At 42.2% G+C, this 60,948-nt stretch overlaps 4 protein-coding genes and 1 long non-coding RNA gene across 7 annotated transcripts; 3 read left to right on the top strand and 2 right to left on the bottom strand.

The window, feature by feature from the left end:
• Positions 1-5,725: 5,725 nt before the first annotated feature.
• On the top strand, positions 5,726-10,538 carry LOC4340717 (uncharacterized). 2 transcript variants are annotated; one of them, XM_026025944.2, is made up of 2 exons: positions 5,726-6,153; positions 10,140-10,538. In XM_026025944.2, the coding sequence occupies exons 1-2, from the start codon at positions 5,886-5,888 to the stop codon at positions 10,145-10,147; spliced, it is 276 nt and encodes a 91-aa protein (XP_025881729.1). In that variant the 5' UTR covers positions 5,726-5,885; the 3' UTR covers positions 10,148-10,538. The 2 variants fall into 2 exon arrangements, 1 of the variants encoding a protein (XP_025881729.1); XR_003242718.2 differs by having other exon boundaries at positions 5,730-10,031.
• Positions 10,539-21,234: 10,696 nt separating this feature from the next.
• LOC4340716 (autophagy-related protein 2) lies at positions 21,235-33,556 on the bottom strand. 2 transcript variants are annotated; one of them, XR_001546773.3, is made up of 14 exons: positions 33,183-33,556; positions 31,289-32,325; positions 30,699-30,847; positions 29,595-29,848; positions 26,486-29,500; positions 26,284-26,396; positions 25,121-25,310; positions 24,773-24,886; positions 24,587-24,694; positions 24,212-24,344; positions 23,877-24,079; positions 23,463-23,659; positions 21,672-21,858; positions 21,235-21,581 (listed from the first exon to the last, which is right to left on the bottom strand). XR_001546773.3 is itself a non-coding variant. In XM_015787708.3 (13 exons), exons 1-13 carry the CDS (start codon positions 33,366-33,368, stop codon positions 21,798-21,800), a joined length of 5,760 nt encoding a protein of 1,919 aa, XP_015643194.1. In that variant the 5' UTR covers positions 33,369-33,556; the 3' UTR covers positions 21,235-21,797. The 2 variants fall into 2 exon arrangements, 1 of the variants encoding a protein (XP_015643194.1); XM_015787708.3 differs by having other exon boundaries at positions 21,235-21,858.
• A 6,054-nt stretch (positions 33,557-39,610) lies between these two features.
• LOC4340715 (SUPPRESSOR OF GAMMA RESPONSE 1) lies at positions 39,611-44,397 on the bottom strand. Its single transcript, XM_015785395.3, has 6 exons — positions 44,230-44,397; positions 42,364-42,505; positions 41,795-41,981; positions 40,860-41,341; positions 40,310-40,690; positions 39,611-40,229 (listed from the first exon to the last, which is right to left on the bottom strand). The coding sequence occupies exons 1-6, from the start codon at positions 44,235-44,237 to the stop codon at positions 40,173-40,175; spliced, it is 1,257 nt and encodes a 418-aa protein (XP_015640881.1). The 5' UTR covers positions 44,238-44,397; the 3' UTR covers positions 39,611-40,172.
• Positions 44,398-46,354: 1,957 nt separating this feature from the next.
• On the top strand, positions 46,355-48,894 carry LOC4340714 (cytochrome P450 71A1). The gene is given in 4 exon segments (XM_066311236.1): positions 46,355-47,652; positions 47,729-47,878; positions 47,914-48,321; positions 48,324-48,894. Coding segments are annotated over 4 exon segments (1,659 nt in total). The 5' UTR covers positions 46,355-46,710; the 3' UTR covers positions 48,483-48,894.
• A 5,816-nt stretch (positions 48,895-54,710) lies between these two features.
• On the top strand, positions 54,711-55,729 carry LOC4340713 (uncharacterized). Its single transcript, XR_003243156.2, has 3 exons — positions 54,711-55,079; positions 55,161-55,259; positions 55,581-55,729. It is a non-coding gene; the product is annotated as an uncharacterized lncRNA (long non-coding RNA).
• Positions 55,730-60,948: the final 5,219 nt, after the last annotated feature.

Raw genomic sequence — 60,948 nt, 5'->3', positions numbered from 1 at the left:
CAAGGCTTTCACCTCGGAGTCCCATCCAAACATAGCGTCTGCAACGAAAGCCATCGAATGCCACCTGCACACTGGACTCGCATGAAAAAAAATATACTTATGAATTATCTGATTTATATGATAGCTATTTGAGGGTATAAACGAATGAATTGATTTCTAAAAAGTTAAAATGTTGTTTAAAAAAGACACCATTTAGAAACATGGAAAGCATGCAAACAAAAACCCAAACTACGGAATCGGGGAAAAAAGAGGGTTAAACTCCCTTATAACACCCTTGTCTTAGTAAAAGTTCTATATTCGTTAATATTGTGCTCACATTTATAACATAATGATTTCTTTCACCTGTACGAATAAATAGTATAAAATCCAAATATGAAATGACACAGTACATTATAATTATTCTGTAATCAACTCTCGGTTTCAGCTTAGACAGAGCTAAGTGTGAAAAAATACAACCCACGGTGCTTAATTCTTCTCTCACGGCATCACACCTTTAATTTTCCTTTCATGATATTAACAAAATTAATCATCTCCATATATGACTTGATATGTGGCAAAGCGGTAGCGCTGCGGTGGTCGTGATCACCTTAGATGCCTCAGACACGACGCTTTGTCACGCGTGCAAAAGGCAAAGGTACAGACGTGCATTGTGTAGCGGGCCAAGAAAGAGAACTTTGAACGCTTTATTTATTAGCAAACAATAGATCCGATAATTTAAGTAATGGGTCCATCGGTTCTAGTGTAAGTGTAAATTAGTTAATATAGGTTTTAAATTGTTAATTCAATGGGTACACAATATAATGGTGTAGACTTTATTTTGAAACAGTGCATTATTTGAGAATAATAGTCCAATATAATAAAAAATAAATACGATGATTTAAATAATGGGTCCATTGGTTTAAGTGCATGTATAAATTAGTTAATATAGATCTTAAATTGTTTATTTGATAGGTACACAATATAATGGTGTAAACTTTATTTTAAAATAGTGCATTATTTGAAAATAATAGTAAAAAGTAATGAGTACACCGGTTTAATTGGAAATTATCTTACATTATTAATTTTATGAGTAACATATAATGGTGTAAATTTTATGTTAAAAATTATAGAGCTAATTTAGTTACCTGTGAGTTGTATGATGGTAGTTTCTTTGTTTGTAAAATTATGATTATTTAAAAAAATATATCCATTATATAAATGGCAAAATGAAGAAAAAAAGAAAAAGAAAAAAGGAAAGAAGATGTACTTACGTATATATACCTAGGGAGAAGGAGGAGAAGTGGGACCTCATAGCATTTGGTTTGTTTTAAGATCAACTAGCTAGGTGGCCCGCGCAATTACGCGGCTAGCACTTATACAAAATTATCTATTATTTAATATGAATTTACTAAAAAATTGTTAAATAGCTATTTTGTTGTATCAAGACTTTGAAAGGTCAAACCTTATCATCTACGTGTTTCTAATTTTATAGTTTTTAAAAGTCACGCTAGTTGCTACCCCTTATTTCTTAGGCACCCTTCGATGTACCACTTCCTCGATGTACCTTGTAGTTTTTAAAATTTATTGTCTCATCGGATTTCGTTTTTATAATTTTTAGAAGTCTCGTCCACTACCTCCTCTTTTTATTATCATTGGAATTTTCAAAATCGAACAAAATTATTGTTCGGGTTCATTTTTTTTACTTTCTAGAAGTTCCGCCAAACAGCCAGCGGCTTTGCCCCATACTTCTCTATGACCTGCCCGTTGCCTCCCCTCTTCATTGTCATTGGGATTTTAAAAATCAAATGCAATACCTTATAGTTTTAAAATTTATTGTCTCATCGGATTTCGTTTTTATAATTTTTAGAAGTCTCGTCCACTGCCTCCTCTCTTTTTATTGTCATTGGGATTTTCAAAATCGAACAAAATTATCGTTTGTGTTCATATTTTTACTTTCTAGAAGTCCCGCCAAACAGCCAGTGGCTTTGCCCCGTCCTTCTCTATGACCTGCCCATTGCCTCCCCTCTTCATTGTCATTGGGATTTTAAAAATCAAATGTAATTATGATTGGGGTTCATTTGGCTTTGCCCCATACTTCTCTATGACCTGCCCGCTGTCTGCCCTCTTCATTGTCATTGGGATTTTAAAAAACAAATGTAATACCTTGTAGTTTTTAAAATTTATTGTCTCATTGGATTTTATTTTTTTTTACTTTTTAGAAGTCTCGCCAACTGCTGTAATAGTGCTATTTAACGGCCCGCCCGTCCCTCATCTTAATCGTCGTTGGATTCTATTTGAGATTTTGTTTATAGTTTATAGATGACCCATCAACCGTCACCGCTCTACTTTTTTACGGACATGTTGTTTTCCCCTTTTTATTATCATTTATCATTGTTGTATTCTAGATGGATTTATTTTTGAAAATTCAATATTTTTCATTCCGATGTTTTGTTATTTATAAATTGTATCCTTACTTTAACTCTTATAATTATTTTATATTTTACGAATTTATTTTATTTTTATTTTGAATTTCAATTTATCTCGTGATGGGTTTTAGATGATCTTTTCTTTCAATAGTATTTATGTTTTATTTCGAAATTTGGTTATTTTTAAATTGTATTCCTAATTGAACTCTTATTTCATTTTTTCTAGGTTCTCAATATATGCTACTACTATGTGCTTAATTTGGTCTGGTCATAAGGTGCATGGTGCTGACGGTGGCCCAGTGGCTTGCATGTTATTGTATTTTATATAACTTTGTTTAGTTCAAAAAATTCAATTGTATTACATATATTAATATTTATGTTATCAATCTTCACCGTTATAATTTGGTTCTACCACAATCTAATGGCTTAGATTTTTTTTCTTCGATTAACATGATAACTTATAGTAGAAAAAATATAGGACGACTAAGCCGTTGTCTTAATAATAAAGATTTCAACTACTATGATGGTTTTCTAAGTTATCTTAATAATATAGATAGATAAAAAGGAATATCTAGCAAAGACGATTTACATATTTATTATTGGGATTATATTTTTATTCCAAATATTATTTTTATGTTTATTTTGGAATCTATATTTTTTAAAAAAAACTTTTTAATTGTATTTCTTAAGGAGTGCACCTAGCTTGCTGTCGTGCACATGCTATATATCGTGCCTTCTGGTTGCTGACGTGCATCACCGAGTCCGGCTCGTCGTGCAGCCGCACGGTTGACCCACTGATGCGGATTTCCGTCCCTCACTTCTAGTGTCTATCTTCAGATCAACAAAACACATCTAAAAATTGAGATCTACAGTGCTTTGTTGCTTGCTGCTTTTTATTTCTTGCCTAATTCATTTAGGTCCTAAATCTGGTTAGTTTAGGAAATCGTACAACTCTTTTGAGTCCGTTTGCATGTTGGTCCCAGTTATAGATTGATTCTAATTCAGCACATGTAGGGTGCTCCGTATCTCTTACTTAACATGTTAGATTTATGTTAAATCTCATACGTTAAAATACATACCTAACAATCTAACAGTGTAAATAATTCATATTTTCCCGATTAATGTGAGAATTTCTAGCCTCTACGGTGAACGTGGTGCCTTCTTTTAAGGTTGTTTTAATAATATAATAGATAGATAGATTTCATCTAACGATGTATAATATTGGACCCACCAATATAATATTGGACCCACCAATTTAAGTGAAAATCAAGGGGTATATGTTTTGCTTTTTTTCTTAGAATTTATAGGATTTTCTTTAATTTATTATAGCGCCACGTGACGACTTGAAAGTGTTTGTAGGAAGTTTAATGTACTTTTAGTATATATTTAGTATATAATAGATATATATATAGATAGCATTGTTAGTTGATGGACTTATGTAGCTACGTAGGCTTTGAATACAACCCAATCAACAAAACTAAAAGGGAGTAGCTATATTTATGGCGCCATATTTTTCACCAAAAGTTAGTCGGCATGTATTTACATTGTAAGTCAATAAATTACATATGTAATTTTAGGGTATTTACAATGTAAGTCCCAAAATTATATATGTAAGTACTAAAATTACATATGTAAGTCACAAAATTACATACTAATTACATATGTAAGTGGTGTGTAAATAGGGTGTAACTACTGTCTAAATATACTACTAATATATACTAATTACTATTTATACTTTAATTACATATGTGTTTCGCTGGTCGGTACAAATACTCGTACTTGATTGAGTGCATGCAGTGAAGAAAAAAATAGTAGCAAAATTCTCCAGTAGACCGCTAATTAGCGACCTATAACCTATGAAGCACAACTAGTTACGCGTAATTAAGTATGCTAGCACGAATCCTATGACTGATCCAACGGCTCAACAAGCGACTGTAATCAACCAGAAAATGTGTCACCAAAAATTTAGCAAAACCGAACTAAAATTAAAGGCATATATATATATATATATATATATATATATATATATATATATATATATATATATATCACGTGAGGTAATCCTAGCCCACAAAATTAAGATTAAAGGCATAATATCACTTGAAGACCTACGGTTAACGTGGGAGCTCTACGATATCACTACGGATGACGATGTGGATGAAAAAAAAAAGCTACGAAAATCAAAATCCGTCGTAAGTTTTTTTTTAAGAAAAAACATTCAAATGTAATTATAATACAATTATAATATAATTATACTATAACTACTGTTACTATAGTGTAACAACATGCAACTATGAGATAACTACACTTTAACTGTAATTTATATATTCATTGCTTGTAAGAGCAAGTATAATAGTAGGCTATAAGACTAAATGCTGAGGTGGAGGAGAGAAGAGAGGAGAGAGAGGAGAAGCGAGCTATAAACTTATAGCCGGCTTGGATATAAGAACAAAGAAACTCTGTGAAAGAGACAGGTGGGTCATATATTAATTGTAAAGAGCTAACTATTATATGGATGAGCTGAGAGAAAGTTACCAAAAACCTTATAGCCAATAAATCGGTTGTATTATTACCCTTACTCTAACCAAGAGAAAACTTTGATAGCTCGGTTGTGCATGGCATATGCGCGTGGTGTGAGCGGGAAGTTCTGGGTTCCTCTTCCCCACACGGCTAGCTAATTCTTTCTCAGCTCAGCACAAATCTTCAAGTGCATTGAATGGTTAAAAAAGTCGAAAGTTTTCAACCACAAAAACTGCCGCCAGTTTTTTTAGCAAAACGGTAGTAGTAGATAACGTGCACATCTTAAGGCCGAGGATAAGATATAACGGGTAGAGTTTATTTTTTTCTTTAGCAAAACCGTAATAGATATGCACCTGTTAAGGCCGAGGATAAGATATAACAGGTGGAGTTTTTTCAGCAAAACCGTAATAGATATGCACCTATTAAGGTAGAGGATAAGATATAATAGGTGGAGTTTTTTTCACCAAAACCGTAAAAGATATGAACTTGTTAAGGCCAAGGATAAGATACTCCCTCCGTCCCAAAATATAAATGTTTTAGGACTTCAACACAGTCTTTGAGATGCTACTTTGACCAACAATATCTATAAAAATAAAAAAAAATCAAATAAAAAGAGTTACATATTATGATAGCTTGATTATAAATCTAGTAAGATCAATTTTACACGATTGATCTTTTTTATTTTCTTGCTATTAGTAGTCAAAGTTAGAAATGATTGACTTGGCACTATTTCAAAAATGTTCATATTTTGGGACGGAGGGAGTATAACAGCTGGAGGAGTGCAGGTGAGTTGGTTTTGGTGCCATTCCGTTTCTCGTAAACTTGACTTATGTATATGCTGCTACATTTTTCGCTTTTGGACCACATAATCTCCTTGTAATCTTAATCGATCGCTCCTGTTTCTCATCAGAAGTAGCGAGAGGGCAAGATCCGGAGAAGTAATCAAGGACTACGGAAGTGATGGACGCCGTGGAAACGATCATCTCAACCGGGATCAACATCTATGAAGCGACCCAGCTGAGCGATGAACTGTCCCGCCTGCAGGCCACCTTGCCCAAGGCTCGCTTCCTCATCAATCGCGGCGAGTGGGGCAGGTTCAAGAACAAGGACATGGCGATCCTTCTGTCGCAGCTCAAGGACACCACCTACGACGCCGAGGATCTTCTCCGCGAGTTCGATGACCAGGCGCTGCGGCAAAAGATGGAGGACGCTGACCGGAGCTGGGCAGGTCAACTCTTATCTTCCTCTCTAAATCATGCAAAAACTTTGATCCGTGGTAGCAAAACAAGGATAAAGTAGGCCCAGGAGAAGCTCGACAAGGCTGTGGCTGATTTAGAGGGAGCGATCAATTCAGTGGGTCTTAGTATCGAGGCAGTTCAACACATGCCGGAGACAAGTTCAGTCATAGATGTGTCTCAAGTGTTTGGCCGTGATAAAGAACGAGATCTAGTGATTGAGAAGCTGGGTGTGCGTTCGATGATTGGACGTAATAGTCAACGAGATCAGGTGATTGAGTTACTGGGTGTGCCACTCACCAGGGGTGCTGCTGCACGGGCTAAAGAGAAGAGAGCAGCAGCCACTGTCACTGGCACGAAATCAGCATCCTGCAGAACGAAGAAACTGAAGGGAGAGAGCAGCAGGGCCCCTAGACTTGATGAGGCCAAATGCATCGGCAATGTTTCTGTCTTGCCGATTTTTAGCATTGGTGGGGTGGGGAAGTCTACCCTGGCTCAGTTCATCTACAATGATCCAAGGGTGCAAGCTCACTTTGGCAAGAGGAGGGTATGGGTCTGTGTTTCAGACCTCTTTGACAAGAGAAGAATAACAAAAGAGATCATTGAGTCTTTCACCAAGGAAGAGTATAAGCCACTGTTCAGTTTAGATGCTCTTCAGGTGGAAATGATGGAGCAGCTAGGGAGACGAAAGTTCCTTTTGGTGTTGGATGACATTTGGCAAGAAGCTATTGACGAGTGGGAGTCATTTTATGCACCATTCAAGAACGGACCTAAAGGCAGTATGATCTTAGTAACTACAAGATTTACAACTGTTGCTGATCGTGTTGCCACCAACAATTGTAAGCCTATCCAACTCGAAGGCTTGGATAGAGATATATTTTGGGAGTTCTTCAGCAAGTGTTCATTTGGAGAAGAGCGTCCAGAATCATATCCTCAATTGCAAGATATTGGTCACAACATTGCCTCTAGGTTATGTGGATCTCCTTTGGCTGCCAAAACTATTGGACGTTTGTTGAATATGGAGCTGACCGTGCAACATTGGGAGACAGTTCGGAACAGTGAATTGTGGGAGCTGCCACATCGAGAGAATGAGATATTACCGGCCCTCCAACTGAGCTACTTATATCTCCCACAAGAACTTAAGAGATGCTTTGCATTTTGCTGCATGTTTCCAAAAGATTACAGCTTTGAACGAGATGAGATCGTTGACATTTGGGTGGCCGAGGGCTTTGTTGTGTCAAGTGGAAGCACACGTCTTGAAGATATGGGGATTAGGTATTTGGATGATTTGAGGAGCAGGTTTCTTTTTCAAACCGACCCCAAGTATCCTAATCGAACTAGATAGGTCATGCATGACTTGATCCATGATATGGCGCAATCCGTTTCTGTGGATGAATGCCTCTTGATGCAAGATTTGAGGTCTCGGAATGAGAGGAGAATGCTATATGCAGTTCGCCATATGTCAGTCGAGGTCGCTGATGAATCCCTGAAGAGCGGAATGAGAGGCATTCAGGATTTGAACAAATTACATTCACTTAGGTTTGGAATCAATTTCAATGTTGAGATTACCTGGTTCAATCAGCTCTCCAACATCCTATATTTGAGCCTAAAGGGTTGCACGGTGGTCAAGCTACCTGAGAGCATAGGCGAGTTGAACAGTCTCCGTTATCTTGATATTTCTTATAGCGGTGTACAAGAATTGCCGGAGAAATTCTGGTGCCTTTACAGCCTATAGGTTGTTGATGCAAATGGTTCAAGTCTAAAAGCAATTAGTCCGGATGTCATAAAGCTAATCAACTTGCATCGTCTAGCATTGCCAACAGGTTGCTCTCCAAAGTTATCAGAGATAAGTAGGCTTGGAAATCTGTCTCGTCTACGGAACTTGCAATATTTTATAGTTGAAACAGGGGATGGGCGGAAAATTGGTGAGTTGAGGGGCATGAATCAGCTCAGTGTAGCTCTACTTATTAGTTCTATTTGTAATGTTAAGAACGAGGAAGAGGCCGCTGAGGCTAGCCTTGTTGAAAAACGGTACCTCCAGAATCTAGTTCTACAATGGCGAAAGAAAGTCACAAGTTTAGTGAAGAGTAGTGAGAATGGAGTGCTCGAAGCCTTGCATCCTCCACCAAGAATTGAACACCTTACAGTCCAAGGTTTTGGGGGTGATAGCTTTTCTCCTAGTTGGTTTAGACTAGAGAGCCTGCTGACTTTAAGGAGCCTGGTGCTTTTCCATTGTGGCGTCTTGAAAAATCTGTCAATCCCATCGTTTCCTTCCCTCGAACTTCTAATGCTATCAGGAAATATTTGGCTGAAAACAGTAACAATTCTTGGTGGTTCGACTGGTGGTGAAACGATGCAGCATGCAAGCAGCAGTAGCAGTAGCAGCAATGGCACAACATGTCTTAGTGGACTCACCTATATAGGTCTTTACAGTTGTGAGGACCTGCAGAATCTTGATCGGTGCTTGTCCCCGGAATACTTGCCATCCATCAAGTCCATAGAGATCGACAGCTCCAGCGATCTAGGACTGTCAATGCCTGTCGATAGTTTCGTGGGATTCAAATACCTACAAGATCTGAAAATCCACTGCAAATTGTTATGCCCGCAGGGAATGGTTTTGCCACCCTCACTCCGACGACTCTCTATTGTGTCTGGCCGTAAGGTTGACTTCCCGGCCTGCCTACAGAGCCTCACCTCTCTCAACATCCTGCATTTGTCTAGCTGCGATGGCATGGAGTCCATTCCGCTGGGCACAAATCTTTAGGTCAAATGCCTGCTTCTCGAGCGGTGCTCGGAGCTGTCATCCATTGGAGGATCACACGTTCTTTCATCCATGCAGTTCGTGAGCATATCGATCTGCCCAAAGCTGCACGAAGTAGAGCAGCCCTTTAAAAAGTGCCTGCTGACTAATAAGGACAAGAAGGAACTGCTTCAATTTACCTATCACTTATATGGATAAAGCATAGCTGATTTCTAAAGACTTCCGGGGTATTTTTCTTCACGCTGCGGCACCCAGAGCCTTCTGTTGATAATTGAGCGTTGGCTGGTTTGGGTGAGCCGTCGACGTGTGCCTTGAGATTGAAATGGCCGAGAAGAACAAAGAAAAGTTCACACCATGTAGAGAGTTGGAGGGTGAGCGGTGGATGTGGTTTTTGATGTTAGAAACGAGTGCGAAAGCGGGAGCAGGTCTGGGGTTAGCCATGGCGGGATCTGCCGAGGTGCATGAGCAGACTTTCTTCTGATACTATGAAGAGATTTTCTTCTGTTCAGCAGGTAGCCCGGTAACAAATCTCTGCCCTTCGTTCTATCCGATCAGACGATTGGCAAGGTGTGGTACCTCCAGATACATATTTGCCCATGAGGTGGTACCGGCAGTGTTGAGAGAGGTGGAAGGTGCTTGAATCCCCTCTGTCCGATGAGTGGTAACAGCGGTGGCTTGTCCATGGGCAACTGTGGCGGCGAGGTGGTGGCGGCCGTGGCGGTGAGGTGGTGTTGGCGGCGGCTGGTGCGTGAGCGGCCGTGGCAGCGAGGTGGTGGCGGCCGCGGTGTTGAGGTGGTCATGGAGTCGTTAGAGCTGGCGATGTTGTGGCAGCGGCGGGGGCTTTGGCGGCTGCAGTGACGAGGTGGTCGTGGAGCGAGGTGGTGGTGGCCGCGGTATCGTGGTAGTCATGGAGTCGTTGGAGCCGGTGATGTGGTGGCGGCGGTGGGGACTTTGGCAGCTGTCGGCGGCCACAGCGGCATAGTGGTGGTGCTCCAGTTGTCCTCTGAAGCTCTAGGACTTTTCGTTTGCTGTTGCTGCGATGCCGGTGATCAAGGATATTGCCGATGCGTAGTGGTATTACATAAGTTGTACGCTGAAGTGTGTTGATAGGTAAGTTTCATTCCAAGCATATGTCATTTTTTTAGTGGTAATTCAGTATAAATAAATTTTCTTTTAATTTAGTCATGCATGTCAATATAACAGTCCTGTTTTTTTAAGGAGGATGACACTCTGATTGGAGTAGATCTGGCATCCAAGAGTACAAAAGACATTCAAGCAGCTTTGGCACTTGCTGGAACATGTCAATCTGGGTACACTGGTGGAGAAACCATCTTTGGTCCGTCGGCCGAAATCCACAATAGTTCCGGTTCCACTAAAAACCGAGACTAAAGATGATCTTTAGTATGAAGCTAGAGCTGGAAATGGCGGACCGTTTTTAGACATGGAAATTTCACTCAAGAAGTTGTCCAAGCAGGAAAAGGAGACCAATGACATTAGAAATTGGTTCATAGGAATAATAGTTCTAGCTGTGCTCCTTCTCATGAAATTATTTGATAATATGTACTATGACTACCGTTGTTGATTTTCTGGATGTTAAAATGGAAAAAAATTTAGTCATATTGCTAGATGTTATTAGCTATGCTAAATCACAACATATTCCCCAACTTACAATATCAATATCAATTTTTAACTCAATGCATAAAGCTGTTCTTGATGTCCTCCTGATAACTTAGGTGTACTCCAGTTTGTCAGTTTGTTTCATGTTCTTGTCACAGGAAGCAACTAGGACAGTTGCTTGTGTGGAAACTGAATGACACTAATTTTTTGTGTAGTCTGTTCAATTTTTTGTGTTCAGTTCTTCTCACCATTAGAAATTAAATAACAATATGAATGCAAGTACCTAATGACAATATGAATGGCTGTGAACTTCTTTGAATGACTGAAAAGCAAATTGGCAGCAATGATAAATTAATGAATTCCAATGGAATTGCATGTTAATAAGTGCCCATCCATCTGAAAACACCTGCAGGAAAATATTTACATTTATGGAATTGCAGTCAGAAGATCTCATGTGAATAGGAAAATATTGACATAACTGAAAGTTTCAGATGCAAATCAGCAAATGTGTCACCATATGGCTCGTGACGCCATGATCCATGCTAAATGGCGAACCAGAAAATTCGATTTGCCTGGCACCAAATTCTCCAATCCCAATACCTACTCAACAGGTTAGCTTGCATCTGAGATCTGACCATCTACTGAAAGTCTGAAACTAATACTCCATCCAACACTAGTCCTCACTCCTCAGTCGCACCCAATACATTGCACTAGGTATTTAGCAAATGATATAGGCGGAAACATAAACAGAGGATAAACAATCAAACCCATAATATGCAAACAATAAGAGGACAAATAATTGAAACATATAGACTTAAGAAACAGCAGGTGCATCAAGTAAACAGATGCTGAAGCCTAAAGGTTCCCTGGCTACAGAAAGTGAAGTTGTGAATTCTTGCAGTGCATAACACAAGATTAAGTCAGGGCATACACAAAGCGCAGCTCATGAATGGTGTCATACGCTTAATGGCATTACATCACCCTGATGCCAGCTCGCACAATTTCAGAGTATTGACGAGTCTCGAAGAAATTGAATGCCAACAATCAAGCTCCAGGAAAGGTGAGACATGTCCGATGATGCCCCGTCGGCCCGTGCAGTTGCAGCGGAGAGGCGCACGTGGCTGCGACTGCCATCGACGGCCGGCTGCGTAGCCTCCGAGGATGTGGGCGACCATCCGCAGCCGCCGCACTACTCCACATCTGCCCTCCGCCTGCCGTCGTCGGCCGGCTGCATAGCGCCGGGGATGCGGACGGACTAATCCGAGCGCCGGTGAGGAAAAGAACAAAGGATAAGAGCGTCATTTTATAGCTTACTTATTTTTTACGGTTTTACTACGTGGGGAATGCTATAAAGTCTTATATTATAAAACAGAGGGAGTACTTGCATATTTTTTTTACGGTTTTTTAGGCTTAAAAACTTTCAAATTGTAGACTGTTAGATCACATCAAAATTCGTGCAGATCGGATAATAAAAATTGGCGCAAAGTGCACAGGAGCAAAGAATCAAACCTACAACCTCTCGTTTATGACTGAACGGAGCTAGCCGATTGGGCGCATTTGGTTTTCGTTTAGATACATACCAGTTACATATTAATTAAATATTTCCTCCGTATTTTAATGTACGGCCCTGTTGATTTTTTTAAGAAACGTTTGACCATTTGTTTTATTAAAAAATATGTAATTATTATTTATTTTATTCTGACTTGATTTATCATCAAATATTCTTTAAGCATTACATAAATAATTTTATATTTGCAAAAAACTTTTGAATAAAACGAATAGTTAAATGTTGATAAAAAGTCAATGCTGTCATACATTAAAATATGGAGGGAGTACTAGTTACATATTAGTTACAATAGTAGTAACTCACTGTAACTATATTGTAACTACATTGTAATTCAGGTATAATATATATATATAAATATATAATAATTACATACAGTAGCGCTAAGGGAAAATTTCATCTATACCTACCGCCACCGCCACCACTACCGCCATGTTTAGGGTTTTGGAGAGGGAGAGACGAGTGCATGAATGAAAGGGATAAGCCTGAGGGGTAATCCTGTCTATCGCGCTATTTCCCGTGCCGCCCCGTTCCGCTCCTGTTCTACTGTGGTATTGTTGGGAAGGTGGGAAGTTCTATGCTATTTTTTGGGTACCGCTCAAAAGTTTGTGGTATAGATGAAATTTTCCCTAGCGCTAATCCACGCGCTGCATACGGAATATTAGTTGGAGTGCCGCACAATGCTCCCTCCTTACGGTTTTCCGCTTTTTTACCACCACCTTTCCTCAATTTGTTTTTTTACCCCCACCTTTTTTGTTTCTTTTTTCTCTTTTACATCTTATCCGTGCTTGATCGAAGCGCCCGCTAAAAAATTAACCATCCAGATTTTTCCGTTTTTGGTTCCTTCTCTTCAGTTTTTCTGTTTTCGTGTTTTAGTAAAATATTTACCATCTAGTTTTTCTTACCGAGTTTTCTGTTTTTCTAGTATCTCCTCACATTTCAAAAGTAACGGATTTACTCTATGAAGTTTTCCATTTACTCCCAGCCTCCCACATCTACTCCTCCCAGCCTCCCACATCTGCTCCTTCAAAAGTAACAAATTTACTCGCATGAATGCCCCATTCAAAAGTAACAAATTTACTTGCATGAATGCCCCCACATCATATGGCACCATTCCTAGATGGTGGTAAAAGAACTACTACCGGCTTACAACGCTATTAATTTTTTTTACTAGTGTTGTAAATATTGTTTCAATTTCGTGGTCTGCGAGTAAAAGAATTACCACATTCCTCTCGATATAGCCCATGATCTCGTAGCAATCGTGTAGTAATATGTTTACTAATGTGTTCAATACACAGTATAAGAGCAAAAACTGATACTAACAGTATTGTTAATTTGTATCACAAAATAGCCATATGAATAAAAAAATTACAGGCTTAACCACACACTACAAAAGAAAAAAAATGATTCAGCGAAAAATCCATCACGAAAATAGGATCCTGGTGGTTTTGCTAATGGAGAGGCTAGTCTGTGTCTTGTGACGGGTAGTGGAGAGGGTAACCGGGTGGCGAGCGGTAGTTTGACGATGGAATCATGGAAGGGTGTAGCGGTGTGGTATAGAGATGGGCTCGACGTTGCGCAGTAGCAGCCATCCATCATCTAGCAAGCACGAAAAAAATGTAAGAACATTTTCGTTCATGTCATAGAGATGACAAGCAAAAGAAAAATAGCAAACAACATCCATCACCGGCAAAAGAAAAATAGCAAACAACATCCATCACCGGCGGACTCCACCCTATCCTCTGCGGTCAGCCACATGGAGCACGATGTGCAAATGTAGGACCTGTGCGGCCCATCAATTCAGATCAAGTAATATTGGAGATTGCACGTTAATTTGATTTCTTTGAGAATATTCTTCATTCCTTGGTTTCTTGGAGACAATCCCTCAAGGGTGATCTCCTTCTTTTGTTATTTAGATTGAATGAGGGTGATAAAGATGTAGTCTTAAACTGGATTAGGTTGTTGTAATCTTTTTTTTCAATTATCAATTTAGATTTTTTTTTAACAGGGGCTTCCCTTTCTATGTTCCTTTCAGAAAAAAAAAAGAGAAGATTTTGCGAGGCATGCATGTGCCACCGGGAAATTGATCACAAGACCATCCGTATGGAAAATGAAGGATGAAATCCCTGCATTCTTAGCACGAATACAGTGGGCATATGTGGCCCTATACAGCACCTATAAAGGCCGTTTAGATACTTCATGGTGCTCATTGATGCTTCCTCAAAATGGTCGCACGTGTGCCTGCTATCAAAACGAAACCATGACTTTGCAAAATTGATCTAGCAGATCATCCAAATTAAGAATAATTTTCTTGATCATCATGTGCAGTCCATTCAAATGGACAATGCTGCGAATTTATTTCAAAAGCATTTCATGAATATTTCATGGCAATGGGAATCAAAGCAGAGCACTCGATATGTCACGTCCATACGCAAAATGGACTTGCAGAAGCGTTGATTAAAAGAATTAAATTCATCACCAAGCCACTCTTGCAAGGTTGTAAATTGCCAAGCACGTGTTGGGGACATGCAGCCCTACACGTGGTAAATCTTATTAATTTCAGATCATCGGCCTACAACATCCATTCAAAAATGAAACTGGTGCAAGGGGTCACACCGAAATTGTCCCATCTGTTCAAATTTGGATGCCTAGTCTATATACCTATCCTACCACCTCAACGAACAGCAATGGGTCCACTCGGAAAGATTGGGATATACGTTGGTTATGAGACTGCATATATAACTAAGTATTTGGAACCCATGACGGGCGACACGCATACAGTCCATTTAGCTGACTGCATCTTCGATGAGGATCATTTCCCCTTTTTATGGGGAGGAAATCAACCCTTGGATGAGAAAATTTGGAAATCACATGGCCAGACATGGGGATCCATGCGCATGATCCACGCACCAATGAAGCAAATGGAGAGGTACTAAAAATAATTGATTTGCAAAGTTTAGTGAATCAACTGCCTAACCATTTTTGTAATTTGAATAGCGTAACCAAGTCGCATGTGCATGCACGCAATGCACCGGAGAGATTGAAATACCAAAGGAAATTGGTAACCCTCATCCAGTCTGGAGGCCTCAGAACAAAAGGACAAGAACTCCAGTCTCTCGATCCTCAAGTATCAAGAAACGTCTAGAGAAAAGGGGGACAGGGGGCTTGGTACAGCCAATTGCAAAAATATCCAAAGAAAAAAGAGGAGCCAGCGGAGATCTGGCACTAGTATGGAACCTATGAAAAGAGGCATACCAGACCTAAGGGCCCCTTTGAATCGCAGGAATGAGAAAACATAGGAATAGGAAAAACGTAGGTTTTTGATAGGAATGTAAGTGTAAAATAGATGATTGCAAAACACAGGAAAAACACAGGAATAGTCGTTTAATTGAACCGCAGGAAAAACGCAGGAATTAGAGGAGAGATAAAGACTTAAAGGAAAGTTTCCAAGAGGTTTTACCTCATGTTAGAATTCCTCCAAAATTTACATGGCATTAGGCAATCCATAGGAATTTCATAGGATTCCATAAGATCCATTCCTTTGATTCAAAGGGCTGTATAGAAAAAATTCCTATAGGAAAGAAATCATCTAAAATTCCTATGAATTTCCTTTGAATCAAAGGGGGCCTAAACCTTCCCACCGAGAGAGTTGTCAGTGACAATGTGTGTGCACACATAGAACCTAGCAAACTAAAGGAACTTTCCCCTGTAACAGAGAACAACAGGAAGCAAGTGGAAGCTTCAGAAGAAGTAGCTCATGAAGAAATGGCCATAAACACATCGGGAGAATCATTTGATAGAGCAACAGCAAATGTAGATATCTACTTTGCTAAGAAAATAGCCTCTGTCGTGAATCTCGACTGCGAGCCCATATCACTCACAGAATGCAAGAAAAGGTCGGATTGGGACGAATGGAAGAAAGCAATCACAATCGAGTTAATTTCTCTAAACAAAAGAGAGGTATTTGACCCTGTAAGCCGTATCCCTCCTCATATACGGGCATAAATGGTTATTTGTTCGAAAGAAAAAATCAGAATAACGAGTTAGTGAGATGTCACGTCCAGAATTTCTATCCAAAATTCCAAACGCTTACATGTGTGTTAAACCCTCGTCCAGAAATTAACCGAGGCACACAATAACAAATTGATAATAGAGTGCTAACAAACAACTAATTAATATTCGCACAATAATAAAATAATAAACTATTATAGAGGTGGATAGTTCCTCTCAAAGAATAAAATTATACGCAGCGGAAATAAAAACAAAACGGAACAGCTATGGCGACTCCACTCCACAAGCAACTCGACCCGAACAAAGCCTAATCCTCCAGATCATCACCTTCATTGAAGTACTCCTCCTCTGACGAATGAATATTGCAATAATGAGCATATGACATACTCAACAAGCCACACAGCAAATATGCAAGTGCACAGGATAACAAAAGATGGCATAGTAAAGCTCATTTGCATAAACAGCATTTAATAAACATTTTAAAGAATAATAAAACAGTTGAATAATTAATCAGTATTAAATAAACACTATACAACACACCCGTGCTGCATAGGCCCAACCTCATCTGAGCAACCAACCCCGGTTGTACAAATCAAACCTCCATACCAGGAATATACCATTCCAAACCAAAAGTCAAATTAATTAACACAATATTATCATTAATGAATAGTGTGGGGCTAATCACGAAAAACATTGTTAAACTCACCCATAACCGCGGGCACGGCTATTCGAATAGTTTTACTCTGATCAGAGGTGTACCACTGTACCCACAAGACACAACTCCACAACATGTCATCATGCGCCTCAGTACCACTACGGTACCTTGGAAAGGAACTGTGACAATACCCCTCGCACAACACAACTCATCACAGTGCACCGTTCCTGGATCATGATCTCCCCCTCAAAACCAGAGGCAATGGACTCCCCAGCGACCCCCACAGACTTCTCGCCGCTTCACAGTCTGGCACACCATAATAAATCATGCTATACAAAAGATAAAGCCGTTGCCCATGCTGGCTTGTGGTTGGCACGGTAAATGTTTCACAACAGTAGCTCGCGAACCGGTCCTTAATTGTCATGAGCACAACCATCAAAACCATATGCTCACAACCCACCTTAATCAGGTTTTAGTTATCAATTAATTAACATAACACAATTAACCATTGTGAGCTACCATTAAATATAACCATAATTAATAATGTAGTATGATTCATCCCATTAATGAGCTAATGTTTCTAAGCATGGCTAAGCAATTATACATATAGCATCTAACTGAACCAATCCAATATATAAGGTACAAGCTAATCAATTTATTACCCATAGGAAAATAAAGACATCTTTGGCCATTAATTAATTGGGAAAGGCTCACCACCCGATGACATTCGAAAATAATGCATAAGTTAAAATAAAACATTAGCTTTAAACGGGTTCAACATGCTCAAAGGGTTGTTTGGGATCTATATTACTTGCCTTGAGCTTCCGCAAATGCTTCCGAACCTTCCTCAACGAAAACGCTCTCCTCCGGAACGTCGGAAACTAAAGCAAAAGAACAAAATCAACCAAAACAGTACAAAAACAAGCATAAACAGTACATGTGGATATTTTTAACATGTAGATCTCGATTTTAGAAAAATTTAGCAACTTGGACCACTCGAATCCGAGTTACGATGATTTAGTTATGAATTTCCGAAGTTTAATCGATTTGCATCTAATAAAGAAAACCTAGAAAAAGGGATTTATGACGTCATGATGACGTCATCACCGCCGGCCACGGCGCGGGCAACACGACCACCGGCGCTAGAGGGGTCGGCCGGGCTATCTAAGGCCATCTACACGTAGAGAACGACGACGCGAACTCACCGGTGCAAGAAAACGCGACGGACGACGATGAATGACGGCCGGCGACGAGGTCCTATGGCGGCGCGGCTCGGGTCAGCGACGGCGACGGCGCTACGGTGTCCGGCGACGGCGGCGAAGGGGCGGCCGAGCTTTCCCTCCTCCGTGCGCACTCGACGGCGGCGACGGCGCTAGCGGCGGTGCGGCACGACCGGAGGATCGCCGGCGACGGCGGCGGCTAGAGCAAAGCGGCGGCGGCGCTACAAGCGACGAGGGAGCTCGGGAGTTGGGGCAAACGGAAGAGGACGACTAGGGGAAGCTATTTATAGGCTTAGATTAGGGAGATCGGACTCCAACCGAGAGGAATCGAAGCCGGAAAATCTTCGGGTTAGTTTGGAGAGATAAACTCAAAACGAACTCGATTTGGTTTATCCGGGCGAAATTGGTCTCCGAAACCTTAGGGGAAAGGAAGAGGATAAGGAGGAGATGATTTCCCCTCAACTAATCGGACTCGGGGGCGACCGATAGAGGCGGATTTGGCAGAGGGAGGCGGCGGCTCGGGCTCGGCTTGGGCGACCAGCCGGCTGGAGGTAGGGGATGGCCCCGACATGTGGGCCCCACATGTCGGCGGCTAGGGGAAAGGAGGGGCAAGCGGGTCGGCTGGGCCGGCTTGGGCCGCTCGGCGCGCGCGAGGAGAGAGGGATGTTGGGCCAAATACGGCCCAACGGCTTAGAGGAGGATTTTTAAAACTTTTCCAATTAAAATAATTCGTGAAATGATGTTTCATTTATTAAAAATACTTCCCTTGCTCAAATAATTCCCAGAAAAATCTAGAAAATAGATAAACAAGCAAAGTATTTAATGAAATTTTATCTAGCTCAATTTTATGTTGAAATTTTTCTTAGATTATTAGAGTTTAACTTGTAGGCTTTAAAAGTAATTTCTAAAAATGATTTAAAATATGGATTATTAATTTAGGCGATTTTTAGGGCGTGGCATGAGATATAAAGCAATGCTAGTAGCTCAAGGTTTCACCCAACGGCCAACAGTTGATTACAAAGAAACCTATTCTCCGGTCATGAGCAGAATTACCTTTAGATGCGTAATCTCTATGGTAGTAAATTTGAATTTGGAAATGAAATTTATGGATGTTGTAATTACCTATCTCTATGGAACTTGGACACGGACATTCACATGAAGGTATTAGGAGATTTCCATGTCCCAAACCAAGACAGAGCAAGCAGGAATCTGTATAGTGTGCAACTCAAGAAGTCACTATACATATTAAAACAGTCAGGAAGATTGTGGTATAATCGGCTTAGCTATTTCTTAAGCAAAAAGGGCTACAACAACAATGAAGATTGCCCTTATGTCTTTATACGGAGATCCTAGGATGGAATTTGCATAATATTTGTATATGTCGATGATCTAAACATCATTGGGACACTCAAGGATATTGAAGAAGCAAGCTCATATCTGAAATCTGAATTTGAAATGAAATACTTGGGCAAAACTAAGTATTGCTTAAGCTTGTAACTTGAGCATACCCCCGAAGGGGTCTTAGTGCATCAGTCAATCTACACACAGAAAGTGTTAGAATGATTTGGCTTTGAAAAGACATATCCTTCTAAAACCCCTATGGTCGGAAGGTCACTCCAAGTAGACCAAGATCCGTATAGACCAAGAGAAGAAGGGAAGGAAGTCCTTGGATTAGAATATCCGTACTTGAGTGCAATAGGAGTGCTCATGTACCTTGCAAATTGCACAAGACCGGATATAGCATTTGTCGTCAACTTACATGCAAGGTACAACACAGAGCCCACCAAGAGGCATTGGAAGGGCATCAAGGACATCCTCCATTATCTTCAAGAAAGTAAGGACATGAAATTGTTCTACAGAAAGAACCAGGACCTCACCTTGGTAGGATATGCAGATGCTGGGTACTCTCTCCGTCCCAAAATAAGTGCAACCATAAGTTTCAATGTCCAATTTTAATTATCCGTCTGATTTCAAATTTTTTTTTGAAAAAAAATAAAAAACATAAGTCACGTATAAAGTACTATTCATGTTTTATAATCTAACAACGATAAAAATACTAATTATAAAAAAAATTCAAATAAGACAGATGACCAAAGTTGGACACGGAAACTCATGGCTGCACTTATTTTGGAATGGAGGAAGTACCTATCGAACCCACACACAGCCAAGTTGCAAACTAGTTATGTTTTCCTATATGGAGGAACAAAAATTTCCTAGAAATCGTCAAAGCAAAATCTAGTAGCAACTTCGATGAACCACTTGAAAATCATCGCACTATACGAAACCTCTCATGAATATGCATGGTTTCGTCGAATGATTCACCACATTTAGCAATCATGTGAATTGAACACCATCCAGACTCCTATAATTATCTATGAAGATAATGCAGCATGTGTCGCACAAGGACAAATGGGTTACGTGAAAAGCAATCTCACCAAGCATATATACCCCAAGTTTTTTTTATGCTCATGAACTGCATAAGACGAACGAAATTAAAGTATTGCATACAAGTCATGTGAAAATATCGTAGATTTATTCACTAAGTCATTACCAACATCCCCTTTTGAAAGGTGCATCTGAGGGATCGGGATGTTGAAACTTAGAGAAATGTAAAATTCAGGAGGAGAATTTCACTGACTCACTTGCCAAACTTAGTCCAGAATGACAAAGTACCTAATAAGAATAATTGGAGGGGTTGTACTCTTTTTCCCTTAGATAATTTTTCCCGCATTTCTTTATCAAGGTTTTTAATGAGGCAACCCGTGCAACACAAACCGTATGTTATGTACTTTTTCTCTATTTTTTTTCCACTGGCTCATTAAGGAGCTTTAATGAGGCATAAGCAATACATGGTGACGGCTCAGGAGAGTGTTGAAAAACTTGGCCAATGAACGCCCAATACACTAATCAGGCCTCACCCTACTTTACATGTATAAGAATTGGCTATATAAAGAAAAAAGAGGAGAGGCTTTATGTACCATGTATAAGAATTGGCTATAAAGAAAGAAGAGGAGAGGCTTTATGTACCATGTATAAGAATTGGCTATATAAAGGAAGGAGAGGAGAGGTTTTGTGGACAGTTGAAAGAATGTGAATGACAATACTGTACCCCTTCTCATATCTCGTATCTCCAATTTTCTGTAGATTACATAACCCTCAATAACTACTTCAGGTAGCAGAAGCGTTGCGTAATAATTTGGACTTCCATCAGTTACTACAAAAGATCATCTCCAGACACGCACACGCGAAACAAGCGCTTATATCTCATTGCAGCAGCACAAAACCTGATGATATTTACACTTGTAGAGTGAGAGTTACAGTGAGCAGTTTCTCAAACCAACAAAAACGTAAATGGAAAACCGAGAAACAAGAGAGATATTTACATTTGCACTACTCAGTAATCACCACCAAATTTATGTACAAGAGCCACCGAGCCAAGCTCCCTGTGACCCTCTCTCTCTAGCCAAATCCTAAGCAAGGAGTCAACAAAACTTCCACCCGCTCCGGGTGGCCACGTTTGTGATTACAACCGTGATCGTGTGCTAGTAATTTACAGTATGAAGGTTTTCGACGTGGCATCTGAAACTGTACACCTGCAGAGGAGATGGATTATGAACTCCAACAAGAACATCGGAGATGGCACTGATTCACAAATGGTTGGATTGCTAGTGTGGAAATCTGACTTATCCTGTACAAGTTTGCCCACCACCCTTTGATGAGATTGCACACATGTGCTCTTGAACCAGTTCTTCCAGGTAAATACGAGATCTCGCAAAAGAATGAACAGACCACCTCTTCTCAATGGAAGTCTACAATTGAGGAGGCCCGTGGTATTTGTACATAGATTCTTTCTTGCGTTCAGGATCAAGGCTGTGAATGTAGAAGAAAAGAAAATATTAGCAAACCAACATTAGCAGTCTGTGGTCATGCCAAAAATGAAGTATGCTCAAGAGTTGTAACATTCGCATAGGACAAATATGTATTTTCACCGATGCTGATCGGAAGAGAACTCAATTCCACTAATATTATAAATCAAACCAAGATCACAATTAGATTTTTCTGTAGATTGTTCCATAGTTACCTAGTCAGTTGCCTAGCCTAATTCATGCACATTATTATTTTTGCAATTCGTAAGAGCCTAGTTAAAAATCATTGGTTACAAGTTCTCCCAGTTAAGTGAGCTTGTGTCAATGTAGGGAATGCCAAGCACCTTCTGACCCTCATAAGTCCTCGGTGTAAATAAACTGTTTTTGCTCAAACACATATTTTACCCAGAGTAACAAATAGTTTTATCAGTGCACAGACTGATAATATTTAGGACGATAAATCAACTATATTCTCATTCTTTTGCATAGATATACATTTTTCATTTGGGGCAAGTCAGTTACAGTTATTTAGCTACGAAGTTTTATTGATTAATCCTAAGCTGTCCAGATCCATGAACTTTGTTACCTTCCGTTGCTAACTTCTTCCAGTTCCAACAGAAGACAAAAATATACTAATACAGTAAATTGCAAGTCAATATATTTCTATTTTCAAATCTTTTTAATATCTATTTGTATTACTCCCTCCAATCTCAAATAGAAAACTATTCAGAATTTGTGCAATCAGACCTTGAGATCTTGCTCACCATTATATGGGGGAAAAAAGAGAGAGGAGATTTTATTTTTTTATTTTTATTTTATAAATACTACCTCCGTTTCATCATATTATAAGTCGTTTTGATTTTTTTTCCTAGTCAAACTTCTTAAAGTTTAACCAAGTTTATAGAAAATTTTAGCAACAACTACAACACACAATTAGTTTCATTAAAACTAACATTTAATATATTTTGATAATATGTTTATTATGGATTGAAAATATTTCTATCTTTTTTATAAACTTAAAAAGTTTGACTTAAAAAAAAGTCAAAACGACTTATAATATGAATCGGAGGAAGTATATGATTACAAAATGTAATAACTCCATTTTTTAATAGATGACGTCCTTGACATTTGGAATAACGTTTGACCATTTGTTTTATTAAAAAAAATAGTGTAAATATGCTAAAGTATAAATCATACTTTCATGATAAAACATGTCACAACAAGATAAATGATATTTATATAAATTTTTTGAATAGGACAAATGGTCCAAAGTCAACGGTGTCATCTGTTAAAAAACAAAGGGAGCATTATCTAACATGTGCATGGAGACTTTGCTGATATATCATAAATAAACAAGTAAAAAAAGAAAACAAGTTAGATTAGAAAATACAAATTTTTATGCCATGTTTTGAGTCTAGCTGATGGTCTCATGTCACATGTGAAATGTGATCAGAAAAACTTAGTCCTATTGCATCGAGTAAATGATAACAGAACAGACCGAGGAGTCAACAGTGAGTTGGGAATGGTCTGGACTGATTTAAGAATTCAAAATAACCGTAGAGCTTCACAATGTTTGCTGATTTGAGGTTTGAGGATGAGTGAAATCACCTATTCCTTATACCAAGAAGTGTATAATGTGCAGCACGAAAAGACGCTGATAATGGAGCCACTGCAGCACCTGGAGCTCCACAGATTGCAGTAGCCAAAGCTGATCCGGCACCAGCCCCACGATTATAAACTTTAATAGGATTTCCAATCAAAGCAGAGGCAGTCCTTCCAAACCCATCGGTCAAGCTTTCATATGCCTGAAAAATGTTCAGCATATATTGAATTATTGATAATTACACAGCAAATGAAACTTATACTGGCAGTACTTACCATATTGATATAGAAAGTAAACGCAAATCACAAACAAAAATAGAATTGCAAATAGTTAGGTTAAAGCAACATGTTATTAGCAGACAACAGATGAGTTCATCTCAGAAAAGATGAGTTCATGTGCAATTTGGATGAATTCAATACCTTCTTCAGCCCTTCTTGCGCACTTTCAGGCTGGTTAGCTCTTACATTGTCTTTGGTTCTTTTTGCTTCACGTGAGGCTAAAGGTGGTGGAATTGCTGTAAGGGCACTTTCTGTCTTTAGAAGCATATCATGAGCTCCTGCCGCCAAATGTACACCAAGCCCCACAGCTTCAATGGAAACACTTCTAATGAAAGCAACCGCACCTGTCAATCACCATCAAGTGTAATCAGGGATGCATGACATCAAGAATTTCACAATACCATCATATATTAACACATCAACAGAAATGTCAAACAAAATATTTCAGCATAGTAGTGCAGCTATATGTGGCTTACCTCTTTGCATTCCCTTGAGCAACTTCCGATCCTTCTTATAGCTCTTTATGGGTAAAGAGACCAATTTCTTAGTGCCTGAACTCACAGCAACTAATGATTTTATAGGTGGAAGCCCTTTTAACAATTTATGGACCTAAACAAGGAACAGATTGTCGATTTGGATGAGAATAGAAAATTTTTGAAACAAATGAGAATAGAAAATCATCTGTAAGACAGGAAGATATAAGATTCTCCTTTTTTGTGAAGAAATAGTGTATGCCAACATGCAAATTTTAAATTCTCTCTTATAGCATTGCATGTCCTGAATCGGTATTGGTGTACACAACAGCAGGCATCTTTAATATAAATGTAAGATATGTGTGGGAAGATTAGGACCTGATTTTTTGAGATGTCCTCTAACCATTCTGCAGCTACTATTTCACATATATTATTGAAACCATAAACACCCATGGCAGAAACCTGCTTCAGCTTTAAATCAATTCCCTGCACAGCAAATTTAGTATCAGGGTTGCCTACAAAGATACGACTGGCTATGATGTATAGTTCTGAACAATGAATTACCTTCCATGGAAAAATGTTGAGAAGTTCTGCATAATTTCCTTTGCTAAGTGCAACAGGATCAAAATGCCGAGGAATATAATTAATGTGCAGAACAAGAGGCTTCACATCAAATTTCTAGCATCAAAAGAAATAAATTAGACCATAATATTGTTTACTAAACAAAGAAGATCCATGCTGCTAATTAGTAGAAAAATTTTGAAAATGAAAAGAAACTAATAGTTGCTGTAAAAACAATTGTTAAAATATATCAGGTAAAGTAGGAGAAAAAAAATTAAAACCATATGTCCATCTCAAGTACCATGAGTGGGGAAAAAAAGAGGAAATAAAAACTGAAAAACTTCAAGATACCTGAAAGAAAGGAAGTAATGCCTCATCAGCAATTGTATCGCTTCGATACATTGTACTCTGCGCGTCAATATTCTCATTTTCGCAAGCCAAATTAGGGTTGTTGCACAAGTCATTCTGGAAGAAACTGATAAGGAAGTTAAGTTGCCCTTGATCAAGATGCAACTGTAGAGGCAAAATCTCAAGATGTAACCTGAAATATTTAGGATAGTGCAAGGAAATCAGTCATCATACTGAGTCTAAAATAAGTACCAAAAATAGAGAGTAGAAAAAAGACACCAGTACTCAAACTCACTTATACTTCAGCATTCAGATATGGTATATGGACACAAAATGTGTGTGGAGCAACGGCTAAAGGGCTAAAGGGCAAAAGGGTGAAATAATATCTGCCAAAAGAACCACGCATGCATGATTTTTTTTTATTTGGATCTGCCATCTTCTATGCGTTTCTTTATTTTACATGCACTCAAGTTAAACTTGTTGACGTGTGGGGTGTATAGCCAACTCAGCTCAGTTTGTTAACCTTAGAGAACTAAAAGCCTAGCTTAGCTCGGCTCACAAGCTAGATCGTTAAGCTCGTTAACAAGCTCTATCTCATTTGTATCACCATTATAATTTTAAATTTACCATTTTATCATATACTAACATGATAAAAAACACTAATTAATAAAGGACCTTCATGTTCTATCTGCTATTTTACGTTACTCCTTGAATTGGACTTGAGGGTACAGAATTGCGATCAAAGTGCAGCAGTACACAAACACTGGATTTATATCGAATCCAGAAACATAAATTCATCATAAAAGAGCTAATTATTACATTCAGAAATGTGCCTCTATTGTTCAGCTCAGACTCATCATCTTGCATATTACCATGTGCTGAGGTAAAAAAAAAAGTCAAATAGCTGGGTACACTAGAAATTATTCCTGCAATATGATCTGTAATGTGGAACCTAGTCCACTACATAGGTTTTTTCCTACATCTACCTGGGCAATGAGTGCCTTCATACATCGAGGGCACAAAAAGGTAGCCTTGTAGTTTCTTTTAACAATGCAAGCCCATTAAGTATGAGGCAAACGCAATGTTCACTATGGATTAACAGAAACAAGCAAAATCACAAATGTTTTCTGATAGTTTAATTCAGTGTAAAGAAACACCATATTTACCTGTAATCTTCCAAAGGAGCCTGTGGTTCAGGTCTTACAGACTCCAGTTCTAACATGAATGCACTAGAACAAGATTCTCTCGGGTAATCCTTTGAGTTGTAGCAACCAAGAACCTTTGATTCGAAAATGGATAGAGGATTTAGAAACCATTAGTCCAGTGGTAATAGTAAATTCTAGATAATTTGGACAGAAAAATGCATACCATTTTCCATGGAGCATGTGTACTTTGGTCGCAAATATTGATGTCTTTGGCAGAGATGGATAGCTTAGAAACAAAAATATCCCCATCTGGATACATATTGAACTGGATATTGAGCGCAGACATAATAAACTCTAAATAAGACCTCTTGTCTCTGCCATTTGAGCACGGCCGGCTAATCGTATCTTTCTGAGCTAATTTCCAGTCATTTCCCTCGTACATCCGCCACTTGACATCTATATCATGAATAAGAACCTTTCCTTTCAGACTGCACGATTCATCAGAATTCAAGATGAAAATAGCAGGCTTCAGTTTTTGTTGAAATATTTGCTCTTCTCGTGGTTTGTTCCTTTGAACATGGTTTTCATCTATTGTGGGAAAATTATTATACCATTCACCTTCGTCACACTCTACGGTTCTAGGAGCACAATTGCCCTGGTCTTCATTGTATAGAGTTGATGATGACGAAGGTGGCATATAATAAGATTCAATTATTAGATCATCACTAGTACTGGCTTCAGGGGTAACTAGTAATGATTCAAGTGAAATACAGGCATCATTTGCCTCTGGGATGGCCTTACTCAGGCCAAACTCTTCATCCATTTCGCTACCACTCAATGAGTAGCTTGCGAAGTCCTGGTCAGTGCAAAAGGCATTCTCAATTATATCATCAAGCAAACCATCTGACTTGCACTCCTCTGAATCTGTCAGATTATCAATGCTACTCTCTGACTTTTCTGACACATCAGTGCCCATATTTTGCTTGTTTGCCTGTTGGACACTATTCCATCTGGATTGTAGATGATCTAAAGCATCCCGCATATCTGGAGCATATAGCTGCTGAAGCTGGGAGCACAATTGAATAACACCATGTGTCGTATCGTGACAAGTACCAATATCGAATTGCGAGTCTGATAATTCGAGTTTCCAAAAGGAAGTATCAATTCTTAGAACAGCTTCAATGAATGTATTCTGCACAATCTTAGCATAGCCCATCCGACGGAGGTAATCTGCACCATAGCCACAACTGACATTTTTAAAACTAGAGGATCCACAAATGAGAACCCCGAGATCTCGCAGCTCGATATCAAAATCAGTAGCTGTAGAGTTTGATGCAGATTTGCTGTGAAGTTTAAACAATGATGCAGCTAAAAGGCATGAAAAGTATTTGCAGTCTGGAGTTTCAGCGCTGAGTGCAGAACTTCTGAAATGAGGTTCATAGCTCACAGCAACATCAACCAGCTCAAGAAAGAACAGTGATGAAAAAGGTTCACCACCCTGGGAATCGTTCATTGTGCTACTATTAGCTGGTTGTTCAGTTCCATCTGAAGCTGAACTAAACAATAGGCAAATCGCGCTTATCCAATCCATGCGGCCACCAGGTGCAACGGCTGTTGCAGAACGAACATTGATAGAAGTATAATTCTTCTGAAACTTTGGGTTCATGATATGAGTCACAGAACAGCCCGCAGTTCCAAAAGACAAGATATTGCTACCTTCACCATCACCTCGTCTACTTGCCGAATCCTTGCAAACAACTAGAAGAACATCTTTGCTTTCTTCATAGTCATCCGTACCAGTAATAGAGCCCCAGAGCTCACCTTCACCATGATTGACCCAAAGAAAATTGGCATTGTTAACCCCGCCAACATTAGAAGAGGATAGCAGAGAAAATTTTGAAATTGACAATTTGAGACAGTTCCAGGAACCTTCTAGTTCAGTCTGCAATAAAGGACCAACTTCAACAGTTTCATCCAATTCAGTGCAGATATCCAAGATGCTGCATTCAAAAATGACAGATGTTTGGCTAGCAGTATCATGGATTGGCATACAATTGTCACTGTCATTTTCAAAATTTCCAGTTGCTCCATCTGAAAGACCATCAAGGATGTTTTTTAGCAAATGGTTTAGTATCCCACAGTCCTTCTTACTGAGATGAACTGAGACACAAGAAAGTTTAATGTGCAACAAAAACTCTGTGCTCCGGAGGAGCTCCCTGCGTATACTGGAACTTGATTCCTCAAGATCTTCTGAGGTTGTAGAAGAGGAAACACCAACCCATTTACCATTTTTGTTCTGAGCAATCTTTTGCTCATGCAGGTTTGGCAAACTCCAAGTTTTGCTCACCATCTCAGGGTCTTTTAAAGGATACTTCTTCCAGAGCATCGTAATGCCAGTTTCATGACAATTGGATCCGGTAACAGAGAAAATCTTCAGAGAAGAGAAAGTTTGCCTACTCAGAGAACAGGTTCTAGCATTCAGTTCATCATTAACTGGTCTAACCAAATAGATGTCAAAGTTCCCTGTAGCCAAATGGACCAAAGTAGATGGTGTGATTGCATTGACATCATTAGGCATTTCATTTTGATGTGGAGATGAATCTGCTCCTGATTTCAGAGATGGTGTGTGGTCAATGACAAGGAACTTATCCAGCATGGATGGGCAGCTCAAATCCCATGATTCAGAAGGAAAGCAAAAGATGACTCTTGCAGGCGACAGGGCTATCTGAACCTTTTGGCTTCCTCCCAAAGAAACATTTGACTTCATAGACAAATTGACATTTTTTTCGTCATTCTTCCTATGAATTTTATCCTCCCCATGCAAAACATCAGACTCGATTTTACTGATAAAATTCAGTAGCATATATATTGTGTGAAAGTGCACCCAGCAAACCAAAGGAGCCAAACAGACTGATAGTGAAGTTGAGCTTACTGGGTTGCCATCTTGACCTGAGGAACTGACATCATAGTGGAATACGCACTCACCAAACGTGTTTAGCAATTCGACCTTAGTGAGGTCATTTGAATTGTTGGTATGACGGCGTGATGTTTCCTCATGGTAATCTTGATAAGCAAATACAGATTGAGGGAGAGAAGCTTGAACTTCTCTGCAAAAATTATTGTTCAAGAAAGCAGCACCAAGATTTGGATGATCTGAATCATTGTTCTTACTGCCATAGTATTCATCAAGCTTTATAGCAGCAATTGATCCCTTGAGACTTAGGTTTTCAGGATATGTCTGCAAACATCAAGAACATAACATTAGAATCAAGCTTCATAAAATTAGGAGATATAAACTACGAAAAAGTGCTATTGGTGGAAGCAGACCAGACCTCCAGGGAAAGATGAATGTTCTGACACTTGGCTTCAACGTGATGCATATTCAAGCTGGCAGCAGGAGCAGGAGATATCATTGATTGCTCAAAATGTGCAAAGGAAAGGCAGCTTGAAAACATTTCAGAATTTCTCATGTCATTGAATTGACTGATAGGAACACTGGAATTGCCAGCATCCATTTCATCACTGAACAAAAGAACAACAGATATCTCAGCAATGGAAGCCCGCAAGGTTTTCTCTATCGGCGGTTCTGTTAGGAAATGAAAAGGAAAAATAAGTAACAAAGTGATGCAATATATAAATGTTCTGATAATTTAGCCAGAAAAAGTAAAACACTGCAGATACTTGGTTCAATGCCAGAAATACATCCAACAGATATTTGGACATGCTTGATAGGTTTGCTAATAGCAAGAGAATGGAGAGAATTCATTACTCGTAAGTTGCATCTGTTGATACCAGACTGTTACTGTATCTTAGAACATATAACATCTGTCATTATTCATAAGCCAACATAACCTAGCATGTGTACCTTTTACCTGACCTTCATTCAAGAGATAACAGTAATTTTCGTTTTTCTGCATGTTTCAAGTATTCAGTTCATGCAGTATGGTTTTGTATAAGGTGGACTAGTCCAAGGTAGGGATGGTACAATAATAACTTTAAATTGTACCGTGCAGTTTCATTGGTGAGTATCAGTGCTATTCCCTGAGTATCACCAGTGTAATACCAACTAACAGGAGATGTTTTCAGTGGATCAATGTATTATTACTACACACCAGACAAAACTGTTATTTTAACCAGTGGTCTACAACATTTTCCTTTCAGTCTACTCAGGAGCTAACAGTCAAACATTGTCTTTCATGGAAAGTGCAAAAGATCCTGCTTGATATGAATGATGTTCAAGAGTAAAAGAAAATTGAAGCTGAAGAACATTGTCCAAGAATACTCCACAGGAAAGAGTGTCAGGAGAAAAAAATATGTGGTAAACAGGCACAATAAGAACAATAAATAAATCCATATGATAAGGGTTCTGTATCCCTGCAAGAGAAGTGTATAATGTGGACAACCAATAGAAAATTGAAAGGTTTAAACCATAGTACCTTTAGGAATTTGATCTGATCCAGAAGCTAAAGTGGATACAAAGGTAATTGCATTGAACACTGAACATGTCCAATCCCATATGCCACTGTTTCCCAGATTAGTCTGGGAGTTCATCAGTTCCTCAAAACATTCAAAGAACTGGTCGATGCTGTCCAAGATAACAACATATTAGTAGTGTAGTTATGTATATTCTTTATTTGGTTTAAACAAACTGCTTCCCGTAAGAAATTTAAAGGCAAGTAACTTAGCAAGAAAATAGCTTGCACAAGCACCCAAAAATGTTTTTCTTTTTTTTGCACGGAAAGAAAAGGAGGATTTGTCCATGGTCAACCTTCAAGAGTACATAGTATATAACGAAGATGGGGAGAAAAGTTCTGTGTAATACATCTGGCCAAACCTATTCATGGAAATACAAATGGGAGGCAAATGCATTTCATTTCAAAAATTATTTATTTGACAACAGTTCTGTCAAAAGTATACTCTTGATGAAATGTCTATATGTAAAAAAGGATGGCAGTTGCAAAGGTGCAGTGAATATCATTGAACTTTCATGAAAAGAAAGGAAGATGAAAAACAAAAAGGAACAAACCTTTCATCACAAACTGAATCAGGGTCACCGTGATCCTCATGGATAAGCACTGGAATCCAGTCCGGAATCAAGTATGGCATAGTCAGGGAAGGCTCTTGTGTTTTTTCTTGCCTGAGTTGAGAAAATGTGTCCTCTGTCAAATGTTCCCTGCTAGCTATCACAGAACCTGAACCTGATTTTGAAGAGCTTGATACATATGAACTGGCAGATCTAGATATGTCTGCGGTATTATGGGCATAACTCTGTTCATGTACTAGATTTCTTCTTTGGAGAGAATCCCACACATCCATGAGCCATTGGATACTGCTCAGTTGTAACCGCAATTCTAATGAATTAAGAGATATATCTGCATCAAGTTTCTTAAAGTTCAAGCCATTCCATGGGATGCTTAAGTTCAATTTCCCTGAGAATCCACCGATAGGACCTGTCAAGACCGCGGTAGTGCTATGACCTGATGAAATGTCTGCTGGTCCTCTATCCAAATCATCCTGAAGAAGTGCATGCGCATCAACATCATCCATCTTCAAAAACTCAATGACCGCCTCATGGAATGTCACAAAATTGTGAAGTTTGATTATACCATCTGTTGAAAGATTGGTTCCAAATTCGGTCTCTTTGATTCGGAAAACCAGTGATCGATTAAATTCTGGGACCTTGTTATCCAAAATGTTTTGAGGATCAAATACAACATAAGAGTTTTTTAACTTGATGTTAAAGTTGGTAAGAAAACATGTGACAGCATTAGCTATCCTCTGGACACCTTTGTCGACATCTCGAGATGCAGAGGTAGAACACTGATTGCCATCAGATTCATTTCTTTTGGCCTGGACTGATTTCTGTGTGTCGTCAGTATTACTACCAGAAACAGAGCATTCAGTATCACCAGAAGGATCTTCGCTAGAAACAGATGCAGCAAGCACAAGTTCCAAATCCTCCACGACAATCTCGCAACAGTCGCGCATGTTTAATAGTAGAGGAATTCTAACTAGCAGGGATTTTATCGATCCTTCCTTCATCATGATAGCAGATCCTGACAACTGGAAAGGGAAAAAAATAGAACTGTTTTAATAAAGTAACTGGAAAACCCAAAATCTAGTGGGTTTCACAAGTTTTGCGGTATAAGTTTCTATTCAAGTATGCAACACTTGTGAATGAACAAATGTATCATATTGGGCTACCAGCAGCGCCATGATCCTCATGGATCGCAAAATGTTGAACATAGATGTGTCTTTAGTGGTGAATTCATGCACATATAAGAGGACTACTGTATGCTACTCACCACAACAAATCAGGTTAGCAGAAAAGAACAATCACCTACTCCAGCTTTGATACTTTCTGTTAACTTTATTGTATTCTAGAAGCTTTGCATTCAACATAATTTACAAACATTACACTGTATCGGATTAGTCCCAACACTCCAACTGAAAAAGGTGAATTGCAAATAAGCTTTATAACCCCTTCTCCACTTCTCCTAAACCCTAATACTCTACCTGCGATCATGAGCTTTAGCCATGAAATGAACACAAATAACCCTGAACTGTACCCATACCCGAGGTTACTGATTGAAAGGAAAAAGCCTTCCTTTTTTTTCCTGCGAACAGATTATTTCCTCTGCAACAAAAAATTCTAGACCAAAATTTCAAGCCCACACTCTCATGCTAGCAACCAATCGAGATCAAAATCATACAGAGTTGAATCCACCAAGCAACTAAACAGGAAAATTCTTTTTTCTAACAAAAACAAAAAAAAACAAAATTCCCATCCCCAAACACCCAATTCCCATCTCTGCCACCAGAATTTCAACCTCGGGCAAATAGCACACTAATCACGACGGGCGGGTGCATCCTAATCGAACACACGGGTCGGGGCACGAGATAGAGAGAGAGGGGCTCACCTTGCGGTTGACGAAGTCGGCGTTGAGGGCGATGTCGGAGAGGTGGAGCGTGCCGCGGGTGAGCTGCAGGTCGAACTGGTCGAGGTCGAGGTCCCCCAGGATCAGATCCCCGAGCCGCTTCTTCAGCAGCGACTTGCACAGCCGCTTCATCATCGTCCTCACCCATACCCCCGAGAAGAAATTCATGTCTCGCCGCCTCGTTTGCTCCCACCCCAACCCCCACCCTTCCCACCACCTCTTCTCTAGATGTACCGGCGGGATACGCCTCGCCGGCGGCGGCGGCGGAAGGAGGAGGGGAGGGGGTCGCCGGTGACGGCGGAGTTTGGGGGTTGGCTTCGTTTCGTGCGAGGAGGGTATTTTTTTTCCCTTTTTTCGGATTAGACCTTGCGTGTTGTGAATATGTTGCGTCCTGATCCCCGGGAAGAAGGCCGCGCTGTGTTAACTTTGCGTGTTTTTATATATAAGCCGCCGCCAAGGTCGAGTCACTGTCCGGTGGGGCCTACCTAAATCGGAGGAGGACAGGAAGGTTATTTGGGTTGTGTTGTAATGCAAACGGTTTTTTATGTTTGTTTGTCTTCGTGATTTGAGTTTCTGTTTAATTAGAATTAGAATACGGTTTTGCGTGTGTTTCAGGATGGAGATCGATCAGGGCTTTATCTATAGTTAGGGCGTATCCGACCGGAGTGCAAAGTAGCATGAATTATTTATAAATAATAATACCTATATTATGAAGAATAAAAATTTATATTTATGGCACCAAATACTCTGATAATATAATATATTTGAACGTAAATTCTATAACGTGAGGCCTCTCGATCTAGTCTTACGCAGCGACGCCTGGCGCGGCCATCCGATTTAGTCGAGAAGCATCAGAGTTTAGAATTTGAGAGAAGCATCGTAGTGTTAGGCATCTATGTCTTTTTCTCCCTTCTTATAAAATTTTCTTTCAAATTACTTATCTGATCTACAATCCGATTACACCATTGTATTTGTTGCAATTAAATCTTTATAATAAGATCTCACATGATTATATTATGATGAAAAATTACAAATTACTTTTATAATATATCTAAATTATTTTTAGATTTCACTAAAGTACTTCTTGGACATATAAAAGTAAATTTAATAAAGTCTAAAAGTAATTTACATATATTATAATAGAAGTAACTTAAGACAAAAGGAAAGTAACTTTGTCATAACATTAGAAGTAAATCTGTTGTAAGGATAAAAACATAACTCTATCTAGAGACTAAATTAATCAGCACAAATTATGGAATTGACTAAAAACAATAATAAAAGTAACCACCTCATAGCATTATGAATGTATAGGAAGTAATTTAATCAAATCTAAATCTAAAAGTAATTTATATATATGATAAAAGTAACTTAGTATATAATAAAAGTATTTTACAAACATAAATATTTTTTCATCATAATATAATCATATAAGATCTTGTTGTATAAATTTAACTGCAACGAACACAACTGAGTAATCGGATCTTAGATCATATAAGTATTTAAATGAGGATGCATGTGGCAGGTGCTACTACTTTTAGTAAGAGGGGTAATGAGTTGATACACACTGTACTATTTTTGGTAAAAAAGGATGGTCGCTGGTTAGCACTAACGAGTGCATGCGCTCCCTGTAGTCGTGTCCATATTTGTAATTTATTAATGAAAATACAAATTGATAAAATTTAAATTTGAATAGTGCAAGTATCAATTATTCGAGATCAAAGGGAGTATATATTACTATTTGGAATTATTATTTCAACAAAATTAATGATAAACAATAAAGTATCTTTTTAAGATTCGGAGGAATTGAGAGGATATGCATGCATAGGTGCAAAGTCAAGGGTAATAAAATGTTCCAAACTATACACTATAAGCATGATTGCAATCCAAATGAGACATAATACCGCGTAAATCATTCTGATAAAAAAAAAACAATTTTGCAAACCGTCAAAAAGAAAAGAGGCTTCAAGACTTCAATATGTTACTTATTACTCCCTCCATTCCGCATTGATCATCACATAAGTTTTTTCACCACGACCAAGAAAGATTTGACTTCTCTACATTTTATTTCATGTGAATATGTAGTGGAAAAAATCAAGAAATATACATAGTTTAACTCCCCGCTAGGGCTGTCAATGAACCGAGCTCGAGCGAGCTCGTTTGCCTAAGCTCGAACTCGACACAAGCTCGAGCCGAGCTCAAGCCGAGCCTATTGCACCTTCGAGCTTTTAGGCAAGCTCGATTCGAGCTCGTTCGAGCTTGAGCTCGGCCATAAGTAGCATAATATATATTTTAATGATAATCTCTTGATAAGTATAATTATTTTCTAGTTAATCGCAGTAATAAAAGAGTAGAAAATGACTAAAATAAATATATTGTGCTAACACATGCTAATTTATTGTGTAAATAGATACTAATATATATATTTATCTATTAGTTTATTATATCAATAAGGTGAGCATGCAATATAAACTATACACAGCCAAGCTCGGTTAAGCTCAGTAGAAGCTCGAGCTCGGCTCGGTAAAGCTCGCGAGCTTTTGCTCATGTGCTACTTTCAATAAAAATTTATCAGAAAACCTACACCACGACATCCCGTGGAGACGGGATCCCCTCCTCCTACCTCACTCCTCTCCCCAAAATCATCCGAATCCTCTCCTCCTACCTCACTCTCCTCCCCCAAATCACACAGCACTGCAGCCCTCCCTCTCCCTCTCCCCCCCCCCTCTCTCTCTCTGAAGAAGACCGAGCGGAGACGAAGCCGGCCGGGAGGAAGGGGTCGTCGTCGTCGTCTCCGGCGGCTGAGGAGGACGACGACGGCACTGCGTCGGCAAGGTCGGCCAACCCTCGGCGGGGTCGCCCTCGAGCTCGCCTCCCCTCGCTGCGCCGCTCTGGCTCGCCGCCCTCGTCGGGTCGGGTGTGCGCCGGGGAGTCATCGCCCCGGGGAGGGAAGAAGCGGGAGCTCCCCTCGTCCTCGCCCTCGGCCTCGGCGTCACTGTCGTCCCCGCTGCGGCCTGCCGCTTTTGCGCCTTCGGGATGGACGCTGACAGCCCGCGTCGACCTGCAACAGGTATGGCCGTCAACCTCCTCCTCGGCTCCTCCTCGAGACTTCTCGCGCTCTCTGGCTTGGGCCTCACCCCTCACCTCGCCGTGCCTCCTCGACGCCATCCTCCGCCGTTGCGGCCCTCCCTCCCCCACGTCTCCTCCTCTTTTTGACAGTACCCTTTGATACCCCACAAGTATCAGGCTTGATACCTTGGTACCAAGGTTTGATACCTAGGTACCACCCAGTACCTTAGGTACCAGGCATCAGGTATCGGTTGATACCTAGTCGGTACCAGGTACCAGGTACCAACCGATATCTAAGGTACCAGGTACTAGGGGAACACACGTCCCTCACCTCGCCATGCCTCCTCGACGCCATCCTCCGCCGTTGCGGCGCTCCCTCCCCCACGTCTCCTCCTCTTTTTGACGGTACCCTCTGATACCCCACAAGTATCAGGCTTGATACCTTGGTACCAAGGTCTGATACCTAGGTACCACCCGGTATCTTGGGTACTGGGCATCAGGTATCGGTCGATATCTAGTTGGTATCTAAGGTACCAGGTACTAGGTACCAACCGGTACCTAAGATAGCAGGTATCAAGTACCAACCGGTACGTAAGGTACCAGGTACTAGGGGAGCACACGTAGACAGAGGGAAGGAAAAAGGAGAGTCACTTAAAATATTTCGTAAATATTCCGTTGCAACGGTATCCCGTGGGCTAGCAGCCCTCAATTTTATTGATGTCACGGATCTATTGTTAGCCTCCCATTCTTTGAGTGTATGAATTCGTGAATACATTCTTTGAGTGTATCTAGTGTCAGCGATGTACTCGTGAATACAGTGTACATGAATAATTATTTATGCATGGCCACGCCTTCCACATAATAAAAAATATCACATTATTGACTTACTCAATCCATCACATAGGAAAAACATGAGTTGCTATGTCATTTCTAAGGCTTTCCTTGCACTCAATTCCTTGCAGATAAGATTTGCCAAAGGAAAAATATTCCCAGGGGTGTTTATCTAACAAAGAAGTATTGACAGGGTGCAAAGCAAATAAAACAATCAGGTCACCTTTTTTTTTCTCTTTTTGTTTGCAAAAGGATAGGGGCTGAGGTGGACCTGGATACGAAAAAAACGTACCGTGTTTGCGAAGGATTCTCCGTTGTAACGGAGAGAGACGCCGTTACGGTTTTTTCCGAGACCCACGGTGTCCCTCTCAGCCTCCGCTGGGTGGTGGGCCCGTCGCCATGGGCTTGGGCCCACCTTTATCCACACACCACACTTACCTGTCGTAAGAGTCGTGGTCAACAGCTAGGGGACCCAAAGCTGAGCCAAAATTACACCGTGCATCAGCTGACGTTGGTGAAAAATTTGGTTATTTGGTTTTGTCAGGTAGAGATAAAATCACATAGAGTATTAGTGAGAACAAGGTATTGTGATATTGTCACGGCAATCATGGAAAGAACAAGCAATTGATGCTTAGATGTTTAGCCTGTGTTGTTGTGCTATATTTGATTTCATAAGCCTAGTCATTGTGAAAACAATAACTTATTAAATTCGTAACCGTTCTACGTATCAAATTAATGCCATTGATCCCATCCAATTGTAATAGTTATTAGAAAAAAATATTGAGGATATAGATTTCATTTTTAAGAATTTGCTTTTATACATACATAATCGTAGAGAATTGAGAAAATATACACATCCCACGGAGCGAAGACATGGGTGGGTCAATCGGCGCGGCGTGAAGCTGCAGGACCGACAACGAGGACGGTGGTACCGTTGCTCAACAGCGTGATACCAACTCCACCCTGCGCCTCGGCTGCGGGGCAGTGGGTTAGTCCTGTGGCCCAGCAACGCGGGACCGAAGGTAGCAACAGTCGGGACGGCGTAATACCCAATCGATTCCATATCAGATATAGCTCCGCACCACTAGGTCTACATGTCATCTCAAAACCTTTTTTTTTTGTTCAAAATGGATTCAAAGTTTCAGAAACCATGCAGATTGCAGCATATTATAATCTTGTTTAGTCCGGGGTAGTGAAGTTATGATGCATCATGATAACATGTGCTCTTCACATAAAAAACCACTTGTAGTTAGCTATGTCCAAACTTTTTTTTTACGGAGGGAGTAGGGATTAGAAACTCGGTAGAGATAGATGAACTGAGAAAATCAATATGCATCAGTGTATTAAGATTCCCATCGTTTCCTCCATACAATATCAGCCGCTGCCAAATTTTGAATTTTACAACTCAATTTTGAAGTTGATTTTGATTTTTTTATTAAAGTTTATTTTTCAGCATTGTTATTTAAATCGTTAAGAGCACATATATAAAAGTTTAATTACAGTGCTATTATTACTTATAAATTATTATTACAGTGCTATTATCCATACTTGGCCAAACGATGGGGCCTGTAGACCCGGTGCTATGGGACCGACCCACGGCGCGGTACTTGTTGCTGCCCTCAGTCTCACGTGGCCGGGCTGTGGGACCAACCCAGTGACGCTCAGCCAATGCGCGGGGTAGATTTCTTACCGGGAACAGGGCCTATCACAAGAATATTTTTTTTATTGGGACGATAACTCTGAAAAGAGAGATTTCCTATCTTTTCTTTCAACTCAGGAGAAATACAGTCGGGCGGCGCTAATTCGGATCCCTCGGGCAAAATAAGAACAGCACCCACATTCAACCCTCTCTTTTTCCCATTAGCAAGAACTTGTTGGTTGGTCCCGTTACTCCATAGTTTTGCGCCACATGACGTGTATATTTTCTCAATTTTCCTACAATCATGTCCATTTTTTTAAAAGGAAAAGTATATTCTCAAATTTCTTTCTAGTTATTGTGTCCATACTTTTTTTAAGCGTCCATTAACTTTGTTACCAGTAGGATCGGTATAGCTTTGTTTTATAGACCTTGTTAAGCTTTTTTCCCTTTTAATTGATCGGTGGAGCTTCTATCTCATGTTTAAAAAAATGGTGTTCAAATTTTCGAGGAGCTATCATTTGTAACATGAATTAAAAGAAATAATTTTGATAATGAAAAAAAAATACTTCCTCCGTTTCATATTACAAGACTTTCTAGCATTGCCCACATTCATATTTATGTTAATGAATCTAGACATATATGTGTGCCTAAATTCATTAACATCTATATAAATATGGGTAATGCTAGAAAGTCTTATAATCTGAAACGGAGGTAGTAGAAACAATTTCACAAAACAATATTAGAGTAATCCACCATAATGCCAAGCAAAATTGGCGGCCAGTAGTAGCATCCTCATCCTAGTCCATTCGTATGGTCGTATCCGATATCTTCTGTAGAGTCTCATGCATAGTTCATGCTCATTGCCCGAGGAAAATTAGATAGTAGTAATGCATAGGAACTGAAACATGGAAGTTATCTGTCACAATCTTATGCTGATTACTGCAATTTACAAGATGAAGCTTGCACGAGATTCTCAGCCCTGCTTTACCACAAGCTCCAGAAAATGACTTGTGTCCACATTTATAAATAATAGGCACTATCATGATGGCAAAAGTTATTAACACGAAAGTTATTGGAGTAATCAGTTCAACCAGAAGCAAAAGTTCCCCTTGTACCACCGGATGGTCCAGAGTATCCAAGCAAAATGAGACATCCACCATCACAATTTACAGCCAGGAATATGTGATCTTTAGCATTGAATAGTCACCGGTGCACAGTCCATATGCATCAAGGGATTCAGGGGCAAGCCAGCGCATAAGCTCACCTTTTGCCTACCCCGGCAAGCCGCCGGGCCAAAATTATGACTTTTTACTGTCCGAGACAAGAGTTGCTTCACCACATATATCGACAGCATTTTACTGTTGTCTCGCAGAAGGAAGAGGCTTCAGTTGTTTCTTCAATGTACAAAATGGTGTTGACAGCACCTTGGAGACATGTCAATCGATCACCTTGCCACCAGCCCATGCCGTCGTAAAGCTATCCTGCGAAAACTCCTGCAAGTGAAGCACAAGTTTAGCAAAGTAAAGGATGGAGAGAAAACTGGACGTTTTAACATGAGACAATGGAAACGTACAATTTGGCTCAGTCGAAATTCAGACGCATTTTCAAGCTCAAGATTTGTGCCATCTGAGGGGTCCAACCTCTGGCATTCTTCCAGATCCTTCTTCAAGTCCTCTACTGGCAACTGGGCATAAACAGCAAGACGGGGCTTTATCTTATCGGTTTCATCATCTCCACCGCCGCATGAGGTCTGGCTCTGACTCTGAAGGAACTCATCGCAAATCGCAAGGTTCTCTGCCAGTTGCTGAGAGTCTAACAGGAACTGGGATTCACCTTCCCACCATTTCGGATCTTGCGATGAGGGGTTATCTCCATCCTCAGGTTTCTCAGTAGCCATATGCGCAACATCTTCTACAGCGTTATCTTCGTTGTTTATTTCGCTAGTCTCTTTTCCCTGTACATTTGCCAGCAAAAGAAGGCACAACATTTATCCAATTCCCTTTAATATCATTATAAAGAAACTATATTGACATTTTCTTTGCTATGTCGAATTACCTGGAAATATGTGCTGCACATAGGGAAAAGGTGGAAGGGAAATAAAGAAAGCTTAGATGTTCAATTACCTGGTCAGTGATAGTTTCAGATTTCTCAAGAACTTCTAGTTCTTGGTTGGTAAAAACATGTTCTTCCAGGGGAAGTGGAGGAATATTTGGAAGATCTTCAGCAACTATAGATTCTAAAGCATCTGCAGAGGTTAAGTCCTGTGCGTTCTTCTCCCCAGGTTTAAACTGTTGCTGAAACAATAATTTAGAGACAACATACTGCCCTTCTACCTCATCTTCCCCAGTTCCTAGGTGGTACTGATGCATCACCCAATTGGTCTTTTCAGGTTTACCACCTTTCATGGTGCTCATATATAGCACCATGAATTTCTTACAACCAAGGTGTTTTCCATCAACTACTACTGGCCTTGTCTTACCAGTCTTGTGCCAGCGGACATCAGCAAGATCACCAGTGTTTATCTTCCGGCGCTTTCTTATTCCAGTATTATAGGCCTTAAATGTTCTATGGAAAAAGTGTGATACGCTTCCATCTTGCTTGACACCTGAAAAAGAAAAAAAAGTCAGTTGAAGAATACCACAAGCAATACAACAGAGGTACAAAAAACAACAATTTTCCAGTTAGAAACTGAGATTCCTATGTCAAAAGAAAGTAGAATTTGAATGCTCTATCGGAACCATTTAAGAAATGCAAACCAGTCAATGAGAATTACTTAGTTGTAGAGTGTTGCTGAGTGGAATAGTGAAAAATCAAGGGTTAATAAGCCAATAAAGAGAAGTAAAATAAGTAGCCTTATTGCCACACCCGCACTACCGCCAAACTTTGTGCATATGGTGTGACTAAGAAAATAAATACCAAAAGAAAACGGACCAAAGGCAAGCATTTGATACAAGCTGAAAAATGTGAATTTTACTCTTATATGAAAATAAAATTGGACTTCTCTTGCTCACCCCACGAAGAGAGAAACAAAAATATATATCCTTTCACTAACGGTTACCTGGAAGTTTCTGTGGATGGGTATAGCAGATACCATCATCTTCCTCGACTGTTGGAATAAATTCATCAATGAACGGATGAGCTTTTGCACCAACTTTGCCATGCTTTGCAAGCAAATGCCAAAGCAATTCTTGGTCAGTTGGATCAAACTTTACACCTCTTGGCAAACCAGGCCATTGATGAACAACCTGTGGTGAAATATTAATCATTAGAGGACTGCACTCAATAGCACACATTATTTATTAATACTGAGTGGTGTATCTGAAAGTATACACAAACAAAGCTTCGATGTTAGAGAGAAAGTCAGAGGACTTCAGAATAATATACAAAAGAGTCACTGTCAAAGTGATAAATAGTAAGTTGCTAATAGCAAAAATCCATTCATTTATTGATATAGGCGACTCGACGAAAACAAAGGTGCATAACAATGACACTACTCAGTAGGTGTTCACATGTAGTTTTATTTGATTGTTTAATCTGTTTAGAATGGTATAAAGCAGGAATGAAATACAAATGATATACTACGTGCGTATTTGGTTCTTATACATGATAAAAGAACACATCTCTTACATCACTGTTATCAATGATGTGGTTGCACCTTGGACAAGCCTTAGTTGGGTTGCTAACCCATTTGTGCTTACTGGCATCCACCGATCCAGATGCATTTTTTATTTTTGAAGCAATTCTATGGCTGTCAATTATCCAGGATGTCCTGCAGAAATATTGATTATAGAGTTAAGACAGATGAATGAAGCAGATTTGTTCAAGAACACTAACTGCAGGAACTCCCATATAGATCGGCATAATTAACCAGCAACACACCAAATGCAGGTAAAGGCACATCTAATATCATTAAAATGATCCCAAAGAATGATCCAATTAATCCTGAGGAGACAAGTACTCCTAAACCACGATTCAATCTACAACAAAATGTAGTTTCTCAGAACTGTATATCTATACTAATACCAATCATGCACCAGCTTACAAAAATCAAGAGACATTGATCTCCGGTATGGATGACAGGCATATGTTCAAAACTATGCTCTTCTGACACAATTTGAAATGCTGGTCACAATGATACGTAAACTAAGAACAATAGTCTTTTTTCACCATTTTGTGAAGGGTACTAAAGTAGGAATACAAGGCAGTGGGCAACCTCTAGCTTTCAGAGATGTATATGCATACCTGATGGCCCAAAGACAAGCTAACAATAGTAAAATTAGCAAAATTTCAACCCAAAGGCTATATCCAATGTCTTTCCAACAAAGATTTGATAAAATAGGTACCATACCACCAGAAATGGCAGAAAACAGGGAGATGCCTCCTTTCAACTATAATGAAGTGCAAAAACGTTGTACTTCTGCTAGACAATCTCAAACTTAACTGCAAAAGCATAAACTACAAACTAGTGACGATATTCAATCATTGCCCCCTCCAAAAAAAAAATTCTAAAAAACAGATCCCGCCTTTCATCTGAAACAGATAGCGACAAAATATTGTTCCACAATGCATGACATGATCTTATCAGCAGGCCACATATAAAGAAAAAAGGTTATCTATTGCTACCCACGACTATATGAATATGAGGAATTCAACCTCATCTTGGAGAGGTGTATACCCAAATACAAGCTACTAATAGTTGGCACATTTTAACTCAAAGGAGTAGTAACACCACTAGTGTTTTTTCAAACTAAATTGATATAATGGAGACCGCTATAACTAGCACAACCACGCTGTAGAAAGAAGCAGCAGCTAAACTAAAACGGTGCAACACCTAGCAGAACTGGGTGCCCTTCAATCAATTGCAAGAGAACAGAATGCATACGTAGTGCATAACTGCACCCCCACCCCGCCCCCCCCCCCCCCCCCCGAAATGGCAAAAACAAAAGTATCTCCTTTGAACTAAAATCAATGCAGAAGCGTCATCCTTCTACTATACAATCACAGACCAAGCTACAAAAGCCTACAACACTACAAGCTAGTGACGAAATTCAGTCATCGCCTGCCAGAGAACCAAAAAAAAAAAAAAGACACAACCTTTCGTCTCACACCGAAGGCATGAGCACACTGTTCCACGAATGTATGACGCGGTCCGAACACCGGGCCTCATAAACAAGACAATGCATCTATATCAATCCAAAAAAAAAACAATAGAGAAGTCTGAGGATCCTGCGATAATCTCCATGTTTTCACTGTAGCACACAGCAAACTGTCCCCAATCCAAATCGCATTCACCAAACCGAAATGATAAACAACAACAAATCAGTGAGGATAACAGGGGAACGCAATCCCGCGAAACCCTAGAACCCAAAAGGACGCCTCCTTTGCATCCCGCCCAATCCCAAATCGCATTCCCTCCGATGACCTAGGGGAACAGCTCGGGGCAAGTGCTACACGATCCAATCAAGGAGTGGGGGGGCAGGCAGACGCACGCACCCGGTCATGGCGGCGCCCGCGCCTCCCGCCGGCAGACGGAGACCTCCCCTCCCTACTAGGGATCCGACGAGGGCGAGGCGGCGCACCTGAAGGTTGAAGCGGATGGAAGTAGAGAGACGATGAGTGGTTGGTCTCTCTAAATTTTTTTTTGAACCGGAGTTGACCGGCGATGGCGGCGGCGAGGACACACCAGCACATAAACCAGGTGCACGCGGTTTATGCTGGCATTGCTTGGCTGGACCGCGTCCATGGTGAGATGAATCGGCATCCGTTCGATTGCATTTTGGACGGTCGAGATGGCATGAAGTGCATGAGGTGTGTCCGTCCCCGTAAGACTTGAGAATCCGTGTGGGGCCAAATGTTGTAAACGGCCCATATCCAAGTTGGGCCAAATCAGACGATTAAGCCCCAAAAGTTAGCTCAATCTTTATAGAAGCCCAGGCCCGATGGTCCAACCAGCAACTAAGGCCGTGTTTAGGTCCAAAAGTTTTGGCGTGTGATATACAGAGATATATTTGAAGTATTAAACGCATACTAATAACAAAATAAATTATAGATTTTGTCTGTAAACTGCGAGACGAATTTATTAAGCCTAATTAATATGTCATTAGCAAATATTTACTGTAGCATCATATTGTCAAATCATGGAGCAATTCGGCTTAAAAGATTCGTCTCGTAATTTACACGCAATTTATATAATTAATTATTTTTAGGTTTATATTTAATACTACATGAATGTATCCGAATGTATCCAAACATTCGATGTGACAGGGTGAAAAATTTTGGCAGGGATCTAAACGGGTCCTAATGCTGCATATGGAAGGGGAAAAGGCACGTGCCTGAAATCTAGCAAATCCCCTGTGGAAAAATTGGCACCGGCCAACGTCGTCGTCGCCATTAATGTGATCCATGGTTGTATTACGTGGCATCATGCCTCTCCCCGCCATGTTGGATTTGCCTCCTCGATTTGCATTTGCATTTGTATTTCCCGCCTGAATTTTTTTTCTGTGCCCATGCGTTGATGCGTACTTCTTAACTTCTATAGTGCATATCTTTTTTTTAATGAATTGACGAGCGCCAATTTCATTGAATTGAGAAGGAGTAGCTTTACAAAGCGAAAGGAAAGAAAAGAAGCTTAGGACCTTTGGTCTGAGCTAACTAAAAGAAAACTAATTACGAAGATTTTTCGTTTCTGCTAAGGCCCAAGTTTTGGCCTCTTCCTTGATCTTGGCTAGAAGAGAGGTAGCTGAAAGCTCCTTTTGTTGGAAGGTTATGCGATTCCTTTCGTTCCATATCTTCTAGCCGACCAACAGCATCAAAGTGCGGAGTGCCTTATTGGGTGCCTCTTGTATTTTGGCAAGATAACTTTTGCAGGTGTCGTTCATCAATTATAATCTTTTAGGAGGTTTTCTTTCTCTGTTCTCTCCTCGTTGTATTCTCCGTGTATTCTGTTCTCCTATCCTCCAGGGCCCCTGCGCTTGCGTAGGTAAAGCTTGCCCTGTGTAAGATCATTTGGCTCAATATATTCAGGTGGGGATTCTCTCCCCCCCCGGTGATTTAGTCAAAAAAAAATCTATCACCGTCAAAGTTTGCCACCACTGACTAGGATTTAGTCGTCCGCACGCCGCCCGCTCCGCTAATGCCGCTAGATTCATTCCGCGAGGAGGTGCAGGGTTGTTTTCTGGGTCCGACAACATAAGGGGCAGATGGAACCATTTGGCCAACCTCTGGTCGCCAACTTGGCGAAGGTCCAGACTCTGTTTTGGATGACACTATCATATATTCACTATGGTTAGTAAGCTTTCATGTTATATTGTCCTCCTCGTGCTCTACCATGTGTAGTGCGTTCCAAACCCCGATAAGTTGGTCAATCAGGTTTGTCGTCCAGCCCGCATTTCCTTGCAGGTCCAAGTCGAGAAGCTATTGGTCCGCTTGCGAAGCCTGCTGAAGCGTTCTATTCTTTTTTTTGGAGGCTGCGTAGACAAGCGGTTGGAGGTATGTCTTTCTCAGCCGGCTTGTAATCAGGGGGAGACCCAGATATTTCATAGGCAAGTTTGCTATGATTGCTGGCGTGTCCTATAGGATGTCATCGAGGTCCATGTTATTGCACCTGATTGGGCCACATAGGATTTTTGGAGGTTCGTGCATAAGCTAGTTGCATGTCTAAGAGCAAGTTCAATAGTATAGCCAGCTAGCTACTAGCTCCAATTCATCTATAGTCAATCTAATAGCTCATCTATACAATAGTTACATATTACACTATTAATACCTAGTCCCATCTGTCATACACACACTGTGTCTTGGAGTCTGTGCTACAGCTGGCTACAAATCTGTAGCCCACTGCCATTCTCTCTCCTCATTTATCTTCTTAAAATATGTTTGCAGCTGGCTTATAGCCTGTTATTGTACCTGCTCTAAAGTGACCAAGGAAATCAGTGAAGGCTTGCACATTGTACACCGTGTGTGTCGTGAGCTCTGTTCATGGCGGCCGTGCAGCTCGACTCCGGCCTGCTCATCGGCTTTCTCTTCTTGGCGACGTGCTTGGTCGTCGCGGTTAGGAGCTACCTGAGATCGGGCGGCGCGGACGGTGGCCGTGGTGGCGCGGCGATCACGTCGCCGCCGGCGTTGCCGGTCATCGGCAACCTCCACCAGCTCGGCCGCGGGCGGCACCACCGGGCGCTGCGCGAGCTCGCGCGGCGGCACGGCCCGCTGTTCCAGCTCCGGCTCGGCTCCGTGCGCGCGCTCGTCGTCTCCTCGGCGTCCATGGCGGAGGCCGTGCTCAGGCACCAGGACCACGTGTTCTGCGGCCGGCCGCAGCAGCACACGGCGCGGGGCACGCTGTACGGCTGCCGGGACGTCGCGTTCAGCCCCTACGGCGAGCGGTGGCGCCGCCTCCGCCGCGTCGCCGTCGTGCACCTCCTCAGCGCGAGGCGGGTCGACTCGTTCCGCGCCCTCCGGGAGGAGGAGGTCGCGTCGTTCGTGAACCGGATCCGCGCGGCGAGCGGCGGAGGCGGAGGCGTCGTCAACTTGACCGAGCTCATCGTCGGCCTGACCCACGCCGTCGTGTCGAGGGCGGCGTTCGGGAAGAAGCTCGGCGGCGTCGAGCCGGCGAAGGTCCGCGAGACGGTGGGGGAGCTCGCCGACCTGCTGGGGACGATCGCAGTGAGCGACATGTTCCCGCGGCTCCGGTGGGTGGACTGGGCGACGGGGCTCGACGCGAGGACGAAGAGGACGGCGGCCAAGCTCGACGAGGTTCTCGAGATGGTGCTCCGTGACCACGAGCCGAGCCGCGGGGACGACGACGACGACGACGGCGACGGCGAGGCCCGTGACCTCATGGACGACCTTCTCTCCATGGCCAACGGCGGCGACGACCATGGCTACAAGCTCGACAGGATCGATGTCAAGGGACTCCTCATCTTGGTAAGTTCTCTCCAATTATCACCAATCAAATAATCATGCTAAAATTCGTTTCGATTTCTTTCATGTCGCATTGCAGGACATGTTCGCGGCAGGCACGGACACAGTCTACAAGTCGATAGAATGAACAATGGCCGAGCTCATCAAGAACCCAGCAGAAATGGCGAAAGTGCAAGCAGAGGTGAGACATGTCGTAGCAGCTGCACACGGAGGAGAAGGAGACGAAGACGCCGTCGTCATCGTCAAGGAGGAGCAGGCGAGCAGCTGGGGAAGATGACGCTCCTCCGGGCGGCGATGAAGGAGGCGATGCGCCTCCACCCACCGCTGCCGCTGCTCATCCCGCGCGAGGCGATCCAGGACACGGTGCTCCACGGCCACCGCGTCGCGGCGGGGACGCGCGTGATGATCAACGCGTGGGCGATCGGGAGGGACGAGGCGGCGTGGGAGGACGCGGGGGAGTTCAGGCCGGGGAGGTTCGCCGACGGCGGGGACAACGCCGGCGTCGAGTACTACGGCGGCGGCGGCGACTTCCGGTTCATGCCGTTCGGCGCCGGCAGGAGGGGGTGCCCCGGCATGGCGTTCGCGACGCGGCTCGCGGAGCTCGTGGTGGCGAACATGGCGTGCTGGTTTGAGTGGGAGCTCCCCGATGGGCAGGACGTCCAGTCGTTCGAGCCTTCGAGGTCGTCGAGTCGAGAGGTTTGTCGCCTGGGCTCATCATCCGGGAAAATTGGAAACCACGTATATGTAGTGCAAACCACTCGTATGTAGTGGAAACTTGGAAACTATCGTTGGATCGAGAAATGGACGTCCGAGATTCGTCCACGTCACCATGAGTTAAAATTTAACTCACAGATTCACTCATGAGTTAAAATTTTACTGAGAGTTAAATTTTAACTCATGGTGACGTGGACGAATCTCGGACGTCCATTTCTCGATCCAATGGTAATTTCTAAGTTTCCACTATATATGTGGTTTGTACTATATATTTTCCCAATCAACCCCTTGGTCCTCACCGCGAAACCTCTGTAAAAAAATACAACTAGTATTTTGTTCAACTCGCCTGTGTAAACACATAGTACTACCTCTGTCAAAAAAAAAAACACCAATCTAGATGGAAGTGTGATACCACCTGAGATTATCCGGTTCATTATAGGTGATGTCACATTTTTATTTAGATTTGTTTTTTATCGGAACGGAGGAAGTAGTAACATTTACAACTATGCTAAGCTTTATGATTACCACTAATGATGATATGATGTATCTACCTATTTATATTTTCTATAATAAAGTTATAGTCCGCTAAATTTACAACTCAACGCGCAACAATAACACATCATCACTCACTATCAATAATTACATATTTAACATAATGCAAGCATACTTCATCTACAATTTATTTAATTCTATAAATCAACATGTAACCATATCCAATTATCAACCATTACATCATTTACACAATATTTTAACAAACCTATCTATCATTTTTATAATATTTAAATTATACTTATCAATATGTTTCACATTAAAGTGCGGGTATCATTTGTTTGTTTCATGATAAGTACTGATAAACCAGAATTTCATTTTTTTTCATTTTAACTCCTATATTCATTGTCTCAAAATATATATTGAGAATTGTTTAGTAATTTTTGCAACAAAGTGCGGGAGATCACCTAGTAGTTTAATAATGGGGACATATCCGGTGAAAATGAGCTAAGTGTTGAAAACTCGTGAAAATCATACCTAAAAGTTTTGTAAATTCATGAAAAAAATATTAGAGATAGGTGTAGATATGAAATACATTCTCACCAAATCTCAAGTTCAAACTCAACTTCGTTTAGAAGTAACAAAAAAGACAAATTTCAGGTGAATAATAACAGGACACTATTCACCTGAAATTTGTTTTTTTTGTTTCTCATAAACGAACTTGAGTTTGGAGTTGAGATTTGGTGAGAATGTATTTTATATCTACATCTATCTCTAATATTTTTTTCATGAATTTACGAAACTTTTAAGTATGATTTTCACGAGTTTTCAACACTTAGCTCATTTTCACCGGATATGTCCTCTTTAATAATAGTACAGTTCACGCAGCTTTACTCCATTTCCAGTTTTTCATATGTGGGTTGAATTAGTGGACCTGAGTATGGAAGAACCAGGCCAGCCCGTAACCTACCTACTGGACCAGCCCACCAAGCTGCAACCAGATGAAAGCACCGAAAACGGGCCAAATGATGGCGACAGAGATGAAGACACCTGACATGACGCTGTCGCCGTATGACGAGGTGAACCTGATCATCACAGTACAGCGCACAGGCACAGCACACGGCGCCAAAATCGTGGCAGGGCGAGCGAACAGAAGAGCTGTGGTACACTGGTACTCCGTACTGGAGTACTACTTCAGTATGCATGCACTGATACACGCCCAGCTATTGGGCCAAGTGGCCAACAGCTCGGAAGAGAAAAGGGATGAAATAGTGAATGAGCAACGGGGATTGCCTGTAGTAATGCTGGTGTCCACACGTCAGCCACTGCTACTGCACCAGTAGTACTGTAGAGGATCTGCACTCGTGAATGAGCCATCTCTCTTGCAATGATAATTTCTACACAAATCTATACTAATATAAAAAAGGAGGAGTTGCACCCTCTAATCCTACATGCCAAATCATCTGCATTAATCCCTACCATCCATCCTCATTTGCATCGCCTCCGCATCGTCTAATCCCTAATCCGTACCGTCCACCCACGATTTTACCCCCTCCTCCACCACGACCGCGATTTTCGCCCGTCCGAAGACTCCGCCTCCGCGCCTCCTCGCTCCTCCTCACGTGTCCCCGCCGCCGCATTCCACCAATGCCCTCGCCGGAGTCGGAGCCGAAATCTTCCCAACAGGCCAACACCGCGCTCGCTCTTCCGATCTTCCAACGCTGTCGAGCTCCCGTCAACACCACCATTGTGTCCACCGCGCTCGCTCTTCCCTTGCCACCACCGACGCCGGTGCTGGCCCCTTTTGACTGTCACTGTTAGAGCAAGTTTAATAATATAGCCCACTACTAGCTCCAATTCATCTATAGCCAATTCATACAATAATTGCTTACTATACTATTAGTATATGGTCCCACCTGTTATACACACATTGCATCTTGGAGTCCGTGCTGCAACTGGCTACAGATATGTAGCTTGCTGCTCTTCTCTCTTATCTTTTATCTCATTAAAATATGTTTGTAGCTGGCTAATAGTCTGCTATTGTACCTGCTCTTAGGATTGACCCAGTCTGGGCCTCTTGGGTCCATATAGGAAGGATAAGTTCACTCTAGGTCCCTCATTTTGTCGTCGAGCCTGGAATTTGTCCTTAATCGAAATACCAGATATAATGGATCCCTTAATTTATAAAATCTGATCATCCGATATCGTAGACAGTATCATGCTCGGCTTTTAGCTGACGTGGCAAGCCGAGTCAACGTGGGACCCATGCGGGGCCCACATGTCAGTGGCTAACACTCTCTTCTCCCCTCTCTTCCCTTTCCCCTCTCTTCTCTCTCTCCCCTTTGCCCTGTAAGGTGACAACTGTCGGGAAGGACGGCATCACGAGTGGCGGGGAAAAGGGGCGGCGCCCAACGGTCAACGGGAGAGGAGAAGGACGTCACTCGATAGAGAGAAAGATGGCATGGAGAAGTGTGTGGTGGCTTGCGGCCTTCTCTCTGGTGCCTCTACCCGCCGCCCTCTCCATCTTGACTCCATCCGCGTCCCCGTCAGCCGTTGAGCAAGGTCATTGTCGATGTCGGGTCTGTCGGTAGCACACTTAGCTGCTTGAGCTACGCACACCGAGCTTCTTGACCTCCACCTTGAGCAACTTGAGGTACCTGACGGCCTTGTGGAGGACGGTGGGCGCGTCCATCTTGCTGCCGCCAGGATGATCCCCTTGAGTGTTCGCATAATATTCTTCATCTGCTCCTTCTTCCTCTCATCACCTCCGGCGCCGGCCTCGAGCTTCCGACCACCACTGTAGTCGGACCTCGACGCGTCGATGCTCACCCCGTACCTGGACAAGCACGTGGAGTCCGACGAGCCCCCAGCTCGGCACCCTGGCATGCGGCCCGTGCTCAGCATGGCCTCCTACTCCGTGCTCATCAGCGCGTCGTTCTTGTCCGTGATCAGCATGGACTGTAACTCTATATAGTTTGCTTAGACTCCACTGCTATTTCTTTCTGGCTCTTTGAGACGTCCCTCTCAGGCATTCGGTGAACACCCTCCACGCGTACCATATGGCCCCGAACCTGACGAGCGTGCTCAGCATGGTGTTCCTGAGGCAGAGAACCAAGCTCGGGTGCTCGGCATCCACATGCGCACACCCTGCATCCCACCGTCGACCGCGCGGTGCCATTCGCGGAGCCGGAACAGCGCGACGTAGGCATCCTCGTCGGGCGGCTCCGAGGAGGACTCGAGGAGCCAGAGCGCGCCTGCGCCAGCTGGCCATGGCTACAGAGCACCCGCAGTGTGGTGCTCCTGTCGAAGTAGGTGGCCTCCGCAGAAGCGGTGGCTGTGGCGATGCGCTGGCGAGGTTGGAGGAGAATGTCATGGTGAGGTTGTTCTCCCAGAGATACGTTCCGAGATCAACCTTTCCGCTGTGTTCGTCCATCAGCTTCCGCACGGTTTCCTTCTCCTCGCCGGTGAGCTCCAGATTGCCAGTACAGCTCCTGGACAGTGGTTTTCCCTACCGTATATACTTGGCACGGCCATGATGCCGTCCATGGTTTTCCCACCGCTGCCGCTCCAACGCCCACCCTCTCGCCCATTGCCACACCACTCCGGCTGATTGCCAGCGTCGCACAGGCAGCTGCAGTCGAAAGGGAAGAGAAAGGGCAGAGAAAGAGAGAGGGAGGGAGGGAGGAGGAAGAAGTATAGATGGCCAAAAGGCCCGAGGCCCGACGGCCCGGCCCATGGCACGGTATTTTGGCCCGGCCCAAGCACGGCACGGCCCGACGGAGGTCGGGCCCGTGCCGGCCCGGCCCGACCATCGGGCCGTGCCTGGGCCCCTCCACCGGCACGTTGGCTCGGCCCGGCACGATGGGCTGGCAGCTAGGCCCGGTACAAAAAAAATAGGGAAGTAAAAATAGACATATTATATGCCATGAACGAAAGAATAGGGATCTAAAATAGACTTTTTTATCTATACATATGTCAGCCGAAGAGGAGGGACAGAAAATAGACTTATTTTAGGTATACATATGTCAGCCCAAAGAGGAGGGACGGAAAATAGACTTATTTTAGCTATACATATGAAATAGTCCAAAGAGGAGGGACGAAAAATAGACTTATTTTAAAAAAGGCCCGATGGGCCACCCATGCCTTCGGGCCGGCACGGCACGGCCCGACAACTGGTGGGCCGTGCCTGGGCGGGAGGTGCAGCCCATGGGCCGGCACGCCCCGGCACGAAGTGCCTATCGGGCCGTGCCGGCCCGATTGCTGCTGGGCCGTGCTCGGCCGTGCCTGGGCCGGGCCATGCCGGGCGGGCCCTTTGGCCATCTATAGGAAAAAGGGGATGAGAGAGAATGACACGTGGGTTCCACATATTTTTTTAATGACAAATAGGTCCCACATATTTTTTTAATTCTAATGACACAAATGTGTCACGTCAACGCCACGTAGGACGAAGACCGGGTCAACATTGCCACGTAGGCATCACGTCAGTGAAATCACCCTCCAAAATTACCGAGGGAGTTAGATTGCATCGGTTTTAATAGTTAGGGGTTGAGATATTCGGTTTTGTGGTTTAAGAGAGTCAAAATGAGCTTATTCCTCCACACGTCCACACGGGGCAATCTTGTTAATTGGGCCATTGTTTCTTTGGAAAAAAAAAGATTGGGCCGGTCGGTGCTGGACCTGCTGGTCCATTTTGTCACTAGAGCTCGACAAACACCTAATAAAATATTGCGGATTTTAGATCATCGGATGCTTTAAGATTCATGCAGTACGACATAAACCTAACCACATCCCTCACACCAGTGTCGCACGAGAATCGGGATCAAGCGCTACTCACTCGATGTCCCCCCCCCTCTTCTCAAGTCAGTAGCGGTGAGGTACCCCGCCCCACCAGCCCCCATCCTCGTTAGCTCCTAACCACTAGGAGAGGCGGATCTAGGATATTGGATCAATGGTGTCATCGTTAAATCATAACAATTATCGTAGTTTCTAACAAAGTAATAATATACATGAAAAGTAATAAGAATAATGATAAGTAGTAGAGTTAATAGGTGGAATAATGTAGATGAACTTGCATAATAATTCAAATAACCAGCAGTTAAACATCCAGTGATCGCATGGTACTAAAACTAAGTTACCATCCTGAAAAACCACAAACTATATACTAGATCATACTAGATACATATATGCAAAATAAATAGCACCACAAGTATTTTTTTTCTACACAAACATAATATTACAAATGAATATTAAAAACCTTAGACCAGGTGTCCGTACACTATCCAACCGGCACCAAAGAACAACACTTAACAGCTCGGAGCCTTAGAGCCCCCAAAATCTCTAGAAATAAAATACCTAAACCAAATAAATTAATAGAAGTTTTTAAACATTATTTAGGTGACATGTTATATAAATGTAAGTGGAAAAGAAATTTGTTTGCAAACTGAATGGGAAGTTGGAAAAATTCATTGAGATGTTGGGATATGCGTTATTGATTAGACACAACATGTTCGGCTGCTCACTGCCAACAGCCCAACAGGCAATAGCTAGCCGGCTGGGTTGTATTAGCTAACTTTAGCCGAAGCAATTTAAGCAAATGATGGGCTTTCATGGCTGCTTCCATGGACGTGGTGGTGTCAAAGGATAAATCTCACTGGTGTCATCCATCATATAAAATCTATAGTTTTTGCCGTTGCAACCACAGCCGTCCGGCACTGTACGCTACTGTTTTACTGTTTCACTGTTGCATTACGCCAGGAGCCGTTCGATTGTTTGCTTGACTGGATCCAGCCGTTCGTTTTTTCCTTCTTTGCAGCCGCTACCAGCTCCCAGATATTCCTCTGGTCGTTCGCATCTACGCCGCCGCCGCCGCCGCTGCCGCGGCTTCTAGGTTTTCCATTCCCCATCCGCTCCCGCGACTTCCTTCGCGTCTCCACCGTCGCCGCTCCACCGTGGGTTCTTCACCGCTCGCCTTTCCCCTCACCAGATCGATATATCCCTTTCACCCGCGCAGTCTCCATCGCCGCCGTTTCTTTGTCTCTCTACCCCGTCGAGCCGAAATCGCTGCCATCGCTGATTTCCACACAATCTTCTGCTACGGTCGTCCTCAGCCATCGGCCCGCTATTCTATCAAGGCCTGCTGGCGTACATCTTCATTGGCTGGACACACCGTCCCCAACGGGATCGACGGGTGCCCACGGCTGCAGGTCTGCCCGCCCCTTCACCGCTAGGTGCGTATGTTTCGTCTCCGGTCCATCTCTCTCCTCTCTGACTTCTGAGTGCTTGACTAGCTTACCATGTTGTTGCTGTAGTTTGAACATAGGCCAAGCTATGTTTCGTCCTCAGCCATAGGCCATCTGCTCGGGGGTAATGGTGGGTGCCCAGTTGGTGAGGTTCCATTGCATCATTTTGTGAGTTACTTGGTTAGGGTGTTGGTGTTTATCTTGCTTTCACATGGTTCTGAAATATTGCTTATCATGTTTTATTTATCTTGATTATACTGTGTTGCTTTTGTCTTTGTCATTCTTCAGTTAAGAATGGTTGCTGCTTAGCTGCTAATCTATAGTTTATTTTAGGCTCAAGGGGATTCACTGATATTAAATCTATGCTTACATTAGCTATCTGCTTATTATGCTATGTTTCATGCCGTGTTTATCTGTACTTCCGGAACAATTTAACCATGTTTTTACAACTAACACTTGTTCTCTTCGCCGCTCCTATTTTGCACCCAGATCCTCACGGCTCACTGTTCGACAGAGCGAACCGTGCGAGCCCGCCTTGACGGGTTCAAAAGCCGTCTTCGGGCCAAGGATGATGAATTAGGCCGCAAAAATTTGGAGATGGAGGCCCTTGCGAACACCCTTAAGGAGGCGAAGGCCGAAAACAAGCGGCTCCAATCGGAACGGGAGAAAGGGAAGGAAGCTAGGGCCGAAGTCGATCTCTTAAAGGCCGAACTGGAGAAAGAGAAGGCCCACTCCGCCGTGCTCATAGATTATTACAACCTCACCGAGCCGAAGATGGAGGCTCTTCGGCAGGAGGTTCGCAAGGCCGAAGCAAGCGCTACGGAGGAGTCGCGGCGGTTTTCGCGGGAGATGGTGAAAACCACCTAGTCCGCGCGGACAGCGTGCCAAACGCTCCGCCTCGCCATTACTGATATGGGCGCAAAAGTGCAGGGTGTCCCCTCCGAAGATGCCTCAGCCTTCGACTTCTCCGAATGGACCCAACAGGCTGGTGGTTCGGTTTCGGACTGCGCCACCGCATACGGCGACTGCTGTGCGCGCGTGTCAGCGGCCTTTACCATGGGCCTCCTGCAGCAGTTCGGCTGCGAGCACATCGCCGAGTTCCCCAAGTACGCGAAGGGGGATTGGGAAATCAGCGCGCAAGACATTTCGCCCGCACTTCGTGCGTAGCGAAAACAATTCTGGCAGAAGGATGGCCGCTCCGCCGCTAAGGCGCGCCTTTTGGAGCAGCTGGTGAAAGCAGAGGCGGCGGACCTTTGTGAAGAGGAAGGCGCGGCGGCCGGAGGGGGTGGAAGCGATGCCCAGGACCACCCAGAGGTGTGAGGCCCTCCGCCCTTCTCTTAGATTTTCATAGTTTTCTTTTGGTGTTCGCTAGATGTGGCGAACCATTGTATATTCGGCAATCTGCCGCAAACCCTTTTATTGTAACCGAAACAGGTGGCCGTTGGGCGTTTTTAAAATTTGTATAACAGACCTACTTTTCGCCATTTACTGTCGGTCCAAGTCTTTGACATATTATTATTTCGCTCATTTCGCATTATGCCATACCTCCCCCTTCTTCCGCCTATTCCTACCATGTAAGCTGTGTTTTGCTTTTTTCTGCACTGTCTATGTCACATCCTGATTTTCGTTTCAGGATTTATAAATTATTTAATAAATTATTAATAGAATTTATATTAAATGTTCTTTAATTTACAAGTGAAGTTAAATGTGGGAAATAAAATTTCCTAAATCTAAAGCATGGATGGATTTAATTTTTATTAAATTCTCCATGATTAATTATACTCTCTGAAATTTTCTCGAATTTTTCGGAGCTCAATTCCTAAATGATACAAAGAACAGTTCAGTAATTATTTGATCAATAATGATCTAATTATAATTATTAAGAGCTTTTCTTGTTTAAGAATCCTTAAATTATAAATTGTTGTTTAAAAGGAATTATTAGAAATGATTTTAAAAGCCTAAAAGAGAAGATCTAATTTTAATTTGTTAAATCTCAATATAAAATTGGGCTAAATAAAATTTTGTTAAATACTTTGCTTAATTCTATAATTCCTAGATTTTTCTGGGATTTATTTGAGCTAAGGAAGTATTTTTAATAAATGGAATTGCATTTCATGAATAATTTAAATTGAAAAAGGTTTTAAAAGTCTTCTTTTGGCTTTGGGCCGAAAGCCGGCCCAAAACCGCTCTCTCTCTCCTCCTCGGCCCAGTCCGGCCCAGTCTGCCGAGCCGCCGCTCTCCTCTCTCTCTCGCTGTCGCTGACAGGTGGGGCCCGCCTGTCGGACCCGTCGTCTTCCTCGCGTCGGCCGCCGCCCGAAACCCTAGCCGAGCCACGCCGCCGCCGCTTTCCAAATTCGGTCGATCCTTTCCTTCTCCGGCCGAATTGATTGAGGGGAAACAATCTCCGGGATCTCCTCCACCTTTTCCCTTTTGGAATCATCCTCTACTTCGGTTTGGAAATCGATGGATTCGAGTTTGTTTTGGATTCGTTCTTCCCGAAGTTTCCTTCGCCGTCGCCGGTCGCCGTGGGCCTTCGCCGCCGCCTTCCAACCCCTATATAAGGATCCCCGAGCTCTCCTCTACCCGTCGCCTCCTTTGCCTTAGCCTGCCGTCGCGTCTAGCGCCGCCTCCGCGTAGCCTAGTCGCCGCCGTCGTTGCCGTCGGTTCAGCCGCGTCGCGCCGCCGTTGCAGCCGTCGTCGTCGGTCGCCGTCGCCACCATCGGGTTCGCAAGGTCGTCGCCGTCCCCGTCCACCGCTTCGCCGCCGCCGAAGACCGCCGGAGCGCCGTCGCCGTCGTCAAGCCGAAGAGCGCCGCCGCTTCTTCTTCGTCGCCGTCGCCGTCCGTTCCTCTTCCGCCGCTCCTTTGGTCACCGGTGAGTTCGCCGTGTCGTCCGCTTCATCCCGGTGCTTTCCGTTCTCGTCGTCGCGCCGCCGTTCGCCGGCGAGCATGTGCGTCCGAGCCGCCGAGCCGCCGCCGCCGGTGGTGACGTCATCACTGGCGTTATCGTCCCTTCTCCCGTGAGCCGGTCGTGGACCGATCGATCTCGGCCGTCCGTTTTGGATCAAGTCGATCTCGGCCGTCCGTTCGCGTGAACCGTCGCCCGTGCGCCCGGTCCACCGAAACCCTAGTCCGCTGACGCAATAATCCTCTTTTCCTTTTCAAAAATAATTCATTATTGCGTCATAATTCAATTAAAATCCATATAAAGGTTTTAATCCGATTTAATCTTTAAAAATTCATAACTAATTCATTTGAACTCAGTTTAATGTGGTTCAAGTTGCAAAAGTTGTATAAAATAAAGATCTACATATTAAAATTGTCCATAAATTGAATTAAATTTATTTAATTCTTTTTAAATGGGCTTTAATTAGATTTAATCTTGTAAAATTCATAATAAATTCATTTGAAGTCAGAATGAGGCCGTTCAAGTCTCATAATTCATCTAAAATTGTAATCTACATGTTTGTTTACTTTTTATGTACTGTTTATTTGGTTTTTATTAGTCTTTTTCTTCGTTTTGCGTGTTAGCTTGTCGTTTCCGTCGTTGCGAAGGTTCGCAAGTGCGCCGGAAGTATTCAAGAAGATTAATTGAAGACCGATTATTGCAAGGCAAGTCACACAGATCCTAAACACAATCCTTTGAGCATGTTGATCCTATATTTAAATTCTCTATATATTTCAACTGTGCATTTATTTTCGAATGTCACTGGGTGGTGTGAACCTATTCCTTTGTTATGGCCTGTTTGCATTGATTACTTTATTCCTTGATACCTTGGGTTATTATAACTTGACTAGCTGGGCTTTATATATTGGTTCAGCTAGATATTAGATATGATTGCTTAGCCATGCTTAGAAACATTAGCACATAATTGGGATAACTAATGTTTCACTATCACTTATGGTTATATTTAATGGTATCTCACGATGGTCAATCGTGATTGGTTAATTAATTACTTGCCAACTAAAACTTGATAATGGTGGGTTGTGAGCACATGGTTTTGAGAGTCGTGCTCATGACAATTAAGGACTGGTTCGCGAGCTACTGTTGTGGAACATTAACCGTGCCAACCACAAGCCAGTGTGGGCAACGGCTTTACCTTTTGTATAGCATGGTTCATTGCGGAGCACCAGACTGAGAAGTGGCGGAGATAAGCCCACGGGGGTCGCTGGGGAGTCCATGCCTTGTTTATAAGGGGGTGATTATGATCCAGGAAGGTGCGCTGTGGTGGATTGTGTTATGCAAGGGGTAATGTCACAGCTCCTTTCCGAGGTACCGTGGTGGTACTGAGGCAAATGGTGACATGATGTGGAGCTGTGTCTTGTGGGTACAGTGGTACACCTCTGATCAGAGTAAAACTATTCGAATAGCCGTGCCCGCGGTTATGGGCGGGTTGAGCAATGTTTTTCGTGATTAGTCTCACACCTCTCACAATAATTATAGATGTTATACCTGGTAATAATTTGCTTAGCTCCTGGTTTGGAGTTAGATCTGTACAGCCGGGTATGGTTGTTCAGGATGGTTGGGCCTGTGCAGCATGGGTGTGCTGTTCAGTGTTGATTAAAATTTCTGATTAATTACTCCACTGTTTTACTTCTCTTAAAAGTTTTGCTAAATGCTGCTTTTGCAAATGAGCCAATATTATGCCATCCTTTGGTATCCTTGTGCACTTGCATATTTGCTGTGTGGCTTGCTGAGTATGTCATATGCTCACCTTGCGATAATCAATCAACCTCAGTTGAAGAAAAAGGATCCAGAAGGAGAAGACGTTTGGCTTATACCCCAGTTGAGCTGCCTGTGGGAGTGGAGCCGGAGCTTCGCTAGATTTTATTTTCCGCTGTAGTTTTCTTCATGTTGAGGACTAAGTGCCTCTTAAGTAAGTATTTATTCGCTTTAGTTATTGATGAATCTGTATATTAAATTGTCAGTTTGTGTACCTCGGCTGATTCCTGGACGAGGATTTTATGCACAAATAAGTTCGGAAATTACTAGTGAATTTCCGGGCGTGACAGTCTACCAGGGGGTTCGCCGAAAGTCGTGCATTCGGCCTCCTTTCGGGAGCTGGCGAAGTCAAACCGAGAAATTTGTGGCGTTGAAGGGTCTGCCGAAGGTGCGATGTCCATTTCGTCCTACTTATCGCGAAATGGAGATAAACGGTCGCAGCTATAAGGTTTTCAAGGTTGCCGATTGGCTGCGGGCGCACCCCGGGCGAACCTTAGAAGATTACGATCTTGTTCATTCAAGACGTTTGGAGGATATGGCTCGCTTTTGGCGAAACCATCAGAAGACTAAACGTCAGGAAACGATCTTTCAGCGTCGTTATAGTTTAGTCTGTGTTTCGCCCCCTACTCCTCTTAAGGTTGTGTATGATATTAGTAGTGATGACGAACCTAGTTCGCCTGACCCTTCCTTAGGGAGGGATAGTGATTATGGGGGCGAAGATGTATTTTTACTTGTAAGGTGAATTGTATCGTGTGAACCTTCTATTCTTTCGAAGTTAATAAAAATGTGTTTTATTTCCTTTTCGCTATTTTTCGCATCGTCACATTTTGTGCTTTTGTTAGGTCGGAACATGCCGGCCCCTTTGCGTATATTAGCGAAATAGGTGTACTGACTTTTCAGCTTTTCATCGTTCGTTTTCGATCTGTAGCGTTCTGTGTTGAAAGAAACGCTTTTGCTTTTATGTTGATCGAGCGTAACATCGTTCGGCTAGTTATTTTCTGAGACAAGCTGTTGCGGTTTCAACGTTCGGCGAGCGATGCTTCGGCCGATTCGTTTCGCCCCCCTGGCCTTTTTCGCTGATCAGGCGTTTGCCTTGGGGTTTTTCCACAAATTATCAATCACACGAAAAATAAAAA

Source organism: Oryza sativa, chromosome 6 (assembly GCF_034140825.1).
Source record: "Oryza sativa Japonica Group chromosome 6, ASM3414082v1".
NCBI lineage: Eukaryota > Viridiplantae > Streptophyta > Magnoliopsida > Poales > Poaceae > Oryza > Oryza sativa.
The sequence above is the reverse complement of the archived record's forward strand: the minus strand, read 5'-3'. Positions and strand labels throughout refer to the sequence as shown.

Bases quoted from the DNA above. Each gene is read 5' to 3' on its own strand.
- LOC4340717 (XM_026025944.2), top strand. From the start codon at position 5,886: ATGGACGCCGTGGAAACGATCATCTCAACCGGGATCAACATCTATGAA.
- LOC4340715 (XM_015785395.3), bottom strand. The intron at 41,982-42,363 runs GTAAGAGATGTG...ATTTCACCACAG, and splicing joins ACATCATTGATAACAGTGAT to GTTGTTCATCAATGGCCTGG. The intron at 41,342-41,794 runs GTAACCGTTAGT...TTTCTTTTTCAG, and splicing joins CCATCCACAGAAACTTCCAG to GTGTCAAGCAAGATGGAAGC.
- LOC4340716 (XM_015787708.3), bottom strand. From the start codon at position 33,368: ATGAATTTCTTCTCGGGGGTATGGGTGAGGACGATGATGAAGCGGCTG. The intron at 29,501-29,594 runs GTCTGGTCTGCT...TGATGTTTGCAG, and splicing joins ACATTCATCTTTCCCTGGAG to ACATATCCTGAAAACCTAAG. The intron at 24,695-24,772 runs GTAATTCATTGT...TTTGCTGTGCAG, and splicing joins TCAACATTTTTCCATGGAAG to GGAATTGATTTAAAGCTGAA.